A 65,051-nucleotide genomic window follows, 5' to 3' on the forward strand; every position below is an offset into this window, starting at 1 on the left:
GCCATCCCCCAGATGAACTGACAGCGTTCATTTCCCTCATGGTTGCTAGACGGCAAAGCTGTTTCCTTTCCTTAGCAGCGAAATGTTCCGTGCCATCATGCCGTTTTAGCTGTTCGTTGTCAGAGACTCGTTACATGCAATACCATATAGACATAGACACTTCTGCAATGACTCAGTGGGTTGCAGCTAACCTGGTGCAATCGCACTGCACCCTTGCATGAGTCATATGACAATGTGATAGGGGAGGATGAAGGAGTGCCTGCACTAATCCTAATCCCAGCCACATTATTAGGACCTAGAAGCCCCCTGTGCAACACTTTGACAACAAACATGAGTTTCAAGGTCTGTAGCTCAAACAGATCATGAGTTGTTGATGAGCTTCTGCCAATGCTATTGCTTTCCTTTGAAGGACCTCATTAAGGCAGGTCTGTGAGTACTTCCAGATACCGGCAGCTCTGGTTATCATATCACCAACACAGGATGCTGATTAAGAAATACCTTGGAAAAAGAGGTGCATGCGAATTAGATATGCAATAAATCAGATTTTGAGAGGGGCGGTATGTGTTCTTTAGATATGTATGGTACAAACACATAACATACAATGATTCTGCTTAAATTCCATCGGAGAGGGGTGTGTGCTATAGCAGTTTATGCCTTGGGCTTGGACTGGAGAAACTCGAGTTCAAATCCCTGTTCAGTTGCAAAGCTTACTTGGTGATGTTGGTCTGGTCATGGAATGAAGATTATATCTATGGCAAGAGAGTTGAAAAAGAATTTTTCTTTGAGGCTTTTTTTTAAAGTATTGTTAATGTGAAGAGTGTGAAAGTTGGGGGGGACGGAGTCGGGAGTTTTGGGCAAGACAGCTTGTGTTCTCTAATTATGCATATTTGCTAGGGAGGTGGGGATGGTGTTGCGTTTCTAGATACATGTAGGGACTCAGACTTGTGTAGGAGCAACACCATCTTCCCTAAAAACATGTCTCTTTAATTCTGTGTGAGCACAGAGGTACTTTTACTATGTTTCTTCTGGCTAGTTGGGTTTTATTTTTTTACTACCAAGCCTGCCTGGACAAAATTGGTGGCCCCTTGGTCTCAGCCTAACCCCCCCCATTAAGTGGCACTCCAGATGTGGCTGTGCTGGCTGCTGCTGACAACTGGACGACCTTAGCCTCCTAATCTATGAGAAAGGAAAAAAGCAAGTAAAAAATAGGGCAGGGCTGCTCTCCTTTGTGCAACTTAATTCCAAGTACGGTGGGCAGAGAAGGGTGCTGTGCCTTGCAGAATGCCTGTGTGTGTAGTGTGTAGCCAGTGTGGTGTAGTGGTTAAGAGCGGTAGACTCGTTATCTGGGGAACCGGGTTCGCGTCTCCACTCCTCCACATGCAGCTGCTGGGTGACCCTGGGCTAGTCACACTTCTCTGAAGTCTCTCAGCCCCACTCACCTCACAGAGTGTTTGTTGTGGGGGAGGAAGGGAAAGGAGAATGTTAGCCGCTTTGAGACTCCTTCGGGTAGTGAAAAGCGGGATATCAAATCCAAACTCTTCTTCTTCTTCTTCTTCTTCTTCTTCTTCTTCTTCTTCTTCTTCTTCTTTGATTCCCCGACTTTGATTTGCAAAATGAGTGTGGAGGGGGCTGGCTGGGATGCCATGTGAGTGGAATCCAGTGGCGAAATTTTTCCATAGGTGAACAGTTAGGGCCAGAGGCGCCAGCCTGCGAAGGTGTGTGTGTGGGGGGGGGGAGGCAATGTTGCTAGCATGTGACATTGCCTAGACTTTGGGAAGGAGGTTCCAGACTTTAATACTCTAATGTACTGGGAATGTTTAGGGAACTAGCCTAGTCCCCCCCAGTCCACATGCCACTGGTGGAAGCTTTATCCACAAGAGAGGAATCACAGAGGTGGAAGCAGGGGCGTATTTAGGTTTGAGGAGGCCCTAAGCTACTGAAGGTAATGAGGCCCTTTATATGTCCAGCTGTCCTTTGTCAACAACAAATTGTCGCTGTTTTTTGTGTTGAATATATGCTATATGGTAATTTACGGATCTAATAGGGATCTAAAGCCACTTGCACATAACAAATAGGAGCCTACACAACACAAAACACTGTTGCTGTATGTAGGTTTTATTTTATTGGTTTTTTATCTTATATTTTGGAAATGTACATCCATTTTTTTCCCTTTAATTTTTTGGGCCCCCCAAAGAGAGTGGGGCCCTAAGCTATAGCTTGTTCAGCTTATACGAAAATCCTGCACTGGGTTGAAGGGACCACGAGGATCATCTAGTCCAACCTCCTGCAATTCAGGAATCTTTTGCCCAACATGGAGCTCAAACCCACGACCCTGACATTAAGAGTCTCATGCTCTATCGACTGAGCTACCCCTGGCCAGGAAACTTTGGGAGAAGGAGGTGGGGATCATTCCCTCTTCTTTTTGCCACGCTTCCTCCCCATCCCCTGGATTTTTTTCTCCGCAGCAGACGGAGGCGAGGTGCTTGTTCTTTCTCCCTGCTCCCTCGCTTGGGTGTCACACACACCACCTCGGGGTCAGATCCCAGAGTCCCAGCGAGGGAGAAGAGGAGGGACCAGCGGCTGGTGATGTCAGCTTGGGAAGAGCGAGGGAGGGAGAGGGAGAGAGCGCGACGGAGAAAGGGAAGGAGGGAGGGAGGGAGCGAGAGCGCCGAGCCAGCGAGTGTTCCGGGTCAGGCGCAGGAATGAAGAAAGGTGCTGCTGCTGCTGCTGCAGCCTGAGCGACGAGCGAGCCGGGCTCCTTGGGAGAACTCGGCGACACCGATTGGACAACGGAGGCCCAATAAGAGACAAAAGCAGCAGGAAGGTTTTCTGTTTCTTTTTTTTTTTCTGCGCGTAGTAGTCTGGAGCGGCAGGAAAGAGTTTTCTCCTGTCCCAGGCGAATGTTTGCAGGAGCTGCTGCTGCCGCCTCCTCCTCCTCCTCCTCCTCCGGGACTTGCTGAGGAGAGGAGAAGAAGGCGAGGGCGCCCTCGAAGGCGGAGGCTGGCAGACCAGCGAAGGCGACGTGCCTCGGGAGCCGGCGTCGGCGGCGAAGGTTGCTAAGGGCCGGGTTTGGAGCCGCCCCTCTCCGCGCTTCTCTCCTCTTTCTCCCCCTCGCTCGCTCGCTGAGGGTGAAAGAAGCCGCGCGCGCACACACGCCTGGCGCTGGAACTGGAAGCCGAGCCGGGCAGGGGGCCGCGGGAAGGCTGAGGCGCTGCCCCGAGTGGCCGCGCGAGCCTTGCGCAGCTTGCCGAGGGTTGGGCTGCGGGAGGCAGGCAGAGGGTTGCCGCCGCCGCCGCCGCCTTTGCTGCTATGTTTCATTGCATCCCGCTGTGGCGGTGCAACCGTCATGTGGAGATTATCGACAAGCGCCACTGCTCGCTGGCCGCCGTGCCCGAGGAAATCTACCGCTACAGCCGCAGCCTCGAAGAACTCCTGCTCGACGCCAACCAGCTCCGAGAGCTGCCGAAGGTGAGCGAGATATGGGGCGGGGGGTGCAGTTGTGTGTGTGTGTGTGTGTGAGAGAGAGAGAGAGAGAGAGAGAGAGAGAGAGAGAGAGAGAGAGAGATTCAGTTTCGCAGGTGGGTCAGGAGTGGAGCGCCTCTCTCGCCTCTCTCTCCCTCCCCGACCCTAGAGGTGAAAGAGTCCGCGAGAGGTTCCTTCACCTCGGCTGGGACTGGGAGCAACCATTAGCAGCGAACGGGGGGGGGGGAGGTGGTCCACTGAAATCAGGGCCGTTTCTCAAACTTCTGGACTTGGTCGCGGGGGCGGGGGAGTTTCGCTCTTAGTGCTCTTCTCGATCCACCTACCAGCGCGGGTCACTGGTTTACTCGGAAGGAGTGCCGTGAACCCCCGCCCCCGTTCTCACGACGGCACCAAGACATTTCCAAGGTGGTCTCTTTGGCGCATGGGCTTCTGTCAGAGCGCGCTAGCAAAAGCCCCTCCCCCCCAACACTCGCTAGTTTGGGATGGAACCACGTTGGACGAGAGGAGAAAGTGTGGGGCAAGGAGCTGGCTAGGTAGGGAAAGGGACCTGAAAAACAGCTGTCTCTGCCTGGGCGCCAAACTTCCTTGCCAACACAGCCCTAAGTCTCAAGTCTTGCAAGACCTGCTTTTCCATTTGTGTGATGGCCTGTTTGCCTCGTAAAAAAAACAAAAACTATCCTGCTTCACAGCCAGGTACGAATGAGATTTTAGAATAGCATATTGTCAGGAAAGAATAAATGTGGAGCAAACAAGACCCAAGATATAGGACAATAGTGAAAGTGGTACTGGGCTCTTGTTGGGTAGCCTCTGTCTTCCTGATGTAAATTAACTTCTGGATCCCCCCCCCCCTTAATACTGAAAGGTTAATTCCCACTAAAGTAGTGTTGGAACTATCCTTCCATTTGCAGGTGGAGATGGGAATTTCTGCAATTGCGGTATTGTTTTTCAATTAATGTGGTCATGAGGGTGGCTGCTTATAGTTGTTGAACTGGCCCATGCACAGGTTCATCATGGAAAATAGAACATTTGGATTTACAATGAGATGGAGAAGACCCTTTACACAGGAACTATTGCAAACATTGTTTTATAAATTCCTAGGCTCCTGCTGTGTTTTTTTTTTTTTTTTTGGAGGGGGATTGTGTTAGCCTTTTGTTAGCCTGCCCAAATAAAAAGGTTCTGAGTAGGTTATTTTATGTTTTAAAAACACGCAGAGTACAAATAAAGCAGACTCTGTGACTAAAACTTAACCACGTCTGCTCAAATTACCTTGCATCTCTTCTGAAATACTTGGGGTGAGTCTGTAGTGTGGCCTCATTATAAGTGAGTGATATAATCCATAGATGCAGCAATGGTATTGATATGTGCTGCTTTTACCAGTGGTTCTGAAAAAGGTCTTTAGTTGGATTTAAAATATGGGCAGAAAGCATTTTTATGGCCTCAAGTAAGTCTCCTTCTGCCACTGTCTCCCGCTTAATGTATATACTTTTCCTTTCACTGTACAAGTTTATGAATCAAGTACCACCTCATCTTCATTTGTGATGGTCAACAGCCTGTGGTACCGATTGGCTGTTGCTGTGGTTTCTTGGGGAACTAAGCCCTTTGCAGTCCAGTTTCTGTGAGGGAAGAGAAGGTTGTCGGTATGCCTAGATTAAAGTGGAAACACAGGGAATGTCTGAGAACTGGGATACAGAGAAGCTACCGTAAGTGACAAGCTGCACAGAGGACAGAGGCTGAAATAGAAGGACAGAACAGGCAAGGGCCTGAGAGAGTAACCTGAAAGAAGCATAGGTGGAGAATTCAGCTTGAGGAAAGCTGCTGCTTGCTGTTTTAGCTACCGGGTTTTGATAAAAGTTTGCATGTGATGTGATGTACAAGCATGTCTGCTGAATCAGCATGCATGACACTTGGAGAAAACATCACCCTTATCTAGCTCTGGTCATGCTTAAAAACCCTCCCCACCATTTATGCGTGGCTAGTTGTGTCAAAATACTAATGAGCATTTTGATGTGCATACGGATCTGCATCCCACTGGAAACAATATGGTGCAGACAAGTAAGTGTGTATTCTGAGCCACATTTGGTTTACAACAATGGTTCCCGATTCTATAAGACAGGGATGGGATACAGCTGGACTCTCAGGTCCCATTATCCCTGACTGTTGGCTGCAATGGCAGTGCTGCTGCTGCTGCAAGTTCAAGTCCAACAATATCTAGGTAATCCCAACATCCCTGCTGTAAGAGAAGTGGAAGTCTGCTTTCCCATATCGAGCTTTTTAGCTGCTTAGGAGTGCAAGCCTTTAGTTCAAGTAGCTACTAGAATGGAGCAGAATCACTTTCGATAGGTAGGCCATTTTTGAAGTAGAAAGACTGAGAATTACCAGTTACAGGTACCGGTAGGTAGCTGTGTTCGTCTGCCATAGTCAAAATCACCCATTCCCACCACCCTTCTGAGGTAATACCCCTCCCCACTCTCTCACTATATATAAGGGTCTGGTGACTTCTGTTTCAGTGTATCTGAAGAAGTGTGCATGCACACGAAAGCTCATACCAAGAACAAACTTAGTTGGTCTCTAAGGTGCTACTGGAAGGATTTTTTAAAATATTTTTTTTATTTTGTTTTGAAAATTACCAGTTCTCAATTTATAGGATGAGGGTTGTTTGTTTCCTCTTGCTATTTTCACTCTTAGAACCCGTACCCTAGGGGCAAAGGACTTTAGCACCTATAAATTGTCAAGAGAATCTGAAGTATTCTGTGTGATGATTCATTCCATCTAGGATATAAGGAACTTTCTTGAATTAAATCAGGTCAGCTGAATTCCATGGGAATGATATATACAGTATACTGCTTCACTGTCTGTGCATTGATTTGGAATCAAATATCCTGTAATAAAAAGACCAATCAACTCTCTCTAGTACTGGCTTTTCAGAATCTTAGAATACGGTATTCTCAGTGCTTCTCCCCCCCAGGGGGTACTCAAGGGCACACAGTACCAGCACCTCTTTTGGGGTTGTTAAAAAATGTGGCACTTACTGTAACAACCTCATGGTGTGTACCGGCACCTACTTTTCTTGAAAAATAGGTGTTTCCTAGTCCTGCTTTCTGATATTAATTTACTGGAGATCACATTGTTCTTTCACTGAGCTATGCCTCTGCCCTATACAGTTTGTGCTTCCCCTCTGGAAAGGGAACTTCATTAGAAAAACTCTTAGATTGCCTTCTTCCAGGATTCAAAGGCACAGCTTCATGGGTGCAGACCTTTGTGCGAGTCATATGCCAAATCACTGAGCCATACTGTGTGTGTGTGTGTGTGTGTGTGTGTGTGTGTTTGTAGCTGCTTCACGCTCAAATATCATGCTGTGGTCTGTCAGTTTGTTTGTCTGGGTAAAGTCATTGAACCTGACAACATGCTTCTTTAAAGTGATAAACATGTTTGTCTTTCCATTCTTGAATTTTAAGAAGTACAATACCTTCAGCTCCTATATTTGGTCTTCTAAAGAACTAACCTTATTTCTATTGTACTCTCAGTTTACAGTGACTCTTCTCAGAGCAAAACATGGTTAAGAAAGTATAATTGGTTTGAAGTGGATGTCTGAACTGGGGTGGGGGGAAGGCTTATGACTGACCACCAAACCAGAATAAGAAGCCATGATTTGAAGTTGGTTTTCAAACCATGGTTTTTGCCAACTCTGATTCAAGACCCTTGAGAAGTTACTTTGGTGAAAGGGGCTGTATGAGTAGTAGCACAGCAAGGCAGGACTACCACGTCCCAAGTCACATTGCTATCTGCCCACATCCCCCTCTATCAATGCATTGTGTGGATGTCTTTATGGGAGAAGCCTGTCTACACAAACAGGCACTCTCTCATTCTGGGATCCTGATCATGCAGGGTGGTATTCAGTGCTAGTCTGGCTCACAGTAGACTAATTGAAGTTGATGGGCATGACTAACTTAGGTTTGTTGCGTTCAGTGGGTCTACTCTGAGTAGGACTTAGTTGTGTGTGGCCCCATAGGGTTTCTGAATGTGTGCAAGCCTTTGTGTGTAGACCCTTACGCAGACATCAACATGCTGAGGCTTCTTTTAAGTGAGGGGCCCACTTCAGATGAGTAAGACATGAAGGGACTTTGGTGTGATGTCCGCATGAGCAAAGGAGTTCGTCATCACTCTTTTTGCAGAGATGCTGCATCCTGGTCAGGGGAGTGAACTTGTTGTATGGTTGTGTTTCTAGTCTATAGTTACCACAAAGTATGGCTTGGTGTGTTTTCTGAATTCAGCAAAAGTGTTTCGTTCGTTCGTTCATTCGTTCATTTTCATCTGCCCTTGCAAGAGCAGTGCCCAGTGATGTATGGTTAGTAACATGTGAGATCCAGGAAGTGTTTCTAGGGCTTGAACCCAAGTCACATTCCAGCACTCCACTTGCTTCTCCCCACAGCCAAAGAAAAATAACCACCAGCTGATAAATAAAGGTTGCCTCTTATCTGTGGCCCTTGCTTCTGTCGAAAATGTTTTAGGGAATATTATGATTTCCAAGGGTCGTAAGGCAGGAACTGGCAGGCTTTAACACTTGAGGGTTCTGTTTTGTTTTGTTTTGTTTTGTTTTGTTTTAGCTCAGCCAGTGGCAGCTGCAAAATAGAGGCTCGACTGGGTGGACTTGATTTGAAGAATTAGAAGCAAGCTGCCTCTGAGCACATGCTCAGCCTATAAATTTATCATCAGTACCAGAAATGAGCTCACAACATTTTTCGCATGAAGGTCCTACTTTTGATTCTCCTCCTGACCCCTGAACTTTCATTTTCATAAACCTAGTTGGGCATGGCGGTGGGCAGAGCTTCGTTGTTAAACAATTGTAAGTCAGAAACTTTTGCCAATCTCCTAGATACCAGTCAGTAGATCCCAACCTACCTTTTGCTGACCCCTGTTTTGAGCTGCTTTGAGTAGTCCATAGGTATTAAGAAAGGCAGGATAGAAATTTCTATGTAAACAAAATAAATGTGGTTCCATTAAAATAAAGCTTTACCAAAACCTTTTATTTACTGGCACTGTGATGAAATGTAAATATATCACCTCTGCCAATACTTCTCTCTTGTCTAAATAACATTTTGTGCAGTTTACCAAACATCTGAGTGAACTTTTGATAACTTGTGCAAATAAGTCGGGGTGTGTGTGCAATGTATAGTAGAGACAGAAAACAATAACCCCATACACCTGTCCCAATAGGGGAAAACTTCCAAAGCATAATGGAAATCTCTTTGCCACCCTGATTATGTGTAGGAAAAACAGATCAAGCAACGTGTGGGGGCAATGCAGTGTGCATGTTTTTATAGCTATTTCCTTTTAGGAAATACAGTATGTAACAGAAGCAGTCTTTTTTAACCTGCTGTCCTCTGGATGTTCTGGTCTACATGACCCCCCCCCCCCGCCCAGGCCTGACCATTGATGATTCTGGCTGGGGGCTGATGGAAGCTGGAATCCAAAACAGGTTCTGGAAGGCTGCCTTAGCGGTTTAGTATGAAGGGGAAGGCTAATCGCATTTAGGCAAGAAACAATGTGTTTTCATTTGCGAGCCTTGAGACTTTAAAACAACTCATGCCTTACCTTGAGAGATGACACTATAGGGTGTGTGTGTGTGTGTGAGAGAGAGAGAGAGAGAGAGAGAGAGAGAGAGAGAGAGAGAGAAAAAAAATGGCATTTGGAGGATTGCAAATGCATAATGGAACTGACATTTCCTTATGCTCTGCCTAATAATAATAATAATAATAATAAATATAATTCCTTTCCACCCAGCAAGTTTTATTGCTGAAATGGATGGCTTGTTGCCTGAACATTATCTTTGGAAATATCTAGATTCTCTGGAACAGCAGGTTTTAAGGCATGGCATGGCATGGCTTCAAGTCTGCTAAGGTATGCAAGTGATACTGTACCATGAGCAAGGCCAGACATATGTGAAACTGGATAATTGAGGTTCCTGCAAAGCTTGTGTATATTGCTGTTCCTCCAAGGAGCTTGGAACACTATTATTCTAGTAATTCTGCTGTGGTGGAGGAAGGCAATCCTGTGTGGGTTGTCACTGCCCACCTCTCCACTGTCATGAAGTCAGGCTTTCGAAAGGATACACCTGTGGTGGGCAAGGCATTCTCCCCACTAATTCAATTCTTACTTAAGCAAGTAACTGTGTAGGACCGTATTTTCTGGTGTATAAGACGACTGGGCTTATAAGACGACCCCCAACTTTTCCAGTTGAAATACAGAGTTTGAGATATACTCGACCGCAGATTCTCCACCCGGCGTATAAGACGACCCCCGACTTTTGAGAAGATTTTCCTGGATTAAAAAGTAGTTTTATATGCCAGAATATACAGTAGTTCTGGCTTAGTGGAACTGTTTTTATATGCCTTCAGACTGCTCTCTGGGCCATTGCTGCGTGGACTGTGTGCACAGCAGCGCTTTTTGGGATGTAAATGTTTCTGACAATACTGCTTGCGTAGTTTCTCAACTATCCCCAGGACCCACTAGAGAATATCTCATGTCTCATGCCTTGTTGATGCCTTAACAGTCCCTAATGTTGTTTTCACAGGTGATTAGTCACCTTTTGGCTTCTGTTCTTACAGGATGTTACTTGTGTCCTGTTCCCACAGTAAATGTGAGGCGATTTACAATTGGTCCTGATTCAGCCATGTGATTGTGTCGATTTGAAAGCAAGTTTTCTAGTTAGGGGTTACAATGAAGTGAGGACAAAAGACAGCGCAAGTTGCTTTAAGGTTTCTCATGCAGTCGCGAGCAGTTAGAATGTTTTTGACAATCGGCATCTTGGTTGGCCTCTGAGAAAACAAAATGCTGTATTAGGTGGTCTGATCCAGTCAACTCTTCTTGTGTTCTTATGATAGCAGCAACATACATATACACCATGTTTTCCCGTGTATAAAACTGTATTTTTTCCTAAATTTTTGAAGTTTAAAATAAGGGGTCGTCTTATACACAGATAGTGCATAGTGCATTTTCTTAATTTTGAGCCCCCCCCCCCAAATACATGGAAAAATACGGTCTTATACATGGAAAAATACGGCATTTGAATTTTCAGTTTAAAATGTGAATTGGTACATCACCTCCTTAAATTTTTCATTTTTAATACTTGTTACGCGTTACTTGTTTATATTTAAAGCTAAACTTGTTTTATTTAAAAAAAATACTTACAATGCTCTAAAACAAATTTGATATTCTAATTCTGATTCAGTTATCTGAATGCCATTGCTTAGGTAGCCTGAACTGCAGCACACTTGCACAAATGGGAGGTAGGAGCAGGCATGGGGTACCCCTAATATATTCAGAGATACAAACCCTACAAAGGCATGGATGGCTGCAGCATGGATGCTTGCATGTTACGTTTTGTTCCTCTTATTATAAGTTAATATGATCAGAATATTTCCATTGTTTCTTGAGGCTCTTCAGACTGCTAAGCTGAAAGAGCACTTGGATTATTAACATGTGTTTTAAAAAATTTGCACTGTAGTGGCTAAATGGGTCTAGGTAAAGGATAAAGGGACCCCTGACCGTTAAGTCCAGTTGTGTCTGACTCTGGGGTTGCAGCGCTCATCTCGCTTTACTGGCCGGGGGAGCCAGCATACAGCTTCCGGGTCATGTGGCCAGCATAACTAAGCCGCTTCTGGCGAACCAGAGCAGTGCATGTAAATGCCGTTTACCTTCCTGTCAGAGCGGTACCTATTTATCTACTTGCACTTGGACGTGCTTTGGAACTGCTACGGTCTAACAACCTTTTAATTTTATACTTTTCTGCAGTCTCCTTAAATTATGGACGCATTGTCAAAAGGAGTGTAAGTGCCTACGGTTTAGACTGCAGGCTGGCCAATGACCCGGCCGTCTTCATCAAGGAACTTTTATCCAAGCCTTTGGGAAGGCTTGATGTTGGGAACTACTCAGAGAATTTTTATCACCTGCTTTTGTTTTTAGCATTTACAACCCATCTTTCCTCCAAGTGGCTCAAGGTGGTTCTCTCCCTCTTCATTTATATCCTCACAACAATTGCTTGCTTGTATTTGATTATATGTTGTTCTTATATTCAACAATGTTTTAAATAATTTTAAATAATAATTTTATTATATAATAACTAATTTTATTATATAATAAATAAATAATAAAAATATTTAAAATAATAATAATGACTGGGGAAAAACAGTGTGAAGTAGTTTAGGTTTTTTATATCCTGCTGACATTTCTGTTTCTATTATTGTCAACATTTTATAGTGTTCACTGTTTTCTTTCTTTCTTTTTGTATGTGACATATGGTATCGGGTGGCCTCTAAGGTAGGTAAGTAAACTCACCCTAGGATCATCCAAAGCAATTTGAATACACTTGAGGCACACCTCTGATGCTAAGCCAGATAGACAGAAGTGCAGGTCTTCAAAAACCTCACGAAACTCTGGATTTAGCTGTCACGTCATGTCTTTCTTCTCTGTCATTAGAATACAATGTTTTATGACAGCCTTTCCTCTATAAATGTGGAGTGGAAAACCTGGTTTGAAAACGCCTTAAATCAACAGGGTGCAGGCCTGCACTCAGTTACACCCAAGTGCTTCCAGTAACACTTGTTTTCTTGCAATGTGTACACATACTTTGGCAAAAACCTTATTCTCAACATTACAATAGGGATTTTCATCTGTCGTTGTAGTGAAACTAATGTGTACAGTACAAGACACAGCTGGAAAATGTGGGCTTAAATGGTGGAGTTAATGAGGGAAGGGATGGGTTGTGAGGATGGGTGGGCGTATAAGGGACACAACTAGAAATGTCCATAGCCCAGTAGGACCAGCTTATGTGAGAATTAGTGGGAGGTTCATTGCATTTTTTCCTGTGTGACCCCTGTGTTGAATTCTTCCCTCTCCCAAATACCGGTAGGTTTGCATGTTTATACAGAACCGCTTAGCATCATGTATTTGCATTCTTACAAAAAACGAAATGCATCCTCTGCCATTATCTAAGGTAATCTCTTAGGAACCATAGGCAGCTCTCTTATACTGTTGATCCATCTTACATTGTATTGTTGATACTGACTGGAAGACCCTCTCCAGGGTTTCAGCTAGGGAGTCTCGCCCAACCATACCTGGAGATGCCATGGATTGAACCTAGGAGCTTTCGGATGCTTTACCACTGAGCTATCACCCTTCCCCAAATAGTCCACATACACAGTTCTCTTCACACATTTGCCACCTCCAGATTTGTGTGGACAATAATGTGTAGATTAGTGATAGGAAGAGAGTGCAGACCTTTCCTTCTTGGGATGTGATTTAAGATTTCATTCTGTACATCATTAGTATCTCTCTAAAGTTAATCCCAAGTGCTTTAAAAGTAGCTGCAGTGAGTGTGGCGTACTTCAGATTTCAACAACTGCTGTAATTACTTAATGCAGAGCACTAACTCAGTAATTGCCCATCTTCGTGAAAGCTTTGCAACTGAGGGAAAAATATATATTTAACAGAATTCATATATTGCTTTGTTTTTAATAAAACCTCTAAGTAGATTAGAGTAGACACATGTAATTTCTTTGCAATGTTAGAAATTAGCCAGGCACCAGGTGGCGTGGGTCCAATTCCAACCACATGGAGATCTCTGGATGCCAGGTTGATGACTGGAGAAAGCAAAATGTCACTTATAGAAGGACCTGCAATAGTTTCCTTTGAATTTGTTTTATTTTGGATTGTTTTATTTGGTGTTTTAATGTGTTACAAACCACTTTGAGAACAACAACAAATCCAATTGCAAAAAAACCCCAAACACCACCTAGAGTCCTAGACATTGTGGTGACCATAACCTAGGTTTAACCTAGGTTTCTTGCAAGCTTGGAATGAGTATTATGTGGCACCTGGAACAGTAACAGTGCTGCAGATTGAAGTGCTCAAGGGGGCATGCATAGGGTAGGGCAGTCCTGCAAGTAAACTGGTCACAAGGGTTTTAAATACAGAGAGGGATACCTAGAATGTGGCCCAGTAACAAATCAGGTTCTATATGCTGATGGGGTCTTGGGAAGCTCCTCATAAAGTGCATTGCAGTAATCCAATTTCAAAGCCACCACTGCCTGAACTTCTGTGGCCAAGCTCTCCAGGGGTGGTCATAGCTGGTGCAGCTGGTAAAAGCTGCTTCTAGCCACTAGGGCTACTGGGGCCTCCATTGACAGAGCTGGGCCCAGAAGCACCACACGGCTGGGCTGCGTACCTGCACTAGCCAGTGTTTAGTTGGCTTTGGAGCAAGATTTGTGCTCTTGTCTTCATCCAGCATGCTTCCTTAGTCTGAAGTTCCCCAGAATGCCAGGGATGTCGGCAATTGTGTCAGCTGCCCATTTCATCTTTGCATTGCGTAGCGAGAGCAGGGGCTTCGACAGAATCACCAGCTTCCCCCACTGCAAAATCTCCCTGAGCATTCGGGAACACATCAGGTTCCATCAGTCTCAAACTAGGTAGTTCCCTCACTGATAACTTCTGAAGGCTTTTTAAAACAACAACAGCAGCAGCAGCACAGACCTGTAAAACTCCAAAAAATAATAATTGTTTCTTAAAGGGAAAGTTTGTACCATTCAATTCACTTTCAGCAGACTATAAGGCAAGGTTAAGGTATTTAATGTTTTCTTTCTTTTGTGATACATTGTTATGTTGTTCAGTTTTGTGGTTGGTTGTGCAAGAATTACTTGTACAAAGTAGCAGGCTGGGTTGCTTATTCCCCTTTCCCGCTGCTGAGTATGCCCCAGTCCTTGTTTCTCTGTTTCCAGTTAAACTGGCCACAGATTCGGTAGCATCCAGTAACAAAGTATGATTATAGGTTTCCTCTGCAGCAGCTGGAGGTGAAAGCTTTCTCCCTCTGCTGTGATCTGATGAGTCTCGCAGCAGATGCTCTTTAATCTTTACTGCTTTTGCTGCTCATTCTAGATGTTGTGTGTGTGTGTGGGAGTAAATCTGTGCCCACAAGAAAACAAAGCAAAGCAATCATTTCAGTGCATTACTGAAGTGAGCATGTGGAAGTTAGGTTTTGCAGTAACTCTGAATTATCTGTGACAGAAGGCCCTCGCTTCTGTTGATTTGCTTCCCCATTCCCTCCTCACCCCAGAGTGGGTCTGCAGTAATGCAGACGGGCTCAAAATTGGCCTCTTTGTAGGAGTGTAGGTCACACAGATGAGAAGCTTTTCTGAGCACAGCTGCCATGACTAGACTGGCGATGTCAGAGGGAAGTGCCAGCATTTACTGAGCGCTCAGTCATTCTGCTCACTCTACCTCTTGCCTACCTTTTCAATCTTCTTATTTTGCTAGCCCTGTTAGACTTGAGATCACCTGCCAGATCTCAAGTGGGTGAGCCACGCCCAGATTTTGTGGATGTTTTGGTTTCAGCATGATCCTGCAAAGGTTTGCACTCTTTAATGCCTCCCCTACCTCTGTTGTCTAACCTGTGTTACTAATTACGAAATACCATTCTGTGAAAGAGTACAAATTGAACCAGGCATCTATTAAAGACTTAGAAGCATTAAAAAATAAGGCGGCCAGCTTTTTTGTATTTTATGGCTTGGTTGTTTGCCATTCTGTGCTTCTTTTGGAGAAAGGATGAGACAGAAATTTAAGGGGGACACACACAGTGAGAACTGTGCTTATAACGCTTGCCATGTGTTTAAAAAATGGCTAAGGTGTTAAATCTGCAATTTCTGTGAGATGTTTACACCCTTGTTTGTTGGCAAAACTGTCTACATGTGTAAAATTAATTAAGAAAGGACTACTACTATTAATTGCTCCGTGTGGCATCTATTACTGGCAGTGATAAGTTACTGAAAGGTAAAAGGTCATGATATAGCTAGAGTGATTTCCCCTCTCCACTACACTGGTGTGTAGCATTTTCAGATGCTACAGAGAAAATCACCAGGCTGCATGAGGTAGCTGCTGTACACTATCTGTCTACCATGAAATAACAGCTGAAGTGAGGGTGATTTGAAAGTGATCTCCATTTGGTACCAGTAATGTTTAAACTGGCTCCTGGGTAGCCCTTGATTGTTGTTGTTCAGTCGTTAAGTCGTGTCTGACTTCGTGACTCCATGGACCAGAGCACGCCAGGCACGCCTATTTTTCACCGCCTCCCGCAGTTAGCCCTTGATTAGTATGCTTTAATTCAATTTTACATGAGCGGGAATGACCGAAAAATTGTAAGAACATTAATGTAGCTATAAAAATATGTATATACAGCTAAATCATAAAGAAAATATCAAAACAGTTCACAGCAACTTTACATAAAACCAATACAATAAATTCCATTTATTTTTTAAATCAGAGAACTATTGTGGAAAGGTGTTGTTGTTTTTTGTCGCCAATTAATTTTTATTGAATTTTACATACTTTTAAACAAATAAACGTCAAATTTAACATCAAACCTAATACACATTTAAAAGTTGTACAGTGGTACCTCGGGTTAAGTACACTTCAGGTTAAGTACGCTTCAGGTTAAGTACGCTTCAGGTTAAGAACTCCACTAACCCAGAAATAACGCTTCAGGTTAAGAACTTTGCTTCATGATAAGAACAGAAATCGTGCTCTGGTGGTGCAGCGGCAGCAGCAGGAGGTCCCATTAGTTAAAGTGGTGTTTCAGGTTAAGTACGCTTCAGGTTAAGAACGGACCTCTGGAACGAATTAAGTACTTAACCAGAGGTACCACTGTATTCTTAAGTGCCTGAATAAGCCTGATGAAATAGAAAAGCTTTCAGCAGGCATTTCAAGGAGGCCTGTTGCCTCTCTATCGGCAGAGGGTTCTGTTTCTGAAACTCAAGGCTAGGTTCCTTGTTGTTGTCAAATGAGCCTCACCTACTTGGCTAATGACCAATGATGCTCTGGCAGATAATCTCAGTGATTTTGTTAGAGTGTGTGTGCAGAGGGTGAGTAAGTGATCCTTGCAGTGTGACCCTGTGAATCCCTTCTTAATGCACCCACAGCAGCAGGTTTGTGTTGTGGCTGGAAAAACCCTAGGCACTTTGAAAATTTCTCCTGGTGCTTGAGGAATTTGAAATATTTCCCCTTGATTCTGTGCTGGGCTGCCTCCTAAAACAGCAACTCCACTCCCCGCCAGGTTGGTGTTTGGTTGTTTTGTACAGGGCTTAGTCCCATTTATGTTAAACAACAAAAAACAAAGGGCTGTTCCTGTTTCTGTGACTACATCTTTTAAATCAGGGGTCAGCAACCTTTTTCAGCCGTGGGCCGGTCCACCGTCCCTCAGACTTTGTGGGGGGCTGGACTATATTTTGAAAATAAAATTGAACAAATTCCTATGCTCCACAAATAACCCAGAGATGCATTTTAAATAAAAGGACACATTCTACTCATGTAAAAACACGCTGATTCCCGGACCGTCTGCGGGCCGGATTGAGAAGGTGATTGGGTCGCATCCGGCCCACGGGCCTTAGGTTGCCTACCCCTGTTTTAAATGGATGGATGTCCAATACAAATTGTGGGAGGGAAGGGCAAATACTCCTCTTTTTCACTTCTCAGCTATTGGCTAAAAGCTCATCCACTCATTAAAACTGAGGTGACTTAAAAGCAGATGACAGATCTGGTTCTCATTCTTCAAAAAAAAAAAAAACAAAAAACTGCTGTGTTAATCATAAATCATAGAGGTATGACGGAGTATATTCTTAGCTATATCACATAGCTGCACCATATACACCATAACCACTAATCCTGGAATCCCCAGCATCACACTCAAAACTTCCCTTCGCACCTGCCAAGGTCTTCTGTCCCGGTTTCTTAAAATCATTGCTTTTTGGCTTGCAAGGGGTGGGTGTTACCTGCTTTTGTCTGTTTGTTATGGTTGGAGGTGGCTGATTTGCCTGTTTGTGGGGTTGGTTCTGAGCACCGCCAGTTTTTCTTCTGTGAAATGGGTATTTTGTGGTGTCCGCAACAGTTTCTAAAATCTCCAAACATTTCCTTTGGCTCTAAAAGGGTGTGTGTGTGTGTGTGTCTTAGAAAACCTCTGTCCTGAACTACCTACTGGGCCTTAGTAAATGGAGGAAAACAGTCACATATTACTTGTGTGCAGTGTAACAACTACATCTTTAGACTGAATAAGGGAAGCTTACAACCATTGCTGTAACATTTTATATGATGCATCCATTGCCCACAGGCACATGGGCGTAAGTACATTTTTTAAAGTCCTAAGCAATGATTACAAAAAAGGACTAAAACCATAAATCACCTACATGCAGGTGAGCTGAGCACTCATTTCAGTAATGGGTAGTGGTACAAAGTTTATATTCTAGGTTGGAGCAGCCCAAAGGTTCAATGAAATGGCAGAGGACACTATGAGAATGCCATGCCAAGTGTTCTGAAAAAATGGGTCCTGTCTCTGGGAGTCCTTTGGAATCAGATTCAGGGTGGAGTGGAGTGGAGTTTATCATGGTTTTTGATTCGAATCACCACATGAATCTCTGTAAAAACAGTCTTCATGATCAAAAGCTGTTTGCACACTATGAGTAAAATATTGCATACCTGTTCTGTCCTCAAGCTGAGGAGGATTGCTAGTAGCATGTGGGAGACACCTTCTCGGGAGTTTGTTCATGTAAGACTTCCGCATGTGACATGTGTGGGATGCAATATTTGAATAGGTTGTTGTATATAGAATGCAGGTTTGACTAGCACGATTGATGTCCCAGGTAAAATTCCGGTGTCAACAGTGTGATCCAAACACACCAGATTTTTATGCATGCACACCATATTGAAGTAGTTACAGGTGGGTAGCCGTGTTGGTCTGCCATAGTTGAAACAAAATAAAAAAATCCTTCCAGTAGCACCTTAGAAACCAACTAAGCTTGTTAGTGGTACTGTATGAGCTTTCGTGTGCATGCAATACCAATAACAAACTTAGTTGGTCTCTAAGGTGCTGCTGGAAGGAAGTTTTTAATTTTGTTTCCACCATATTGAAGTTACTGTATATGGCTTGTGGCTTTTGTAAGCAGCATGCTGGGAGGAAAGACAACGTCAGGTGGTGGTAGCTTCTACTTACTGGAGGTATGGTTTATGGCTTTGCCTGTTCATATCATCTGACAACTTGAGAGCTCTTGATATCATTTCTGCAAAGTGGTGGTGGTAGGAAGAGGGAAGGTAAACAAAATAAATATGTCAATGTGCCATTTCACTTTATGGATTTTTAAGTTGCACTTTAAAAAAATAATGCAACTTGGTTGCCATTCTTGTGCACAGAACGTATTTTCTGGACGGTCCTAAGTTGCTCCTAAATTGCTCATTCTCTTTTTCTCTTTTGGTCAGGCTGCTTCCAAACTATCTTTGACTTTACAACTGTTGACCTTTTTTTTTTTTTTTGCTAAGCTACTGCAGACAGCTTGGGGTCAGCACAAAGTACTAATCACAGGAGGATTATAAGCAAAACATTTCATTGTATGCCACATAGAAACCTTAAAATGGGCAGTGTATGGTACCAGCAAATTTCTAGTACTTCTATTGTATGTGGGTGTCAGAATCACTACATATATTCACTGTTCAATCATAGAACAAACAAATGATGTAGAAGTAGTACATCTTCCTTGCTTTGTTTTCAAAACTTCAGTTTGGATGCAAGTTCCCCTGATTTACAGTACCCTTCTAAATATTTAGAATTTGTATCACTTAATTCAAAACCTGAATGTTCCGTTCAGCTTAATTAAAAGCTGTCCACAATGTTTGCATATTTTTGTGTGGTGGTGGGAGGCACACTTTCTATTCTGCTACTTTTAATAATATCAAAACATACATGGGTTAAAGCAGGTAAGGTTTGGCATGTGGAGGAAGAAGCAAGGAAGAGTGTTTTCTTATCTCTTCAGGAACAGCAAACACATGAAGTTGTAAGTTTGCCTGTAAGGGATACAAGAATCTTTTGATCCTTATCTCCAGGAATCCCCAAAATGCAGTGTTGTCGACTCTACTTTAAAAATTAACATAATATATGTGTTTAAACACTTTTATTTCCTCTAGAGCAGATCTGTCCAGCCTGTGGGCCCATCAAACTGAATGCAGAACATTAGCTTGCCTCTTGCCTGCCAGCACAGCTGTTTTTGCAACAAAGAAAAGATTTATTAAGCCAACCCACAGCTTGTGATCTACTCTGGTGTGTCACAAACTGTGCAGATGTGCTCTAGATTTATACGACAGGAATGAAATATGCTTGTACCTTTTTCTTCCACTACCTGATTAGAAAAAAATGCTTTCTTCTCCTGCCTGGTGCCGGAATTCCTCTGGAGAATCGCGATGAGTTCCTATGCATTTACAATGGAATTCCCACCCATTTCAATGAATGGAATGGTTTCGTGCTTGCAAAGGGAAATGTATGCAGAACCACCTCTCTCCAGCTGAAGAGAGATGTGTGCACTTACACTGCTCCAGAACTATTAATTAATTAATTAGATTTATATACCATCCATCATAAGCTCTCAGGGCAGTCCACAGAATAAAACAAGTAAATAAGTAAAACGAAACAGCAAAACAATAACCCCCCTCCCACAGACACATTAAAAAAGGCTGCAGAATATTAATCAGCCAATATTAATTAACTAGATGAATGTCCAACTACGTGGAATGCTGGGAAGCTGTCCTGTATGCCTTACTGTTGCAGCAAGCTGTGGCGACAAAAGGACAACCTAGTCATGAATTTCTGACCCCATTTGAATAAATTAAAACGAGGCAGCAGACCCTTTACATGACAATTGTATGCTACCACTGCACAGTTTGTAATACCCAGTTGGAATGAAAAAGCAGTGCATTTGTTCAGATATACTGGTTATGAGGGCAAAGCACTGTTAAATAGTGATATAAGCAACTTAGTTTGCAGAAATAGGCAAACTGACCAAGGAGTGCCTGCCTGGGAGTGAGACAATGAAACTCTATTGTCTTTTCAATGCATGGGGATCAGGAGAGTGAGAGCCTTATCGCTGGTTGTGCAGTAGTAAACATGAAACCTTTTGGGAGGAAGGGCTGATGCAAACAATTTTGCTCTCTCCTACATTCATTCAACTGATGTGATTTAGAAGGTAAGAAGTCTTTGGGTTACGAGACAAAGTCTGGTAAATGAAATAATGAAATCTTCATTGCGAGTTATTGAAAAGATGCTTGGTATGAATTCACTGTGATCACAATTAAATATTTAACACTATATCAGGCAAGGGGAATTTTGGCAGCAAAGAAACACCATCAATGTTAGCTTTGGCCAAATTGGCCCACATGTTAATGCTGTCATTCAGACTTGACCCCATGCATGCATTCTCACAGGGGATATTCCACACTGGGCAATCTCTGTCAAAAGAGTGAGACTTAAAGTGTCACAAACTAGGGAACATTAAATGGTCTTTGCTATACCGCCTGAGTTTTTTTTTTTTTTTAAATGGGCTACTAACATTACTACCTGCAGTTTTTGTATACACACTTAACAATGGATAATTGTTTTCTCTTTCAGCCTTTCTTTCAGCTTGTAAAGTTAAGAAAACTCGGGCTTAGTGATAATGAAATTCAGCGGCTTCCTCCAGAGATAGCAAACTTTATGCAGCTGGTAGAACTTGATCTGTCTCGAAATGGTAAGCCTGAATATATGAATACATACATCTTCTATATGGAATTGTTTTAAGCATTGTTCATGGTGAGTCAAGTTTAAGAACCTCAACGTAGAACTGTTTACCTAATCAAACTGCATTTAGTCTCTCCCTACTTGGAAAAGTCACGGGTTGCATGTTTGCATCCCCCCCTCCCAATTCAAACCAACACAGGTGAAGGGCTAAACCAGCACATAGGCTCTAAGCATTAGTCTTGTTTCCTTCCTAATAGGTTGGCTTACATGCACCTTCACATTTCCAATATCGTGTAATACAGTTTCCTTCCTGGGTGATGCAATAGGCTAGGCTACACAGGCCTTTTTTGAATCCCACCATGAAATACCCATCCCCACTGCCACTTCTGAATGCACTGTGCTTCCCTTAGCCTGCCCAACAACTGCTAGGAGCACAATTTGTATGTGCAGGAAGGTGTATGGCAGTTGCGATAAAAATATTAATAGGGGAACAGTTAAGGCCAGAGGCACTAGCTTGCAAGGGCCATTGGGGGAGGGGGTCAATGTCATGCATATGATGTGACATCACACGCATGAGCATCACACCTCCAGGGCTCTAGCAGGATGCAGGAGCCTTCCTGCTTCCTTCTAAAAGTTGGATGGGCTTTGGGAAGACGGGAGGATGGATCTTGGACCCATCAGAGTCTCACGCCTCCCTCCCTAAGCTAGGCAGAAGCGTCCCAGGCTTTGGGAAGGAGGCACCATGGGAACATTTAGGGCACTACGCTAGTCCCCTTAGTCCAATGACTGCAAAGCTTTTAATATTTGATGAATTACTGTATTTTAATATTTTGCTGGAAGCCACCCAGAGTGACTGGGGAAACCCAGCCAGATGGGCGGGGTGTTGTTGTTGTTGTTTGTTGTTATGCCATGCCACTGGTACATGGGATAACTCCCCCTTTTCACCTTCTCTCCCCATCTCTTTTCCCATTTCACACATCTCTGCTTCCCAGTTTATTGTCGTTGGGGAGAACTGAGAAGCTAGGCAGGGACAGAGAGGTGCATGATGGGATTGCTGAAGACCCTCCCCATGCCTCGGGGCCAGAAAGGTTGCCTGCTCCTTGTCTAGACATTCTATTGATTGCACTGGGGCCCCTTGAAACTGCCTCTTTGAGCTGCCTCACTTGTCACTGTGGCATGTAGTGGTTTTGCCACTTCCTGTGGGAGACCAGCTGCTAGGAGGTTGAAGTGCCAGAAGAATGGGGAACTTTCATGTGATGCCCGAATACAATGCCTTGATTGTTCTGTGTGCTATGGTGGATAAGACAAAGGCAAACCATTATGGGAATGGTAGTTTTAAGCTGTCTGCATGAAGCATATAGTGCAGACAAGTCTATAGTATCAACATTTTGGCATTGGGGAATAGTGTTGGATAGCTGGAAAAATATCCTGGGTGGAACATTTTTGGGTTGAAGGTGCCAAGTATCTGACAGTGGCGAAGATTACCTTCATTGAGATACTCCAGCAGAGCGCAGTGTGTGTGTGTATATTTATATTCTGGTGTTGAAACTACATAATGTGTTTCCAGTATCTGTTTTTGAAAAGACTTTGTCAAGAGAAGTCTGACATCTGCAGAGGTCTGTTTTATATATAAAAAATTTGTATGGAGGCATCACTCACATGCTCAAAGGGTATGGATAGGCAGAATGATTGAAATTAGCAGTCCGAAATGTGTAGGTGAGAGAGGCTGCCATGAGAGAAATGACAGGAAAAAGGCATGGCAATAGTATTCTCTGTTAACTGATATAAACACTGCTAAGGAACACAGCTGTGGATCAGGAAGTCCCTGTTCTAAAATCTGAATCTATTATTAACTCGCTAAATTACGTTAGGCAATATGGAGGATAATAGTACTGGCTTAGGGTGGGGAACTAGATCATTATTTTCTCCACCCTTCTTGGGTTAGACAGGTGAGCTGCTGGGTGATCTTTTGCCAGTATAGGACTTGCAGAGCATTCCACAAATATGGAGCTTTGTAAGGGGCTTCTAAAGACCTGGCAAAGCATTTCAGCTTAGCCATGTTTTTACCTGCCCAGCAGATGGTGGTGGATGGCCATGGCTTGACTTGAAATGGACTTGCGAGCCAAGTGGGGAGGCCATGTGTGTGTGTCTCACTGGGCCTATTGGGTTATTGTAAGATTTGCAGCAAGATAATGGAAGCGAAGCACTTTGGACATTTAAAAAAGCTCAAGTCAAATGACACCATTGCAGTTGCTACTATTCTTTTGTTAGGCTGTCACATTGCAGGGGTCCCTTCCTTGAGTCTGGCAGAATAAGTCAAAAGGTTCTAATCCTGCATGTTCAGAGGACCATGCTCTAAGGGTCTCTCCAGACGTCAGTCTTGAGCTAAGTCAAGCTAGCTGGAGACAGCTGCCACACCCCTCCTGGCAAAACAAAATAGGTCTGGTTTCTTTCTTGTTCTTGGCAGCTTACTGCTGCTGCTTAGGGAAGCAGGGGTTGTACATGCAAGAGCAGCAAGGCCTCAGACCTTGGAAAACCCTAATTATGGGGAAACAGAAGCTGCTCTTTCGATTCTTGGCTGTGCCTCAGTATCTCCAAAACAACTTCTTCCTTACTGTTAAGTGTCTGTAAGGTTTAAGGATGTGTGTTATTCTTTTTCAGTGTCGCCCTTTATGCTTGGAGTTTTAAAGTGTTTGTCTAGCCTATCTCTCCCAGAGCCCATATTGCAGCAGTTTTATTTTTATTTATAGAATTATTTAAAGGCCACCCTTTTGAGCACAGCTCATCCAAACAGACTTCCATCTCATGAAAACAACACTAGAATGTGTCCTTCCCACTCCATCGATGTTGGGTTGCCCATTTGATCATCCAAATGTCTACTTTCATTGTCCCTTCTCTTCTAAAGTGTTTACATCAAGGTGGGAATCCAGTCACAGACACTATGTTGGGGTTTTAAAGGCCTGAAAATGAGTGTCCTGTCTATTGTGGACAGAGTGATACGTATCTCCTAAAAAGTTGAACCTATTGCTTTCCCAGGCACTATTTGCCTTTTAGTATTCTGGGTGTTTTGCTGCAGAGTGATAAGGAGTGAGTTCAAGAAAAGTTGAGTGAGCAGCTAAGATAGACCACTTTTTGTTGAGCATTTGCTACATTCCACACTCTCAATGTAAGACTTTCCCATTGCTAAGTAACTCTTTGATACTGTCATACTGGAATCATTGACTGTTTTTAAATTACCTGTCTTTTTAAAGCATTCATCCTGGTTTGTTGACACAAAGTTTCTGGGGTGGTTATGCAATATCCACCGTTTGTTGAGCATTCATTCTGATTTGTTTGTGGGGAGGTTATACAAAGTCACATGAAACACTTGTTATCCTATGATTTCTAGTGTCCCCCCCCCCCCGGGACTTTCCAATTTTTATTTTTGGAAGTGGCTTTGTTGTGTATTGTGGATTTGCTGGTATGTGGTTGACTTCTACTGCAAAATAACAACAGTCTAGAAGTGTCCTTCAAAGAGCCATCCCAAACTCAGTCACTTGTTTTTTCTCTCTCTTTCTAATTAAGTGGGACTGCTGTTGTGTGTTTAAGGATTGTAGTAGTATGTTTCTTAACAGGTCAACTCCACAGCTGAAGTGTGATGGAGTAAATGTTGATTCATAGGTTTACTGTTCGATGTAAATATAAAGGATGAAGAAGTAGGTAATGCGGATTAATTATTTCCTGCACCTCCCACTTTTTAAAAAAAAACCTGAAAAAAATCTTCCTTTACAGGTTTCTCAGGTGGCATTATGACATATTGCATGCAAGGGTGTGGGATGAAAGTTAGCTATATTTGTTAATACTAAACCACTTTTAAAATGGCATGCAAATATTTACACACATTTGCAAACAACTAGAGGAGTAACAAATGTTCAAGTTCAACACCTGGTAGAATGGCTAACATCTCTTCCATCTAGCTTTATTGATTTAGTTTGTTGACTTGCTTTCATTGTTCTTAGAGCTTGTGTTTTCGGTTTTTATTATGCACACTGCTTTTGATGTTTTTTCCCCTTATGAAATGGCCTATAAATTTGTTGCTTAAAATAAATTTATCGGGACTGCTACAGCATCTATATATCCTGAAGAACAGGGGTGGAGAATTTCTGACCCATGAGCCAGATGTGGCCATCTCTGCCTTGGATTCAGCTTACACTTTTCCTTCCTCAGCCCAACTCCCATGCACCAATTACCATTAAGCTTAGAAAAAAGGACCCCATTTATGCAAACGGGGACCATTTTATCTAAACCTAATTGCCCTAGGATGGCAGTGGTGATTTTTCAGGGTGGCAGCCACTGGGGAGAGGGAAGGGTTAAGCCCTCCATGCACACTGTGGCCCCTTCTGAACATTTCCCCCTGTTAGATATGGAGGAAAAGGTTGCATTTATGTCAATGGAAACCTTTTCATGCCACATCCCCTTTCCCAATCAAGTAGGCAGTGGATGAGTAGTATGTGTGAATGTAGCAACTCGTGTGTGTGTGTGAGTGTGAGTGAGTGAGAGAGAGATTGGGGAAATGAGTGGATAATAGATGAATGTGGTGTGTGTATGAAATCATATAAGGAGACAATGAGTGGGGCGACTTCGAGTCCACACACTTGTGGCTTTTGCTGATTCATCCATCTAAAATGGTAGAACTTGGAAGTTATTTGGAAATGGTGCAATGCAGCTCAGGAAGGTCATTTGTGGAGGTGATAGTCATACAGGGCACCTATGCTGGGTTAGTTTTTTTTGTACGGTTGCCTATGCTGGGTTAGTTTTTTCCTAAGCCCATACATCTTTCTCCTCTGAAATACATAGCCTAATAATGATAGCTTGGCAGAGTCTGCAGGGTTTTTTGTATTTTTTGTTTTGTTTTAAATTGCTCTCATTTGCCCTTAATGTAAACGCAGTAAGTCTTCATGATCCATCATTATGTAATTTCTCTGTACAAATAAGCTAACATTTTAAGCGCAGTTTCAAACTTCTGCCAGAGCAGAGTGGCTATGCAGAGAAAAGAAAACTTCAGCCTCTGCATATAGGAACCTCACAGGAGGAAGGGGGGGGGGGGGAGGGAAGAATATGAAGCACAATGCATCTCTGTGCACACAGGCATATATAGTCTCCCCCCCCCATGCCTCCTTCCTTGCCTCAGTGCCTCAACTCATAATGACTAGCATTTCACTTGCAGTGATTAAAGCAAAGTTATACCAAACTCAGTAGCATTTTAGTGAAGCAGTGTGAATAACTAGCATTACATTATGTTCCTAATTAAACTTGTACACTTCTTTAAGATTAGACTTTAAGATCAGCTATGGTTGCAATTCGTATTTGAAGCTGTGGCAGCAAATAATGAGAAGACAACTGTGGCTAGAAAATGGAAAAATCTTAGGCCTCGCCCGCTGTACATCCACCCCTATACCATTTTAACAGTGATGGTTAAAATGGCACATTGACTCTTGGCAACTGTTGTTCAAGGGTGCTGGAAACTAACTCTTTGAGGTGTCTCTTAACACCCTTTAACAAGCTACAGTTGTCGGGATTCTTTAAGGGGAAACTGTGACTCTTAAAGCAGTACAAGAGCGCTTCGAACATATGGTGTGCATGTGACTTTATATGCAGAAGGCTGCTCGCTTGGTTTTCTCGTTTCAGCTGGCCTAACATTCACTGACAATGCGCCTGTTTGCGCTGTCCTGTGTCACAGAGTTTATATAGCCTTGTTGTTCAGCGGTGTCTGTGTACTGACTGTTTGCCAGAGCATCTGTACGTCACATGTTTATAGAGCAGCATTCATTGGCGTTCAGGGTTTGGATATTCAAGGGGATTGAACTGGTTAACAATGAGTGTTAGAAATTAACCTTCATATTTAGCTATCATGCAAGCGCAAAACTTAATATAAGTCAGACTAAACTGTCAGGGGGGGGGGACTTTCTGACCATACAATCTGTTTGCCAGTAGAACATTCTCCCACAAGAGGTGGTGGACTCTCCTCTTGGAGGTTTTTAAGCAGATGTTGGATGGCCGTCTGTCATGGATGCTTTAGCTGGCATTCCTGCATTACAGGGGGTTGGACTAGATGACCCAGGGGGGTGCCTTCCAGCTCTGTAATGCTATGTTTTTTCTGCTTCAGCAATATTTCATTACATTCCCTATCATCTGCTACTTCTGGTTGGTTGGGGGAGTGTGTGTACGTGTGTAGATTGATATTGTCCTGCCCTGCTTTTATTGTCTAGTGTATTTTATTTTGCAATTAAATTATCATGGCAATCTATAATATATACAACTCCACCTTTTTAAACCTTGTTGAGAATCTCCTTGCCCTTTGCCTCCCATTCCACCTCCAAGGAATCTTCTGTGGTGTCCCTGAGTGCATATTGACTTTTCTTTTGAGGTCTGTGTCAGAAACTGACTTGGTTCTTCATGGCTGTGATTATGCTGCATTCCTCTTTCCAAGCTACTAAAACAGTCAGAGGCTTGTGTTCCTTTTCACCTACAGTATGTCCGTGTGTTTTAAAAAGAACGGGAATTGCATGCAAATTTAGCTGTGTTTAACACTGCCAAGGGTGTGTTAACATGAGGGTAGAGAGAAGGGTGATGTAAAACACAATGCTAGTGCAGCCACTGAAATCCCTAAATGATAGGTCTACATATAAATGCAAACCAATATCTATCATTGCTTTTAGAAAGATATTTACCAGACAGTATCTTACAAAGTTGTATTGCTTTGTAGGATCTAAAATGCACTGAAAGTGGTATTTGCTCATTACTCAGAGCAGACCCATTGAAAATAATGGTCCTAATTTAGTCATGTTCATTCATTTCACTGGGTCTGCTGTAAGTAAAGCTGAGTTGAATACCATTCTCTGATTTTGAAATAGAGATGGTATGGTAGATTCTTGGTATCTGTTTCTTACTCTTTATTTTCTCCCTTGCAGATATTCCTGAAATCCCTGAAAGCATTTCCTTCTGCAAATCATTACAGGTAGCAGACTTCAGTGGGAACCCGCTCACTAGGTAATCTTCATAAAATGGAATGAATGGTGAAAGTGCAAAAAGTGTTCAGGTCTTACAAGTGTGTGTGTAAAGGTAATCTATTTGGCTTGAATTTGACAGTTTTCTGTTGTGCCCTTCCTCTGCAGGAGCCCATCGTGGCATAAAAATACCACAAAATGCAATAATAAAACTTGACGGCAGAATCCAATACATTGCTAAATGCATGTGGGGAACAAGGTTCCCTTGCAATACGGGACTTCCAACCCTCTCTTCCTCTCATGCCTCCCTCAACCTGTTCTGGGGTTCCACTAACCTCCTGATTGAAATAGACTTAGAGGGGTAAAGGGGGTTGAAGTCCCATTGTGCAAGTGGATCTCATTCTGCATACAAAACTGCTTTGTTGAATCCCCAGTAGTTAAAAAAAAGTAATTGAAAAATGAAAAGTGGATGGACCACTTTCTGAAACACATAAACCCAATGACTGCTACTTTAAAAACAGAATTGACGAATGGTGGGAAGGCCATTAACCTTTTAGCAAAAGCCAGTGAAAAATTCGACATTTCTGTGCACCCTCTTTTTGTGGCAGCGAACTGTTGGTGCGTCTATTGGCAACTGTGTTTCTTTTGTCTGTGCCGAAGACCTGCACCCCCCAAAATAATGTGGAACATTGAATCAGATGAGCTTACACAGAAAAGAATTGGGAGCAGGGAATGAGAGAAGCCGCTCAAGAACTATTAATGATTTGTGAGACTGCTCAGGCATGTGGGCACACACCACCTCTAAACCGAGGTCATTATTTTTATTTTTTTAAGACTGCAGCAGCTGGTGGAAATTAATGGCTGAGCGTAATGCATAAATACTGAAGGAAAGTGGACAGATTTCTTCAGGAACCTCTGTGCTACTTTTTGCATGTGCTTCATCTGAGGATGCAAAATACAGGCACCTCATGACAGTTATGAATGGCTGCTGCTTTTCTCAGCAGAATGCAAGCAATTATATATGTCGGGGGTGTGTGTGTGTGTCTGCTTTGTGCATTTTATCAAGGAAAAATGGCAGTTTAAATGTGCAGCACGTGCTGCTCAGAATGATGCAACGATGCAAGGGATTAATATTTGTTACCTGTTCCAGAGTACAAAATCTCAAGTGAGAATGGGGCAAGCTGATCATGTTCTGCCTTGGATGGTCCTCTATGCTGCCTCATTGCTTTTTCAGCCCCTGAACATTTTCACATTACGATTGAGGCAAGCAGTGCAGCCTTAGTTAAGCGGCAATACTTCCTATTCTGTTTATCGATCCCTTCAACAACTAACTGCTTCCTGTTTAACACATAACGTACATTTAGACAAGAACTGAGGCTGTTTATCGCCTCCTAAGGGGCTAATTATTTACACGGAGAAAGTGATGTTAATCTTTCTTTCCCTGCAATTAAGCCCTGATTGAACTAGAGGATAATGAGAGATGATATCTAATCTGCAGCAGATTCTTGCATTGAAATGAGCTCCTGTGAATGACAGCCATCTTCCTCACATGCAGGGCTAAGAAAAGAAGACACAGCAGCTGATTGATGTTTGCCTTTTGTCAGTCTAGTTGGATTCAGTGTTGTGGCTCTGTTCCACTTTAATGAACTATTGATTTGGTTTTTTTTTTAATACAGCATGTGCTGTGTGCCTTGTTGCAGGCCAAGCTGCCTGGTTGTAAGAGAGAGAGAAGGCTTTATTTTCTCTCTCTCTCTTTGTCCTTTAGAAAACAGTCGTATGGAGAAAGCAATTCAAAGGAGGTGGTGGGAAGAAAGGCCCTTCCAACAACAACACATTTGCGAAGAAAATATATGTTAACACACACACACACACACAAAATTAACAAAACTGAACCACTTAGCACAATTTATTATGCTAAATTAGATAATTTACTTTTTCCATTTGTGTTTGGACAAACTGGCATTTTGGTTACAGGTAGGTAGCCGTGTTGGTCTGCCATAGTCAAAACAAAATAAAAAATAAAAAAATCCTTCCAGTAGCACCTTAGAGACCAACTAAGTTTGTTCTTGGAATGAGCTTTCGTGTGCATGCACACTAGGATTGCACCGGAAGAATAGCAGAGCACTGTAAACCATGCATTGCTTCTCCATGGCAAGATGCTGTGGAGAGAGAGAGAGAGGGAAATGTCCTTTTCTGCTGTCCTTGGCTGATCTGTACTTTCCTTTTTCTAGGTTGCCTGAAAGCTTTCCTGAGCTGCAGAATCTAACATGCCTTTCTGTAAATGATATCTCTCTACAAGCATTACCTGATAACATTGGAAAGTAAGTTCATTTAAAAACAAACAAAAAACATTTGATGCCTGAATTTTGTCAATGGTGGATTTTATGCATAAGCCTAAATACCTGTGAACATGGTATAGAAAACTGGTTGTCCCCCCCCCCCCCCGGATATTTTGCAAGTATCTTTTAGGTCATCTAGAGCTGGAGTATCATGGCTATCAGGTACGCTGGCAAATCTCCAGTTCAAATTTGCATCCCACCATCAATTCATTAATGGCTTTTAGCCCTTATTTTAATGCAGAATTCTCCTTCTCTTGTATGAAGTAAGTCTTCTCTCTCTCTCTCTCTCTCTCTCTCTCTCTCTCTCTCGCTTTCAACATATGTGAACAAATACAACACTTCAGGCTGGAAGAATGCCTTGTATAAAAAAAAAACCTCACCTAAAATTCATAACATTCAATATCTCATGGAGATAGTGTCCCATTTCAGACAAAATGAATGCTCATGATGATTTAGAATAATGAGCTTTCCTCTCTTCTTCCTGCATGTGTGTGAGGAGCAAGTTTTAAGGCTTCCTGTCAACAATTTTTAATGAACCGTAGTTTTCTGTTACATCCAAACATGGGAAACTGTTATAACTAACTTTGGTTCTGGCTAATCAAACTGTGGTTTCAGATTCTGGTTGATTAACTGCCTTGAAGAAACCAGTTTCCAATATTTGAATGTAATGAAAAACTATCTAAATCTGTTTATCGGAAGCTTTAGCAACACCACCCGCTGGTAGAGCAGAGTTGAAGACCACCTTGTTCCAACAGGCTTTTGGGAATTGACTGCTTTTAATGGAAGGGCAACTGCTGTGCTGTTTTTATTGCAATTATGTTTTAAAGAGCTTTTATGTATGTATATAGCTTTTATTCTATCAATTTTTAATTGTCTTTTAATGATTGTTTCTTCTATGTTTCTTTCTTTCTTTCTTTAATCTGTAAGCCATCTTGAGTCCCATCAGGCAAAAACACAGGGTATAAATAAATAAATAAATACTCCATATAATAGTTCATAACTAAGCAATGCTTAGTTGATCACTTTTATGTGGACACTAGCATCCTAAAGTCTTTGAACAGTCTTGAAAATATGAAGTTCCATATCTTAAAAGCAGCATATGTTCCCCCAAATTTCCCCCCCTACATTTATATAAAACTGCCCAATAACTTGTTTTTCTGGGTGGCCAACAAATATAAAATGCCACAAGACAATTAAAAACCTTTCATAAAATAAAAGCATTTAGCAGAGGGTTTCCCCTAGCTGTTTTTGGACTACAATTCCCATCATCCCTGGCTAGCTAGAGATGGTGGGAGTTGTAGTCCAAAACCAGGTGGAGATGCAAGTTTGGGAAATCCTGATCTAGCACAATTCAGTATTCCAGTATCTTTTGGATCCCATTTTCTGGACCTTTTGATCTTCAACTGACATCCTCCTCCACTCACCCCTCTTAGGGAAGTTTGGAGGGTGGGGACAAGGGGAGAGGACCTTATCCGTTGCAGCTTCTCACTTGTTGAGTGTTCCTCCTCAGTTAGATCTGCCTGGGACCATCATTAACATTCATTTGGTTACCTGGTAAAAAGCCTCTTTCTCCTCCCAGCCATTTGAAAATTTATGATAAAAGTTTTATTGTTTATTGCTAGATGTTGCCTGCTGCTGAAGTTTTATTTCACTGGGTTTATATAATAAAAGCAGAGAAAACAGCCCCCTTAACCTACACATATGCACATAAAGTATCTATAAATACACTTGGCTAATATTTTAAATCAACAACACCTTCAAGAAAAAGAATACTGCCTTTGTGAACTCAGGGAGTCAAAGCACTTTTTAACTTCCCATTGCAATTGTTGGTTTTAGTACTTATTGAACCGAAAACAGAATTCACTTCTATAAAATTAGAGGTTCTCCATAGGTAGAACAGAGGGAACATGAAGCTTAAAAAAACTTTTGTTCTTTTTGCTTTCATCTTTTGATAATTGTTTTCTTTTACATAATGAGCATGCAGTTATGCCCACGTACAAACTGAGGGGGCCTGATTCAACTCGCTGTAAAAATAGCGCAATTCCCTGACCTTCAGGAAGCACTTAAGATGTACTTGGTAACTTTGGTATCACTTTTTGTTGTACAATGAATATGAGTCAGCAGTTTGTTCTGTGTGTGTTTGTGTGCATGCACACACGCTTATGGGCTGGCGTTCAAAAACATGAACCAATTATGTATAATGTGTGTTAAATACAAATGACACTTGCAAATAAGCATACAGAATTGAATACAGAAAAATGGGGAAACATGGCAAGAAACTTGTATAAAAAGAGTAATTCTGTGGGTTATATACGCAAAATATATTCCATACATTATATTCAGTTATTATATCCCGTGCTCTAGCCGCAGTTCCATCTATTTGCAGAGGAAACTGGATATGGTTTAAAATTAAGTGGGTAGGACCCTTGGGCTCCCTCTGTTATGTATGCTGGAACTGCTTGTATGATCAGGTTTCAATACATTATACGTGATAGATTATTAGTAGAGTTCTGGTTAAGTAATGTGACAGCTTGTTCCAGATATCTGGAAATCTGCCTGTACTGCAGAAGAGCAGTACAACTGATGATACAAATTATTCTTTTTAAATCTGCTGCGACCCACAGCAAGTATTTATCAGGATTCAGTGCTCTGACAGCTAGGTATTTAGATGCAGTTGGGCATGGTGGAAGCTTCCACTGTTCGGGGGATGCAGAGATCTTGCTCCAAAACAGCTCTAGGTCTCCGGGAGTCTTCTACCTTTTTCACTTCTAGCTATTGAATCTGTTCTCTTAGCCTCTTCCTATATTCACTTTGCACTTCCCAAAGTTCTCAGGTGCATGGCAGGCTGATTGGTATTGTATTTCCTAGGAATTTGGGAATTCTCGTGGTTTTTCATTCTTCCTGGGGAAGGATGCGTACTAGCTATCACTTGGGATGCCACGTGGAATTTCGATTCTGGGGTTCCTGTGAAGCCTGGAACTTTATAGGACTGTGGTTCTTATCACTGGTAGCTTTTTTTTTTGGATAGCGCTACAGAAGCAAGAGTTTTAATGTCCTATTCATTTATTATAATAATTAGCATTGCTTTCTTCCCTGTAGTAATTCTTGAACAGAGTCATCATTCATTCAGGCCAGGCATTTACAGGGCTGCAATACATAAAAGGGGAAAACAAAGACAGCAGTAGAAATAGCAAATGCAGCAGGTATATAGGGATAGAAAATCATTTCTCTCCCTAATGCCTCAACAACAACAACAACCGATTTGTAAAAATGTTATATGGAAAAATACAAGAGAGACATTGCATTACCTTTGTAAATCAAGAAAATCTTTAATAAAAATATTTTTTTAAAAAGAAAGAAAATCATACAATTGTAGAGGCACAGTATATTATAAAACATCTTGCTTCATACACCACACAGTACATTTTGCTCGACTTATATGTTTCATGCATACCTACATGACAGCTTTGCTGAGCCACAGTAACTAAAGATACTGCTTGCTTCTTCAGTTTCTTGTATCGGACAGACAGAATTCTCACCTACCAGAATGGTGTAGGGAAAACGAATTATAGATGTCTAGCAGGAAATAGATAGGACTGTGCACTTCTATACATTCCCAGGATAGGTGGACCTCAGCTTCTAGTTAAGGTTTAGCTGCATTAATAGATAGCTACATTACTGTGCTTTCGAAATATTTGAATGAAGACAGCATATTTAAGCATTGCTTTGATTTGAAACTGCGCCAGCAACTTGGTTCTTCTGAAAAGGGCATGTTTTGGAATGTAGCCCCCACAGGCTTCTAATTGATCCCATACTTAAAAGTGGAAAAGACATCTGGAATGCCGAGGGAGAAAAACAACAATTGTAATTACTTCAGAAATTGCATACTCCCTGTGTTGGCTTGGCAATATTTCTTGCATGGAATTTATACTCTACTCGAACACAGCTTTGAAACACTGGACGTTTGATGGGAAAATGTCGGGGGTTTTCCCTTCCAAAATGTGTACATACTGTAGCAGTATACTTTGCATTCCCCCCCCCCCAAAAAAAGAGGCAATAGTGAATGGTACACCTATATGTTACTGTGGAACACCCCACTGTGCTAAGTTCACAATCCCATGGCGTGAACTGGAATTTTGGCCCAGGGAGTTGTGCCAGCATAGCAGGCAGAGTTTAACACCACTGTGCTTTCAACAGAAGTAATGCACAGTTTGAAGGACCCTGTGTGAGAGAGGCAGAGAAGGGGAGATATCCCAGGGTGAGAGACCGGGAGAAGAGAGGGATGCTACCAGGTGGGAGCTGGGAAGACACATATTTTTTCTGTATGAGACAAAAGTTAAGGTACATTTGTGAGAGAGGATTTCATATTCTTTAGTCTCTTCCATTCTTTTTCTCTTCTCTTTTATTATTCTTTCTGTGGATCAGCTGGTCTTTTATTGTACTGTGAAAAAATGCAATAAAACTACATTTTTTAAAAAACAAAACAAAACCAGAGGTGATGTCAGGATAGTGTCTACTCAACTGTCACATGACACGGAAATGACCAGAGGGAGGGCAGAGCTGGAATGTGGCTAGAGAAGTCTCAGATGCCATTCTGAGGTTTCCTTGGCCACCACAGAGACAGCTTTGATAATGTAAACCCTATGTGTGTCCGAGTGGTTTCCGTGGAATTCAGTCTACAAGGAACATAACAGGGCATGCCATGCCCTAGACATATTCCTAGCCACTGTCACTTTTGAGTACAGTGACAATGCATTTCAAAGGGTGGCTATAGTGTGAAATTGCAACCAAAATTTATGCGTAAATTTGACTTTATTCAGTAGTGACAGGGAGGTCTCTTTCCCACTATGCTATGCAATTAATTCTCTTTAAGTGTTGTTAGCATAACAGTGTTGCAGACCAAACTTATGGCTGCAATGTTGTGGTGACCCCTCCCCTCCCTGCTTTTACCCATGTATTTATTTGCTAAGTGAAGTAATATTTCAGCTTTGGCTGTAGCCCATGAAAACCTACGCTTACAATAACATTGTTGTTCTTTACAGTGCCACAGAGCCCTTTGTTGTGTCTTTCTGCAAAAGTGACTAGCATGGCTGCCCCTCTGGAATTTAAGGCAGAGGCAGCTATGATGCAGAAAATATGGGCATGCATTTCTGGTTTTTTTTGTTTTTGTTCAGGGAGGTTGGAGGATTAAGGCAGATTACAGCATTGGGATAATGTCCGATACCTTGTGTTCCATTTGGTCCTAAATAAAACCCTGGCCAGGGTGGGGGAATTGCATGTTACTATGGTGATGATAGGCTTTTACTATGATGGGAAGTGAGTGGAAAGCTTAGCTTAGTCGTGTAATGCCACTTACAATGATGAACACTCCATAAATGGGAAGTTATGGATAGCTGGAGATGCACTGAACCAATAAATGCAGTTCGTATAGCAAAGGCAAGTTTTCCTTAATTGGAAAAGGGGTGTGTGTGCTTTACACACTGACACCTAAGCATTGTGTGACACATCCAGGCAATTCATCCTTTTCTTCTTGTCTCTACTCCACCACTCATTCAAAAACAAACATTTTCAACTTTGAATTTAAGTCTGTGTGTGTTTTCATCCATTGTCTGGGTACTCATTTTAAAACCACCAGTTTTGTTTAAAATAGGTTCTCATTTGCCTTAACACATTCTCATTGCAAGAATTTGTCCTTATCTATGTGTTCCAGATTTTATTAATCTACACAGATTCACTAATAGCATTAGTTTTGTTTTAGTGTTGAGTTATTGGTGTATAAACAATGTGAAACATGAAATGGATCAGTCTTTTGCAAGTTGTAATAGCACTGTAAGGGGGTGAAAGTCCAGGTTTTTCCTTAATGTTTTTTTATTGATCTCTGTCCCAACAGTTCGAGTGATGTGTATCCACCAGTGCCTTTTCTTGTTATTGTGATATGTGGGAGCTCTCCCTACATATCCATATAAGTAAATGGTAGAGATCTGATCTTGTATTTGACATTTAATCTTCATGGCTTTTGAAGTGGGCATGAGTCCATGGAAAAGATTATGCCATCATCTTTAAGATGTGCCATAAGACGCTTTGTTTTTGCTGCAAGAGACTAATACTGCTACCCCTTTGGAGATTATTTTTAATGTTCTTTTTAAGCAAAGACAAAGGATTAATGAGATTTGTTTTATCTTTTTTAGCCTTTATAACCTGGCATCACTGGAATTAAGAGAGAATCTGTTGACATATTTACCTGAGTAAGTTGTTCGTTTTAAGTTTGTTTTGCATTCACGGCATGAATTGCAGCATATCTCTCTCCCTCTCTTTCTCCAACACCATTCTTTATATGAGTCATTTGGTACAAAGAGATGGCGCTGGAATACAACATTTTCATTAGCATCTTTTAATTTAATTTGTGTGAATGTTATTCAACAATTAAGAGGGGAATGTCCTAGCCCTAATGCTAATAGGCTGCTTTTAAAGCCATGTATACAAAATACACTATTCTTGTCTTCCTAGGTCAGTTGCCCAGCTGCAGAGACTAGAAGAGCTAGACCTAGGGAACAATGAACTTTATAATTTGGTAAGCTTCCCACACTTTCCCCTGGTTGATAGTGTTGATGCATTAGTATGCAAATTCCCAAACTGGCAACAGTGACATCTGAAAAGAGCAAGACTTCCAGGGTGTGATTTTGTATTGATTGCAATTAACACTGTTCGTTCCAGCAGCATTTGGAACTATCTTTGCTTATTGGGACCCGAAAGCATCTGTGCTTGAAGGACTGCCTTATGGGCTATGGAAGTGGATAAGGAACCTCTTGCAGGGAGACTGTAGAAGGTTATTGGAGAATGTAACTCCTTCTTGGGTACACAAGTGCAGCACCTGTTGCTCATGCTTTATCAAGAGAAGATGATCTAATCATGTGGTCCATGAATGAGAAGCTTTTATGAATAACAAGGGTTTGCAGAAGGAGCTTCCAAGCAGCTAATGGAGTGAAAACAACCTCTTGGAGGAAGTCTGTGTTTTGCTTCCACTTCCTGAAGCAGAACAAGCAGCAATCTGTGTTGGGACTGACTGCCCTCCAGTTGGCACCTTCTCAACATCTAAGAAGGAAAGCCACCACATCTCTTATAGTCTGTCAAAATAGGACAATGTTAAAACATGGACCGTTGGTCTTAAGACGCACTTTCGAGAGAGCTTGAAAAATCCGACCACTCTGCTTTCCCACTTGGCTATTCCATGGGCTACTCACACCAATGTCTAGGATGATCATCTTCTTCTTTTTACAAAAGATAATGCTACTGAAATGCAAACTCACTCAAATTACTATATGGCCACATGTTCTCATACATACGCTTTTCTTGGGTGAAATGGAGAGCACTTAAAATTAGTATTACCTTTCTTCTGTTTGACTTCTTTCTCGTGCAGGTAATGCATAAATGCACACACGACATGTATACAGCCATAGAAGAGTGAAAGGTTGTCACAACTTGGTGATGCTTCCTTGTATAGATTATTGTTTATGTAGACTCGCCCATCATGTTCCCTGTATGGATTGTTTTTGTAGGCTTGTCCTTATGGTCATTGCCTCTAAACTCTTCTTCACCCTGCTTCATTCCTCAGCTTTCAGCTTTTCAAAACTATATTTCCCTTCCTCTGTTTTGAAAATTTGCAAATTATTTTTAAGACTTGCTTTTATGCCACTCACAGTTTGTAGTGTTTTTCTTTTTAACAGTCCTCACTGGTGACAGAAATGGCAAGCACATCAAGAAAAATTCCCCACCTGCCCTCCTTAACTGCTTTAATGTTTAATTCATGTTTAAAAATACAGATACACACACACACACACACCAAAATAAGCTCAAACTGTACAGTATGAAATAACAAGTTTAATGCGCAGATGATTATATATATCAAAATTAAAATTCTCCCCAAAATTAGACAAGATTAACATTCCAGCTGCTTCTCTTTTTTTACTTTCTTTCCCCCATCCACTGATGTGGCACTGAAGGCAGAGCATGAAAAAAAAAATTAGAAACAGTGCAGGCTCTCATTTAATAACCACAGAGAATGTGCATGGAAGACAGACTACAGCAACTAAAAATATTCTGAGGTTAAATTCTTAATAATGGTAGTTAATGTTATAGTGTGGTTTTGGAAGCTCACTGTTAAAAAGCAGGGGGGGAGGGGTGTGTGTGTGTGGCTCTATTGCAGTAGTATAGAGTCATTGCAAGTTGGTGGTAAGTTTGCTTACAGGCATTATGTTGCACTGTTTGTCTTGGCATTTTGCTCCTCTTGGCATTTTCCTCTTTTAAGCAGGTCATATAACTTCCTTTAAAGAGAAAGGAAAAAAAAATTCCAGGTTTTTCTAGCAAGAAATAATAAAATGTAGCTTCACGAAATAGTGGCCCGTCAGAATACTGTAATGTGAAACTCTTAGATCCCGACACTTTAGAACATAGGGAGGTGGCCCTTCTGTCATTGGTAAAAAAAAAGCTCCTCTCGTTACAATGTTTCCCGCACGTTATAGGTTGTGGTTGTAATCAAGAAACTCTGTATTTGCGAATGTTGCCTGGAGAAGATTTCACTTCCATGGACTGAAGAAAGGGCTTTGGAATGTTGGCTGGAGTGTTTTGGGATGTGGGCAGGGTTATCAGGAGTTGACCCTGGAAGTGGAGCTGTTGCAACATGTTGAGATACCATTTCTCCTCCTTCCTTGAAGTTCTGAACTGTTAGCAGTGTTAAGCAATGGCATGCTGAGCAGCCAAGAACCAGGAGGAGACACAGGTTTTGTGCTTAATCTTTATCAACAGCTGCAGCTATTTGTTGTGAGATTTCTTTGCTATGGGACTTTGGATATAGTAAACAAGCGTAATGCTTGCAGGAGTTCTGCATTCTTCATTTGGCTATACAGGATACTTTGCTGAAGAAATGATGTTATTTCAGATTCCCCTGTGTATTTCAAAGTATTTTGCAGTGGTATTCATGATACATTTTCTTTCATGTGTTACAGCCAGAAACTTTAGGTGCACTTTATAATCTTAAAGATCTGTGGCTAGATGGGAACCAGCTGGCTGAATTACCTCAGGTAAGAGACAATTCTCATCATTTTTTTAAATTACACTAAATTACATTGAACATTATTATTATTATTGGATGACTGAAGGGGGAATCTAAGCCCTTCATATCCTGTTATTTAAAAAAGACAAAGTGTCCATTTAAAGATTACGTAATATTTGATTTCCGCTTGTAAATGTCTTTTCATCTTTGTATGTGTGTTTTGAAGCTGAAGAAGCACAGGGGAAGGGATGTGATGTCAGTTGACTCCTCCAGAAACCCATTGCTTTGCATGGATCAGTTTCCCTCTCTGTCTCACAGTAGAGAGGTCACTTATGTGCCATGTAACTGCAAGGAAGTGGAAGGGGCTATGATACTCTCAAGGGGGAAGTAGGTAACTCTCAAGGATATTAATCCCCCCAAAGAGTGGTGAATCCTTTTCATCCTGATGGATTCATTTCCTAATGGTGGACCTTTTTTGTGGGTGGGTGTGGTCACATGCCAGGGAAGGGGGCCAAAGGTAAGAGTGGGTGTGACCAGAGGCAAACATTAGGGCAGGTGGGCAAGGACTAAAATGGGCACAATAAAGAATGGCGCACCTACCTTTGTAGAATAGGCTACATTTCAGCTACTCAAATGCCAGGTGTTTCTGCAGCTCCTCACACATCTCTATCCAAGCAAGCAATAGACTTATCAAGTCAAGCAAATGTATTTAAAGATGATGAGAGGTGTTGCCCAAGCAGGGGGAGTAAGGCCTGGGGAATGCTTTGGGGGCTAGAGGGCTGCATTTGACCCTTGAACTGCTTTTCACAGTTTTCTGTTTGGAATAGGAAGAACGTGAGAGACGCTGTACACAGAAAGAGCAAGCTGCTGTTTTGGAATGTCTGCTTTCTGCTATCTTTTCACCTGTGTCAATTCAGCAACATGGGTGTTTTGATAACTTGGGAACTGAACTATGAGAAAATGTGTGTAGGTGTGGATTTTATAGTGCAGGTTCGCTGGCATGTGAGCAGAATTCAACATAAATGTCATTGATTTTACAATCGGGCCAAGCACCCATATCTTCGGCTAACTGTAATCCAAACAAAATTAAAAAAATTCCTTCCATTACCACCTTAGAGACCAACTAAGTTTGTTATTGGTATGAGCTTTCGTGTGCATGCACACTTCACTGAAGAAGTGTGCATGCACACAAAAGCTCATACCAATAACAAACTTAGTTGGTCTCTAAGGTGCTACTGGAAGGAATTTTTTTATTTTGTTTCGACTACGGCAGACCAACACAGCTACCTACCTGTAACTGTTATCCAAACATTGATGGTATAATGGCAAAACTTGGTATACAATTCAGTGAGATTAAATAGTTAAAATATTCCCTTGTTAGACATATTTCTTCTTATAAGGAATGCAGATGCAGGTTCCCCATATACTGATACTGAAGCTTTAGTCAGCAAGGACTGATTTGACTAATTGTGTGCCTAAGCTTTTACATGTTTAGCCCTTTCACCTTGAATAGTATTCAGAATTGGGTGTTGGCTACTGTTGAATGAATGACTGGCTGGCAGTGCTGGGCTGCACTCATAAGTCAGCAAATTAACTTGGACTGTTAGCACATGCTAGGTATTGCACACAGAGATTTTACTGGTGAATCACTTGTGATATCATCAGAAATGAGTTGTCGTCTGGCAGAGAGGAATTGCCCTTTTGCTGTTAAGCATCTTGTTATGGGGCAGTTGTCAGATCTCTGGGTGCTGCATGTTGAGACATGACTTAGATGTTTGTCTTGTAGGAAATAGGAAGCCTGAAAAACCTGCTATGCCTGGACATCTCCGAAAACAAACTGGAAAAACTGCCTGAAGAGATAAGCGGTCTGCTGTCTTTAACTGACCTACTCATCTCTCAGAACCTTCTTGAGGTGCTACCGGATGGCGTAGGTAAGTGAAAAGAGGTTTAAAAAAAATAAAAAATAAACAGCAACATTTTTTTTAAATCAAGTCCAAACATTTCCAATGGAACGATTTCTTTCTCAGAGAAATTTCTGCTTTGGACTAATGCTGGTAAAGGACAGCACAGTACATTGACTGCATTTACACATACCAGTAACACTAGCCCTTGGTTTAGGGTTGCAAGACTGAGTTTGTGTGACTCTTGGACTCATGTATTCTCCAGCCTCTTTCCTCCTCAAGCAGGACCATAGTAATAGCTTCTGCTTTTGTCTATTCACAATTTAGTATTGTATTCAAACTTTAAGCTGTGAAGAGAGCCTGGGTTGTCTAGTGGTTAGAGCAGGCTTCCTCAGCCTTGGCCCTCCAAATGTTTTGAGACTACAATTCCCATCATCCCTGACCACTGGTCCTGTTAGCTAGGGATCATGGGAGTTGTAGGCCAAAAACATATTGAGGGCCGAGGTTGAGGATACCTGGGTTAGAGAGTGTCTGGCCCAGGACCTGGGAGAGATCAAGATTCAAATCCCTACTCATTCATGAAGCTCATTGGTTGTCCTTAGGCCATTTGGTCCTTCTCAGTCAAACCTACTTCCTGCAGTGACTGTGAAAATAAAGCAAGGGAGGGGAAAAAATCATGTATGCCACCTTGAGATCCCTGGAGGAAAGGTGAGAGATAAAAACAAACTAATATAATAAACCACAGCTTGCTTCTGTTTTAGTAAATTGGTGCTTAAGACTAATGTTAGCTAGTCTGGACTCAGATGAACTTGTAAGCTGTAGTTTAGTCACTCTCTGCTCTGCTGCCCTCATCTGCTCAAAAGACTCCTGCGTCTTCCATGATACAGGCTGTTAAATCTTTCTCCCACTTGAGCCTGTAGCTTTGTTCTGGAATACCAACATGGTTCTCTCCCTCAAATCCATTTATGTCCCGTGGTCATTTTTAAATGAAGTGTGATAGCTGCAAATTCATTTGCTTGCATCCATCCTGTTTCTTTTGCGACATTTCTTCCTTTCCCACTATTGCTGGCAAGCTTCCTGGGGCAGCGACCTGGTTTGGTTTTTTTTGGCTTAAGTTAGTTAAAGCACTATATATATATTGATGTTGCTATGAAAATAATAGTAACTCGAGTACAATGGTTTTCAGGTACAGTAAGGGAATACTCTTGAGAAAACATCTCACATGAGATTCTTCCAACTCATATTTTCGCAAGCTTTATTTTGATTGCCTTATCTTGTCTGGTGCTGCCCAGGCCTCTCCCTCTTTGTCCTTGCCTTCCTCCCACTTGCTAAACATCCTGGCTGCTGCCCTTAGTACTCCTACTCTTGGTGATATAGCCCACAGCAGTCAGTCAGCAGTTTCCTTTTTACTCGCTGTGCCTTGCCAATTTATTGGTACATAACAAATTACCTATTACGGAAAGGGCAACTGGAGGCTTATGAATAAGGCCATTAATTACCTTCCATCAGACTCTCTCACTGTGGCCACAGGATTAAAAATGAAACTGCCCCCCCCTAAAAGCAACTATCCTAAAAATGCATGACTTTCTACACCTGTGTCTTATAGCCAGTGGATGGAAATATGGAATTGGACCAGAATTCAAATCCCTGCTGCATTATGAAGCTTGGTGGGTAGCCTCAGGAAGCCAACCTCTGTTGGCTTAACATACTTCACAGGGTTGTTGAGGATATATTGAAATCAAGGCTGGAATAAGGTGATTGGGGGCCCTGGTGTAGTCTGCAAAGTAGTTGTCTCCCCCCCCCACTGAATACACTAAAGCAAGTTGTGAAGCATTTTAAAGTACCTAACAAATTTATGGGGAGACCCGGCCAGATGGGCGGGGTATAAATAATAAATTATTATTATTATTATATTATTATGGCATAAGCGTTCATAAACTACAAAAAATAGTTTTGGCAACTACAGTTTTACAGTCGTCAGCTAAACACAAGCAAAAGACAGTTTGCTAGCCTTGCTAAACGAAAAGAAAATACTCTGAAAATGGGCAGTTTCCCATTTGAAACTCACTTAACTTACCATAAAATGGCAAAACAACAACAACAACAACAACCCGGAGACTTAGTGCTGGTATAATATGCATCAAATGTTGCTTCCTTTAACCTGAGATGCAGCTTTGTGCTATAAAGGACCCCCCCACACACACACGCATTGGTACAACTCTGTGGCTTTAACCAAACATAATTTGTCCTGATTATTGTGTTTGTTGGATGCATAACTCCCACTTGTTCTCAGTTGAGCTTACTCACAGGTAAGTGTGCACAGAAGATTGATTCCAAAGAGGAGGTGTCATAGGGCAGGCATGTCCAACTTTCAAGAGACTTGAGATCTACTCCCACTATAAATTGTTGAGCTTTTTGGGGTGGGGGGTAGGGTCCCGTGATCTACCACGATCTACCGCAAACACGAATAGAGGACTGTGGAAAACAGAGTAACCTTCCTTCATTTAAAAAAGCTTTTTACTACTTTGCTTTTACAGGTGAAATAGTAAGGCAAAGCATATGGTCAGCATTTTTCCCAGTTGCTTAGTAAAAATAAAAGCAAAGCCTTTCCCCACTTTCCAATGCTTTGCTGCACAGCAGAACCACTGAAATAACTGACATAAATCTAAAATGGAATTTTTTTTCATTGAATAATGCAATTGTGTTACAATTATTTGATTTTTTAAGACGTTTTTTAATCAACTTAGTTTAAACATAGTGGTCTACCTATATTTGCATTGGTAATGACAACCCCCCCCCCCTCATTGTGAACTGTCCCGTTGCTTTCTAACAAGAAATTTAAGACTAAGCTCCATTAAACCCCAATGATTCCTATATCCTGGTATCTAAACAACTCACTCACCCATCACTGCTCTGACTTCACTCATTGGCTAAAAACATTGCAAGCCAGGTGTAGCCAGGCTTGATCATCTTACATAAATCACTTAGAAGGTTGTTTGCGCATTTTTGCTTCATAACTTTTACTCTCAGTTGATCCGAGGGAAGGCGTACCTCAATGGTTCTTGACTATATTGTCCTGCAACAGCTATTGTTAAAGAACTTGGGTGATAACACCCCTTAGACGAAAGTCACACAGAGTTTTGTTTTCTCGTTTTCTAGATTATAAACATATCTGAAATAATTATCTTTGCAAGAAACCTTATTAGAAACAACAGCACTACAAAATTTTGCTGGCAAAACCTGAAGTATTTTAGAATACCTGTTAATGATGTCTGGCAAGTGTTTTATTCCACATATTTGCTACTGGTGCAGCTAAAGCAACTAGCATAAACTTCTCTCTTCTGCTTGTAGGTAAATTAAAAAACCTATCCATCTTGAAGGTTGACCAGAACCGGCTTGTTCAGTTAACAGAAGCAGTAGGAGACTGTGAAAGCCTTACTGAGTTAGTTCTCACAGAAAACCAGCTGCTGGTAAGTATGGCTGCAGCTCTTCAAATGAGTGGCAGTAATTAAGCCTTTTGCCATATCATGACTCATTTTCACTGCAGCATCTTTGTTTTTCCAACTTATGACTACTCTAGTAAAATATAAGACAGTTGAATTAGTACCCTTCACATGTGCATTCTTAAGCACATACTATGCATACCATGGAGGCTGTAGTCTAGGAAAAATATGGGATTAACAGAGAGAATGAGAACAAACTTAGATTTCAGTTTTAAGCAGCAGTTACTTGTATCTAGCTTTTTACAACAAATCATTCAGAAAACATTTGTGGCATATATGAAAAGCGCAACAGAAATGAGAACACCCCCCCCAAAGGAACTGGATCTTAATTTCCCCAAAGAAGGGCCAGTAGGGTCCAAAGCACATTTGAATAATAAATATGTTTTGCCTACCCTGTTTATTTATATATTTGTTTATTTTGCTTGCATATTAAGAAACCACAGGGATGGAAAAGCTACTTATTACTTCTTTGGGTAAAATGTCCCGTCATTACATTTTAGCACAGTGTTCCCCAAACTCAGGTCTCCAGCTGTTTTCAGAATACAATTCCCATCATTCCTGACCACTGATCTTGCTGGCTAGGGATGATGAGAGTTGTAGTCCAAAAACAGCTGGAGACCCAAGTTTGGGAAACACTGCTCTAGTGGTAGGCAGAGGTAGGAACACCTGTTCAAAATTTAAGAAACTTGCCAAGATTGGCTGGTAGGACTTCACTACTGTATCATTCTATCTTGCTTCCCTACTCAGTTTTTCCTAGCATGCATTCACCTCATAATGGAAAGCCTTGATTGAAAGGGTTTGGGTCCACATATCTCCCCAATGAATACCTGATTGCAAATGCTCTTTAGTAAGCTGATGGTCATGTCTTCAGAGGGAGAGATGCTTTAATTTAAAACCTCCAACATTTTCCATTTGCCCAGTGTGGCGGAGCAGCAGCAGTAGCCTCCCAGCAAGAGTAGTCACTGCTGCTTACTGGGAGCGATGAGGTTGGGGTTGTGCAAATGCTATTTCTGCAGCTCCACCCACTCACCCTTGTATCAGGTGAGCTGCTCCTGCATATGACACAAAAGCTCCCTGGTGCTGGAAAGAGAGGCAGTGTGGAAAAAGAAAATGGAAAGAACCCTATGTTGCCGCTCTTTCTGAAACTTCCAGGTGGGTGCCCAAGTTAGGACGATGTTGGATCTTGGGACGCTGTGTTTTCAAGCCAGGGGATGAGGAGGAGGCAAAAGCAGTAATGGTTGCAGAGGTGAGGAAGCAAGGAGGGTTCTGAATGACGCAGCAGCATTTTGATTCGCTAGACAAGATGCAAACATAAAAACAGAGTGCACACCATAGTTACTTAACTCTGTTACATGCGGCTTCATCCTCAGATTATTCATGTGTAAATTTGTATGTGGTGGTGAGCATTCCTCTTGGCACTGCCATCACTGCTCATTACCTGGGGTGGGTTTAGATTTGAGTCAGCAGTGAGGTCATAGTCACATGGTTGTAGCAGAGGATTGGTGGCAAAGGTCATGTTAGTGCAAACACGACCTTGCTTTGCTCTGATCTGCCCCACCACATTCACCCCTAGAACTTCATTGAGCTCACACACCTTGGAATCTTAAGTCTTTAAGCCTCAACAACCTGTATCATCTGGAACTTCCAAACTGCTCTGAAAGGTAAGCACATATTGAAAAGCTGGTGGTATTGGAAATCTCTGACATTGCTTTGCTTTGATCTGAAACAGACTTTGCCGAAGAGCATTGGGCGGCTAAAGAAGCTGAATATACTGAACGTTGACAGAAACAAACTAGTGTCTTTACCCAAAGAGGTAAGCAATATCCCTGTTGTTTGTCTTTGCAGGGGAAACTGGACAGCATGTAAAAAGGTATGTCGTTTCCATTCAGCTAGCAGCCTTAGGTCAGGGATGACGGGGCTTGTAGCCCAACAACAAATGGAGAGCCATAGGTTCCCCATTTCTCAACTAGAATGAAATGTAATAGGGCGAGAGCTTGGACTCCACTGACTAGTAAAACCTGAAATAAGTGGACCTGGGTGGATGGAAATAAATGCACATAAGGAAGTAAGGAAGTGGGTTAGAACAGTCTATAACTGAAATGGTAAGTTACTGTCCAATGTGCTGTGCCTGGTGTCTAGTGGTTTGGCCCAAATGATTTCACTTCTCATGGTCTTGGACATCCCAGATCTGAAAGGAGTTCTTAATTTCCATCAACATCCAGTCAACACAGCAGATGAAGCATTTTCAAAGTTAGAAAAAGAAAGAAAGAAGGCCAGTTCCTTTCCCAGGGCAATGTTTTGGAACACTAATTGCTGGTGAATATGTGTGGTGCTCTATCAGAATACCCTTGAAAGTCCCAAGCAATTATGAGTATTACTGGTTAGCCATTTAGCTTTTTATGGTTAAAAATTACTACGCAGAAGTTCGTCTCAAGGTCACAAGATTTGAAATGGCATTGGGTGCTTGTAACAAATGAACTCAAGAACACTGCCTTCTTGGATATCTATACAACATCTGCAGAGTTTTTTGGGTTTTTTTTTTTAAAAAAAACATTTTGTATTTAGCACACTGATGAAATTGCATTGCCGGCAGTCTTATTGTCACAGACTCTTGTCTGTGGCGGGTTCTGACCTGCAGAGTGCGTGTGTCTTTCTGTGTGAATAATTTACTGAGGGGTAGCTGTGCTTGGTCTACTGTAGCAAAAAACAAAACAAAACAAAAAACAAAAAACAAAACATAAAAGCATTGCAGCAAAAAAATAATAATTATTTAATAGATTTGCTATCGCAAATCTGTTGAGAATCCTCAGGAGACCTAGATTCCTCATAGGAAGCTAGTCCCATGATCTGTTTGAGCAAGCATGTACCTTGTAACTGAATCCTGCAATGTAATGTTTTTTGATTTCAAAGCATAGTGCACCTTGCAAATGTCCCCTTTAGTCTTTGGGAATTGCAACTTTTGGAAGTAAACGTAGGCTTCAGTTCTGCCATCTTAGTCTAAATCAGTGTCCTTTAAGGCTAACAAATGTCACTGTGGCATAACTTTCAACAGACACAGTTACTTCCTTACACATGTGTCTTCCGTTCTTCATTTTATGCAAAAACTCTGCTGGGCACATGTAATCTGCTTGGTTTGCTTTTAGTTGTGCTTTGTTGCTGAGTGAAACTGGTTTTGGTTTTTAAGGAGGGTGGAAGGGGGGTTGGAATGACAGCAGACAGGCTTCTGGTGGTGTTTTTTTTGTTGCCAGTGTAGCTGTTTGATAACATTTGCTTTAAGCAAAATATGAACATGTGCTATAAATAAGAAAAGCCACACATGGTGTGAAAGTCAAAATGACAAGAAGAAATTTAATTTAATACATCCAGAGACTGAAAGACTGCAGGGATGGAGCAGCATGGTGAGGAGTCTGCCAGCTGACAGCCTTACAAATTCTGCAGACTGAGCCTGGTGGCAGGAGCCTTGGCCCAGGAAGTAGGTTTGATTTGTCCTAGTAACCCAAAGGCTTCAACTCTGCCCTCGCCACTCAATGGGATAACTGCTACATTGCAGTAACCATTTCAAAAACAGTCTTATTAGCCCTTGAAGGTCAACATGGGTTTGTTGCTTCAGTTGGCCACAGGATCCGAGTCAGAGAGGTCTTCAGAATTTCCCTTTTCTTTGTAGTTTGGATGCTGATTTTTCTGGCCTCTCCTGATACACCTGGTATCTGTGAATAGGCATGATGGATGGGGGCAATGAGCACTGAGGATCACCAATCTTGAGCAGTTCTACATGCTTGAAAAATTGAAGGGGGGGGCAGTATAAAGAGATAACCTTGGATAAGTGTACTCATACCCTTTTATATAGGATTATACCAAATCAGACCAGGTCTCCATTTAACTCTGCAGGGTTTCAGACAAGGAGTCTTTCTCAGCCCTACTTGCAGATGTTGCGACTGAACTTGGGAGCTTCTACACTTGGGTACGGAACCTGTGGCCCTCCAGATGTTGTTGGACTCCAGTTCCCATCAGCTTTAGCCTGCATGACCAATGATCAAGGGTGATGGGGGTTGGATTTCAACATTTGGAGGGCCACAAGTTCCTCACGCCTGACCTACATTGAAAGCATGAGGGCTGTACATTCATTTTCTTCCTTGGGGAACATAACCAAATGTGGTTACTCTGTAGATTCTCAGACAACAAATATGTTGGCAATTAAGTGTATGAGAACAGTTAATTGAAAGCAAAGTAAATCAGCATCCTTAATTGGATGTAACTGCAGAATGAAGATTGTGTTTGACTAAGTCCTACTCAGAGTACACCCGTTGTAATTAACGAACCTAAATTGGTAATTTCCATTAATTTCAATGGGTCTGCTCTGCATAGGACTAGCATTGAATACCACCCTGAGAGTTTATTCTACAGTTTTATTCATACAATAGTAGAGAAGTTTGGTGATTATATGATACTTCATTGATTAGAAAATGTGAGTTCAGGAAGCTGACTATTTTCTTCTGATGTCAGTGATATTTAAAACTGGACATAAAATTAAATTATAAATAGAATCCTGTCTTTGACTGAGTACCACATGTATGCCAGGGTCTGATAAGAAACAGTTTTTTGCCTGGTGAGTTTAGCCTTCTTTCTGTGTACCACTTAATTTGTCACAAATATCTGAGGGACCTGAATTGTGCCTGGGGGCTTGTAGATCCAGCCTGTCACTTTACTGTGAAAGCTTCAGATTATGCAGAATGAGCTGCTACAGGAAATTGACTGTTGTGTTATAGTACAGAGATAACTGCATGCTGAGTGAAATAGTTATTTTGTTGAGAGGAGGAAAGGAAATACTGGAGTTCAGCTTCAAATGTATCAACATACTCTGTGCAGAACCTTAAATATGATATCATGTGCTTTATTTATTTTTTAGAAGCATAGCAAGAAGCTTGGGTAATTTTTCTGCTCTGTAGTGCCATTCAGTTAAATGTTTGGCTACAGACTAAACAATTGGTGGCCAATTTATTTTTGCTTTAGTACAGAGGCAGGCAAGCCAGACCCATAAGCCCCCCTTCTCCTGTCCAGGGATGTCACAAACACCAGCTTCCTGTGTCACTTCTGCTGCTAATAGGTCGCTCCTTTTGCTTCCATTAACTGTTCAAAAGTCCAGTTAGTTTTGCTGACTCTCTGGATCTTGAATATTCACAAATTTATTTCCCTATACCCTCTTTGGTATTTTTTCATGATGTCACAAGTAGCTGTTTCAGAGCTTCAAACCTCATATTGCCAGTGGTGAACTGTGTCTGGTGTTACATAAACCAGCTATTCAGGCTGCTCCGCAGCTAATCATAGCCATCAGTGCCACCTACAGAAATATGACAAAGTGAACTGCCAAGTGTGATAATGAGAACCTCTGATGTGCAGTGTTGGGATGTAACCCTGACAAAATTCTGACAGGTGAGATCAAAGGAGGTGGGCTTGTGTTGCCTTAATAGCAAAGGGTTTGACATGGGGAGATTAGTGGGTGGATTTCAGCAGGCAGCTTCTCGCAGGCAGGCAGGTTTGATGAAGTGACGGTCAGGTTCTTTTATTCCTACCTGTTTGAAATCATTATATGAACTAACAACTGATTCATACACAGTGATATATTTCATTGCTCTGTTGTTCGGCATTTGATGTGGGGCTGCCTGCTTTGATAAGGTATTGTCTGAAATGATGTGCACTGATATAAAAACTCTGGTGCTTGTTAGTGGTAGCAGTTTTACACCTGCAAATCATCACTTAATGTTGAAGTTTTGGAGTTCTGAGATCATAAATATATATATACATATATATGAATTTTGTCTGTCGTATTGTCACCTATTTTCTTGTTCCCTCTTTTGCAAATGGGCATCTTTAACAAAGTCTAATACCAGAGCCCCTAAAGATCCTTGGTATTTCCATGTAACATGCATAAATGAATACAATACTCTTCAGTCATACCAGGTTATCGAAAAAGGATCAGAGGAACATATATGCAATTCAACTAACGAGATTCAAACGTCTGCTATTTTTGACTTTTTTTGCATTTGTGTTGTGTTTTTTTGTCCTGCACTTGAAGCCATGTTTTGAGATATACATTAGGTATCTATAAATACATAAAAATGAAATGGTGGTTAAATATATAAATTGGCAGCTGGGACTAATAAAATTGTTGGCAAATATCATATCAAGCGAGTCACTGGCTATTCATCAATTGACTTAGTCAGATGGCGAGAGAATATTCTGGATTAGCGTTGTGGCATGTATGCTTCAGAACGTGCATGCCATTTAGAAAATAATGTTAGTTCAGCTACGGAACCCACTTCTACAAGATGCAGTGATGGCCACCAAGCAGGCATGGCTTTAAAAGAATATTAAAGGAGAAAGCTATCAAGGCCACAAGCCATTTTGGCAATGTTCTCTCCCCACTGTTGGAGGCAATATGCCAGTACTGCTTGTGGACGTCCCATAGGCATCTGATTAGCCACTGTAGAAACAGGATGTTGAACTAGATGCACTCGATCCAGCAGACCCTTATGTTCTTACGCTCTTTGAACCCTGTTTATTTGGCTTGCCACAAAAGTAGAATGGATTCTCCCACTAAAATGCTTTCCCTAGTAATCATTGTTTCTGTTAATTGTTGCATGTAAGTAAATGTTTCTGTAAACTCTCCTTACCACCATTTGTAGATATTTCTCCCCTCTACAAAGTGCGAAATATTTTGGCAGCAAGATCAGTAAACCTTAAGGTACTGAACAGCCATCCTTTTGAACCCAGTGTATCCCTATGTTACAGAACCCAAACCCTTGTCTCCATTCAAATTCCTAAGTGTGCACATAACACCCAAGAACTTCACCAGAAAGTTTCAAGATCAGAATTTTGTTTCACCTAGGGATTCATTCATGCCTAGGGAACCCTGTAATTTTTGAAGTGGAGGTGTAAGTTTCACACAAAAAAGACTTAAGGTGGTTATTTCAAGAAGGGCTATTAGTTCACAGTTGATATCTTGCCAGTTTTGATTGGATTCTACATCTTCACCTGTTATTTTTGACAGAGCTACATGGTAACAAATGATTCAACCTTGTCAATGTTGCTTAGTTGCAAACTATGGCATTTTTAAAGTAACTATATGTGGTAGATATTTAGAATGTGCTGTGTGTAGCCAGCCATTAAATGTGTAGCACTTTTGTGCTCTGTATTGTCAACTTTCCTATTAAAAAAAAGAAAAAAAGAGAATCCTTAAGGCATCATTTGCATCTCCTGGTTGTATCCTCCATATGAGCATGAAGTGCAGATAGCAAGCAATCACTTATCACATAGTATTCATTTGCAAAACTCACTCTAGGATGTATGCAACCACATGGGGAACTGGTCATTATTATCTGACCCTGTGGTACTCAAATACTTTACCATGTTTTGGATTAGGTCCACAAAGCTCAGCATTATGGACAACTAGTTTTTCACATGGTTTCATTTAGTCAGTTTACAAATTTACTACAGTTTACTATGTAGTGGTCAGCTCACCAGGCAAATTGCTCAAGGCTGCTCGATGCAGAACTAGCTGGAAGCCAGTTTCAGCTAAGTAAGATTAGCAGAAATGTTGAGTTCTCTGGTAGAGAGAAAAAAAAGTCTCATCATAGAGTGTGTGTGCTTGTGCAAGACTGGTATTGTCTTGTCCTTTGAAATAATAGTGTGTGTTTATATCAAACAACTGTCTCTTGTGTTTTTCTTAATTGTTAGCTGCTTGGAAAAATTGAGTCAGGTAAACTCTTGTAACCTTGTAAGTATTGTTCTGTCCACGGTTGCACTGATTCCTTTCATCCAAACTGCTTTCAATGCATGATGATTCCAACTGGCTGCACTTTCATTGCCCCCAAAAGTCTGGGATTTTCCAGCTCAAGGGGTGGGTTCCTCTCAAGAAGGCTGCATGGCCAAAACTCATTCTGCTTGTTCTCGACACAGAATCATTCAAAGAAAACACTCCTTGTGCGCTACAGGGCATCATTTGCCAGCTCATCTAGCATTCACTAACCAGAATAATTGTGCTCAGTTTTTTCATTTTAGAGATGCACCAGTTAGGCAGACAATGGATACTTTTGCTGTGGTACCTCATATCCTGTCAAGAGTACTTAGAGAAATTTTAGTGCATGGTTTTTCACTCCTGGGGAGGCTCTGCAACTTAAAAAAACACAATATATAATCATCTTGCTCATGCTTTTTTCCACTATGAACTCCTTGCATGAAAATAGGAGCAAAGTATGCCTGTTTCTAATGGAAGGGAATACGATGGAAATATTTATGTTGGCAAAAAGTTTGCATAAAGATTAAAATGTGATGAAAGGAATACTTTTTTGGTGGTTACTGGAAAAAAAAGATTTCAGTTGTAGGGGAGTGGAAATGAAAATGAAAATTCAATTCAACCAAAATTGAATTGACTCCAATAGCTAGCTAGCATTTAATGAGTCATTTGAAAAAGTATTTTTAGATTTATAACTAAGGCTTAGAGGGGCTTTAAAGTGGCTTGTTGATACAAAGATTGTGGTCTCCTTCAAACAGTACAGACTCTCTTTAAGTTGGTGGTTAGCATCGGTGGTAATGACAGTAGAAAACTTTTTATCCTTTTAAAAAGAAAATTGTGATGATGGAAATTCCATTCATGTTGCAAAGTGACCACCTTAAAGATGCATGTGCTGTTGAAGCTTTTTATAATAGAATGCTAATTCTCTTGAAATGAGGCTTTGAACTTCACAGAACCTGGGTGTGAGATGATATCCCGAGTTCAAGATGCATAGTGTTTGCTACGCTGAAATTTAGGTGAATGTAAACAGAAGCTTATATAGAATTTCAGAGGAAATTGGAGACTTGACACAGTAAATTGAAAAGACCCACTCTTAAATCCTATGTACATGTTCATTTAGAATAAAGGCTTGCTGATTTTAGTGGAACTTACTCAGTCTTATTACATTTTGAAACCTACTTAGAATTGCTAACTTTAAAATGGTGATTGTGATTTTGTGCAACTTAAAAAGTATGCCTTAAGTGCTTTTCTTTTCTTCCGGTAGAATGTATGAATCTGTTGCTTTCCATTGTGCTGTTGAGTTAATCATTGGGGTTCGTGTAAATTATGGCCTTTTTTTGAGCGCAAGATGCCTTACATAAGTACTGAGTTTTCAAGTTTGCATAAGCGCAGTCTCAATAATTGCTATGGAGCAACCTTGTGGGTGTTTTACTTAGTATAAGCAACTGCTGCTTTAAAAACACCTCAGCTGCAAATAGAGCAAATTGAAGATGCCGGTGCATTTGACAATGTATCTTGCTTTGGGCAAGCAGGTTTGTGTATTCCGTCATGGCTTTGCAGGTGCACCAACATATACAAACATATCCCTGAGCACCTGATGCAGAGTAGCATGTACGGAAAAGAAATGAGATCAGGAGGCCTAATTTTAAAAAGCAGTGGCAGAACCATCAGACCAGGAATTCAGACATTTTGCTGGAGCTCATCAACTTTGTCCCCAGCTGCTCTCTTTTAGTCGCTAAACAGAAGAACTTTAAATGCTGTCTCTGAAGCATCCATCGTCCAATGGGTTAGCTGAGAAGGAATCAGAATGAGTGTCCCAAGACTGCCCCTTAGTGGAGCGAGTTGTTGTTGTTGTTGTTGTTGTACAAAGCGACTACTAAGGCAAACATGAGTATTCTAGTGTGCTGGTAACATTAGTAATCACAATCCATGTTCTACATGCATACTGTGCCTCTGCAACAATAATGCATTCTCTTTTCTTTTCATAAAACAGATTGGTGGGTGTTGCAGTCTAAATGTTTTTTCAGTACGTGACAACCGGTTATCTAGGATTCCTCCTGAGATATCACAAGCCACAGAACTTCATGTCCTAGATGTAGCTGGAAATAGGCAAGTAGTCGTACGCACAACAAATCCAAATTATTTTTGTAATGTATCCAAGATGCATAGTGTTTGCTATATCAAATGGGGTATGTGCAATTTGGTAGCTGTTATAAACACTTAGGTTTTTTTATATAAAAAAACACATTAATAGTTGAATGTTTAGGTTATTTCCCAATTTAAGTCAAATGAAGAGATGTGTTGGATTTAGATTCATTTTTATTTTTTGCTATTATGCCACTGGGATACAGCTGTACAGAATGGTACTGCATCTGTAATGAGATTGGGGCATGTTGTTTTTAAGCACCAGATACCTTAGTATCATTTTATTATCTTTTCCATGCAGAAGAAAAAAAATATGTACTGGAGGTTAAAAGCTCCCTTCCTTAGACTGTTGTGCTGTGCTAAGATCCAACAGCTACTGTAATGAATTGTGAGTCTTTATGCTGTCTGACTGTAATTTAGTTCACAGCAATTAATCCCCCCTCCCCCCAGTTTGGAGAATTTAATCCTCACCCCTTTCCATTCACTTACAGCAATACCTATACCCATCTCTCAACACTTTTAGGGAATTGCATGAAATATGAAGAGTTAGTTGGGTGGGTGGAATACAGCCCTTTCTCAGGCAATTGCAATTTTCAAGACCAGACACTATCGATCTGTATCTGTGAAAACACCAAGCTCTTTCCTGATGCTTCTTGCATATTTGCCTGCACATAACAAAACCAATGTGGTAAGGCTGATCTTTTGTTGGAAAACAGTAAGTTACATAAAGTGCACAGAAACCATGTAAAAAATTAAATTTGTATGATCTTGCATGGGGAAACAGTTGTTTGGGAGCACCGTCTTCCTCCTCTTTGCAGACATAAAAACAAGACTTTATTCTCTGTAGCGGTTTAAGAACTATTAGGATTGTTTTCTCCGCCAGGTTGCTACATCTTCCCATGTCGCTCACTAGTTTGAAGCTGAAGGCGTTGTGGTTGTCCGATAACCAGTCCCAGCCTTTACTTACGTTCCAGACGGACACAGACCCTGAAGTAGGGGAGAAGATTTTAACATGTGTTTTACTTCCTCAAATGCCTTCTGAGCCCGGTTGCCAAGGTAAATACATTTTACAGATCAACTTCACATGAAGCAAGATGGCTTCAGGGTAATGAGAAAAGCAAACAAAACTCTCTTGGCTGCATAGTATCATGTAAGTGTGCTATGGCTCTTAAGAGGTTTTCAAGAAATTGTAGTTTTGAGGTTATGGAGTGTTGCATATCTTCTGCCAGGTGATGATGATGATGGCTTATTGGCTCCCCATTCCCTGTAGTTTTACTTTTAACTTATTGAATAAATGCAAACCTTTAGCTTGATCTTGGAACAGCTTTTCTTGATGATGTTCGAATGTTGCAGGTTCTTAGCTCAAGAAAGCACAAGAGTTACGTACATGAAGTGATTTCTTTGCACTTCCAACTGATGACAATCTTTGGCATTGGGGAAATTTACATTTCAGGGAAACAGTCTTAAAGAAAATAGTTCCAGAAAGTTGATGTTTCAGCCTCTGTCTGCTCATATCTGGAGACATGAACAAAATTGCCTGATAAGACTGTATCATTGCAAATGTGATGTAATGTCTTTCCTAAACATAAGCACAAGATCTTTGCAGCTGACCTCTCAAGTGAATGTAGTATGGAATTGTCAAACATGTGTTTTTATCGGGGGGGGGGGACCCTTGACATCTGAACTGTTGGATATATGTTGATGCTGACTTCTCTAACAACCTTTTATCTCTGTTTGTTATCTCTCATAACAGATAACCTGCCCCGATGTGGGGCACTGGAGAGCTTGGTAAATGAAATGTCAGATGAGACATGGAATGAACGAGCAGTAAATAGAGTCAGTGCAATCCGCTTTTTAGAAGACGAAAAAGATGAAGAGGATAATGAAATGGTATGTTTTTTTGGAAAGCGAATGCAAAAGTGGGGCCGTAAGCACGGTTTGTTGGACTATTGATGATTCGGGGATTAATTTACACGGCACCAGCAGACCATTACTAAATTGCCAATTTTGTTAAATGCTTGTAATCAGATACTCTTGCAGAAACCCCTGGGTAGCAAAATATTGCTACTTAATCCTAGCTCTAATTGACTTTTCTTTTCTTTGGGGGGGGGGTGTTCCCTTCATTTTTCCAAAACCAGGATGGAAGTATCCATCTTCTGTGGAAGATCTAAGATTTGGAACCAACATCCTGTAGGCAGCAAAGCCCTTGGAATTCTTCCTCCCCCATTGGAATGTCTCCTATCCTGCCATACTGTTTGTTGTCATTGCCACAATCCCTTCCATTGCCCTGCCTTCATTACATGATCATTTGTATTGACATCTGAACTGGCAGGACATGCTCAGTGTTCTGCTCAAAATGAAGGAGGGCCGAGTGGGAGCACCTGTCACTGTACTTATGAGACCTCCACTAAAGCGCATCCCCTCTCCTTCCAAATACACATGAAGTGGGTCCACTTAAATCGTTGCTTTTTTACTCACAGAAGATGTCAAGCTGTAAGCAGGCAACCATGGCTTCATATAGGAGTGTAGCTGTATGAGAGACGTGTTTGCATTCACACTTAAAAACTAACACCTTAGGTATACACTTAAAGATGCCATGTGTGAAATTGTCCACAGTAAAGGGACCCCTGACCGTTAGGTCCAGTCGTGGACGACTCTGGGGTTGCGGCGCTCATCTCGCTCTATAGGCCAAGGGAGCTGGCGTTTGTCCGCAGACAGCTTCCAGGTCATGTGGCCAGCATGACTAAGCCGCTTCTGGAGAACCAGAGCAGCGCACGGAAACGCCGTTTACCTTCCCGCCAGAGCAGTACCTATTTAGCTACTTGCACTTTGACGTGCTTTCAAACAGCTAGGTGGGCAGGAGCTGGGACCGAGGAACGGGAGCTCATCCCGTTGCGGGGATTCAAACCACCAACCTTCTGATCGGCAAGCCCTAGGCTCTGTGGTTTAACCCACAGCGCCACCCACGTTTAGTGAATGCTCTTGCTTTGAATAGTGACTACAGCATTTTTGAGAGTAAGGACATAAATGTTTCTTTGCAATTAATACTTAACTGAACTGCAAAAGGCACCTTCTACCCTCCTCATAACTGGTGATATATTGGGGCAACAAATTGACTCCCAGTCCTTCTGACATTCTGTAACTGGTGAAATTGCACAGTTCATATTATTCATATGGTTTGTGTGCGCGCCTTCTGCATCATGGCACAATAATTTAATTTTTCTCTGTGCATAGAAGGCGCACACAGCCTGCCACCCGCCTCACTTTCACTTATTTTTATTCTTCAGAATCAACTAAAATTAAAAGCAGGGAAAAGATTCATTGCATAACTAACAGCAGCTGCCGTGACTCAGAATGCATATGGTGGTGGATGCTTTTTACAAAGGTGCTACAGTCACTTTTCTGAGCAGAATTGCATTTCACACCTGCAAATGTAAACTAGAATTATCAGCTGTCTTTTTGCAGCTATGGCTATTCACATGTGAATGTATGTGGACCACATTTCCCACAGTACACAAGTTTGAAGAACAGATGCTCATTGAAATATGTATCCTCTGTGTTTTGATGAACATCTCCTCTTCAAACATTAGTGTTGACAATGTGGGTGCATTTTTCACATAAAGCATGAAGTTTCCCAAAAGTAATAATAGCATGTAATTCATAGAGGTAAAATAGATACAGAGTATGACTACTTTTAAATGCATGTGACAGTGGTGGGTCCATTTGTTAAAAAGCCGACTCTGGACCCAATGGAGTGTAATATCTATAGACCAACACCCATTTCTTGGCAAACATAGTGGAAAGGGTGGTTGCGGAGTAACTGCGGGTATTCTTGGATGAGACTCATTATCTAGATTTGCTGCAAGCAGACTCGGTTTTGGAACCCAATCGACTTTGGTTGGCTTTCATTGTGAGACGGGAGAATGCAACTCTGTTACTTCTGCTCTATCTCTCAGTGGTTTTGGATACTTCCTGGACCAACCAGTTTTTGAAACTCCCAATTGTTCTGGACACATTTTGTGACAGGGAATTTCATTAGCGTGATCAGTTTCTGAGCTCTGGGCGCAGTACCGTGCCTAAAATTTCAGATTAAAATTGCAGAGTGGAAGGGAAGGGGGACCTTTTTCTGCCTCCCCGCTTCCAGCTACTCTCTGAAGACTGGAAAAGAGAGCCTCTTAAGAATATTAGGGGGCGGGCAGGGAAAGAACTAGACCATGTGAAAAATGAACATAATATTTACCTGCAGTTCATTCATTTTCAGCTTTGTATTCTTGTTATAAAAAAGCGCACCTAGACATTCTGTTGTTGCACCCATAGCCTAGGTTTAAGGTGCCATTTAGGTCCTAGCTTTCATATCTGTTTCTAACACTAGGACCCACTAGGTGGGATGGGTATCGGGGGCACTGTATTACCATGGTTCCATTCTTCCTTTCAGGCCTATGTTTGGAGAGTAGTGTTGGGTAAGTGCTCTGTGGTCCCCTGGCATCTGTGCTATGGGGTTCTGCACGGTACTATCCTGTCCCTAGTGCTATTTTTAACATTGATATGAAGCCATTGGGAGTAGCCATTGGGAGTTTTGGAGCCAGGTGTAATCAGGCTGCTGATGACAGGCAGCCCTATTTTGCCTTAACAACTAAATCAGGAGAGGTAGTGGAAACTGTGGATCAGTGTCTGAATGCAGTGGTGGACAGGATGAGGGCCAATCAACTGTATTTGAATCCTGGGAAGATGGAGGCACTTTGAGTGGGTTCTCCCCATGTTGCCTCTCTGCATCACAGCAAGCAGGCCTTCAGCTATTAGGTCTATCCCATGCCACATTTTATTATTATTATTATTATTATTATTATTATTATTATTATTATTATTAAGAGCAAGCTGCTATTTTAAAGTTGACAGCACATTTCCTGGTAAACTCAATCACTGGTATTTGATTGCCAAGCCTGAAAAGCCATTTTAAAGAATATATATAGTTTCTTAAAAGGGGGGGGAAGTCACAAGAAGGAGAAAAATCATTTATTCCACTGTTTGTTTTTAGAGGACACTTCTAAGGCGAGCCACTCCACACCCTGGGGAGTTAAAGAATATGAAAGTGAAAGTGGAGAATTTACGGAATGATATGAACGCTGCTAAAGGACTGGATTCAAACAAAAATGAGGTCAATAATGCCAATGACAGAGTGACCACTTCTGTGTAGAGGCTCGCCTCCCAGATGTTTGCCTCCTGTGTCTTCCCACCTGCTGTCGAACCGTTTCTGTTGCATCCTGGGAATACCATTCAATCAACCCTCATGTGTTTTAACCAGAAATCCGACTCATCTTGTCCTTGTGTCATTCCTTTGGAAGGTGCTTCTCACTGGAAGAAAAGTGCCTTATTTCAGTCCAGGCACCTGAGCACAGGGGGTGCAGCGCACTGAAAACTGCCCCCCCCTGCCGTTCTTTGCATGAACAACTCCTGCTTGTTTGCCAGCGAATTGTTCCCATCAATTCCAGTGTTGTTGTTTTTGTTTTGTTTTTTTAAAAAAAGATTAAGAGGTCTGTTTTGTTTTGTTTTTAACAAGGGGAATATGCTATTATACAATCATGCATCTCTTTTACCCAGGGGTGTCGGTCTGCTGTTTTTCTCCTCTGCCCTCCCCCCTACCCCAGTCCAAGTGATGGAGTATTTATGCTGCCCTGTTTTGGACTGTGGTGGTGGGGGAAAGTAGTTTTATTGCAGAATTGATACTTTTTAAACCTCTCTGGCAGCTCAGATGGTGTAAATTTTATAATTTTTTGTATAGGAGTCGAGTTTCATAACAAACCAACAAAATGGATGTATTCCCAAAAAATTTTTAAAGAATTTTTAAGCGGTACATTTTACTATTTGTGGAGGGTGAATTCCATTGACACATTCATGCTTGTCATATCTGCATGTGCCTTAATGCAGCCTAAGTTGAGATTAGTTAAACAAGAAAAAAGCCTAGGAGACAGTGAGATCAGTTTGAAGAAGGGTGCCTCCTCAGATGTGCTACTTTGCAAACAATTAATGTTTAACTTCCTCCCTTTGTTTTAAGAAGAAGAAAAAGCTGAAGTTTTTCTGCAAAGCGTTTTACCATGGTGACGACACTGAATTGCCACTGCCTTATAATATGATGCACTCACACACTTTTAAAACTTGTTCATGAAGAAATTACTTGGGGCTGAAGCAGCATTACAGCCATTAGAATTTCAGGTGTCCACTTTTAAATGTGCCATTTGTAAAAATAACATATATTTTAGAAATGGAACAAAATGCACAACAGCAAGAGCGTAAGTTGTAAAAATGAATGTTATGTACTGTACAGGCATGATATTCTCAGACGTACTTGGAAGGTTTTATATCCCTATAAAACCTGAATAAAACACTAAAAAAACAAACACCTTAGTGCCTCGGTAACTTTTTATTCTAGTACTTATAAATGGATGTATAACTTTAATTCATTTGCGCTGTATTTCTTACTAAGTACTGCTCAATGTCGGCCCCCAAAATTACTACTCATAAATGTTACTTCACATTTGCTTTGAAATGCAAACAACAAATGCCTGAGGGTGATGCCAAATTTTTGATTTGCTGGGTGCCAGTTCTTTCAGACCTGCAGATAAATACTGTAAAACAAATGTTGCTTCGCAAGGTAGCTTTGTTAGTTCCATCAGCCTGGCCAAAGAATATACCGGTATAGAAGGCTTTCAGCTTCTAGAGAAATGTAGATTCTTATGTCTGAGTCACACAAGTTCTGTGGTCCTGGTGGTGAAACATTCATGCTGAACTGTCCCCGTTGATCAGAACACATGCAAGTGATGGGAAACCTGTAGCTCTCTAGGTGTTGGTGAACTACAGCTCCCATCATTCCTTGCAGTTGACCATACCACCTGAGGCTGATGGGAATCCAACCACATCTGGAGGGCCACAGATTTCCCATCCTAGGCAAATGGAAAACCTGCAGACATACCGTGTAGTGTGCTGCAAACCTGGAAAACACTAACCAAATGACTTTTATGACTTGAAGTAGGAGTTTTCTAACAGGGGTCTTGTGCTTTGCAAAAGAGAGCCCTCCTGGAAAATGTATTTCTAAAATTCTTCTGTAAGTCCTTCATGAAAACATGTGTTTAAAAAAGATGTGTAGATGTTTTAAGCAGAGTGATGCTGTGCTGCGATGGAGTGCAGTTGCAATTTGGAGGTGGGGGAAAGCCTAACATTGTGGGTTCTCTCTCTCTCTCTCTCTCTCTCTCTCTCTCTCTCTCTCTCTCTCTCTCTCTCTCTCTCTCTCTCCCCCCCCTCCCCATCTCCTCAAGAATGAGGCTACCTAGGGGAAACCAAAATTGGAATCTTTTTATAAATGTTTTTCATCTGTTTTGACATTAATGAAAGTGCATTGAGAATATGTAGGTAGAATATTGCTACAAAAGCATCTGCACAAAGGTTTGCATGTTCTGCAGAAGAACAACGTTGGGGCAGCCCTAAGAGGAGAGCCTTCTACAAAGATCTGTGTTTGCTCGCTGCTAGTAAAATAATAATAAAGGAAACTACTCAGTTCAAGGGAGACAGATATTCTTTCATTGTTTTCATCACTCTTGCGGTAAAATTCACCGACTTCACCCGTAAACAGGTATATAGTTTACAGTTGGCCTGTTAAAACAGTTAAGGCCTGATTCATCGTCGGTGCCATATAGATATCGATCACTGGGTTATGAAATGTTTGTGCTAACTGCACTGAAAAGTTTTGGCTTGGATCCTAACATAATTTAGCTTAAGGAAGTTCATGGAAGGAAAATACTCTGTCCCCACCTCGCAGCAGCAGCCCCTGCACCCTGTCTCACATTGCTCAGGAAGGTACCCCCACCCACCCTACCGAAATGCTTTTCTGGGGTCACAGATGGCGTGGAGGAAGGAATAGTAAACTTTCCTTCTAGGAACTTCCTTGTTAACACACTTCATAATCCAAGCAATTGTGGTGGACCTATTATGGAGGCTTGATAGCTGGAGACTCATTAACAAACTTTTATCTTTGAACAGCCGATTAACCATCCCTATCAGTAAAAAGAAAAATAGTTTTGCAACTTGCGAACATGGTTGTTGTGGGATTAGATTCTGTAGCTTTTGGGGCAATTCTTTAAATTGCAGTAAATTATTTACCACCACCGGTCGTTTTTGTTTTTTTTGCTAGCACTAGTTTATATGGGCATGCCTCAGTACACTGCTCCTGTGTAAGTAACATCCCCAGTGCCAGAACTGTTTAGCTCTATTATGGAAGAAATACTTGGTTCCCAGTTTAAATGAAATCATTTTACTTAAATATGGCTTGTGCTGGGTGATCAGTTGAATGGCTGCTGTCATTCAGCAGAGGCTGCAGTGTGTTCTGAGTGATAAAATGTTTTTTGCTAGTAGATTGCAATTGCTCCCTTGTAGATGTTCATGGGTGAATGATGTTCCAAAGCAAGAAGATATTTTTCTTTTCTTGTTGGACTATATTTGCACTTAAGTGGGTTCATCAGTGAACAAGAATGGGAGAAAGCAGAATCCTGATAAAGTTGTAGTTGAAACACAAGTGTGAAGCCACAGTATTTTAAACTTTGCGTCTGATATTGCGCTACAGTATATCTTGCATATTTTTTTCTCCCTTCTTGGAAATATATAAGAGGTTTGATCTGGTGCATAAATATCCAAATGGAGAATTATGTTGGAATCCTATGCACACCCCCCAAAAATTTTTTTTTCATATGGGTGTCTACATCCATGCCCTTTATTTTTGTGATGTAGCAAATAAAACACCCTTCTAAAATACTGCAAGTACAGTGCTAGCATTGATGGGCTGTTGGGAAGAAAATAAAGGGGAAGCAATACATGAAATCTAACTGTATGTGTGTATTGGTCAGAGTCTCTTCATGGCTTCATCAAGCACAGTTTTCAGACTTAACATCACTGTGTTTCTGCCATAGGTTTCTTACCACTTTAAAATCGCAAAGCAATGTGAAGTGTATGCTTAGAGAAGTGCATATGAAGTCGGTCGAAAGGCATGCTGTGTTGTTAGCAAAAGAAAAAGGTCAAACACTGTGCACCTGTGGGGTATTGATTTACTAGATAGGAGATATGTACACATATAAACATTGCCTGGAGTCACCTGCCAGCTCATTGCATTGGAAATGAATGTCTTGAAACAGACATACAAGATAATTTGGCAGCAAAAGCCTTCCTATTCGGAGCATTATTTCAGCACTGCTATCTCTTGCGCCTTTTCCTGCTGCTTCAAAGCACCTGTGTCTTACATGGATAGCATTTTTTTTAAATAAAAAAAATACAAAAATACTAAAGACACACAGTATGTATATGTTTGGAGTAAAACAATGAGCAACCACCTGGAAGATTTTCACCCAGGCTGAAATTACAGAACTCAACATTCTTGCATACATAGCATCACTGTAATTGTAATTAAGTTTAACATTATTTTTGAAGGTTCTTAAAACATTTATTTTGAAGCATCGTTCTTACTACTTGCATTTACTGACCTTCGGTTCTTATTCAAAATACTTTTTCCAGAGGATTTGTTGCCAGTTACCAGAATTTCTGAAAAGATTTTATCCACAGTGTAGAAGGAATTCCATCACCAGTTCTCTCGGACGACTGATTTCCCCAGAAAATCCATTAGGCAATAAGGCATCTGGCCGGTTCTTACTGCACTTCTTTCCTTCATTATTGTTTATTCTTCTAACCAAAGGCCATGGACGTTGGTGTACATGAGAGTACTTCCATTTTCTGCTGCAGCTGTAACAACTGCTGCCTTGAGCCTAGATTGCACAATGGGGTTAGAAGACTCTTAAAGCTGCACAACATCCTAGTCATTCCTGTATGTCTTTTACTTGAAGTCTCACTGCATCATGGGAGTTGTAGTCACACTTCCTATTCAGCTTTGAGAGGAAGCTAATAATTCCAGTGACAGAGGAGGAAGGAGCCAGAGCAGCAGGGTAGGTTCCCTTTATTTATGTCTAATGAAATACGCTTGTATCTTTCCTTCTTTTCCCACTTGCTCTCTTTTTTGATAGGAGGGAAGCAATCTGTGTGGTATGCTTTTGCCTAGTTTGAGCTAATATGCAATGCATGAGGAGTTTGTTCACTGTTTTCCCTGTTCACTCCTTTTCCTTAACTCTTTCCCAGTCAGCTATTTGGAGAGGCATGGGAAGAGCTGGGCATATGCATATAGAAGTTTCAGTAACCAGTTTTCATTCTTCAAGAACACTTTTCTTCTCCCTTTGCACACATGCTTGG

The 65,051-nt window shown here is 41.5% G+C and overlaps 1 protein-coding gene across 1 annotated transcript; it reads left to right on the top strand.

The window, feature by feature from the left end:
- Positions 1-3,155: 3,155 nt before the first annotated feature.
- Positions 3,156-60,280, top strand: LRRC1 (leucine rich repeat containing 1). The gene is made up of 14 exons (XM_033143158.1): positions 3,156-3,468; positions 20,951-21,068; positions 28,009-28,087; positions 30,276-30,365; positions 36,572-36,628; positions 36,891-36,954; positions 39,386-39,460; positions 41,219-41,363; positions 44,685-44,803; positions 46,566-46,649; positions 54,622-54,737; positions 55,657-55,829; positions 56,527-56,663; positions 59,809-60,280. The coding sequence occupies exons 1-14, from the start codon at positions 3,310-3,312 to the stop codon at positions 59,965-59,967; spliced, it is 1,575 nt and encodes a 524-aa protein (XP_032999049.1). The 5' UTR covers positions 3,156-3,309; the 3' UTR covers positions 59,968-60,280.
- The last annotated feature ends 4,771 nt before the right edge of the window (positions 60,281-65,051 follow it).

The sequence above is a fragment of the Lacerta agilis genome, chromosome 3 (genome assembly GCF_009819535.1).
Source record: "Lacerta agilis isolate rLacAgi1 chromosome 3, rLacAgi1.pri, whole genome shotgun sequence".
In the NCBI taxonomy this organism is placed as follows: Eukaryota; Metazoa; Chordata; class Lepidosauria; order Squamata; family Lacertidae; genus Lacerta; species Lacerta agilis.

Coding starts and splice junctions, on each gene's coding strand:
- LRRC1 (XM_033143158.1), top strand. CDS start 3,310: ATGTTTCATTGCATCCCGCTGTGGCGGTGCAACCGTCATGTGGAGATT. Junction 21,069..28,008: donor ACTTGATCTGTCTCGAAATG/GTAAGCCTGAAT, acceptor TCTCCCTTGCAG/ATATTCCTGAAATCCCTGAA. Junction 28,088..30,275: donor AGTGGGAACCCGCTCACTAG/GTAATCTTCATA, acceptor TCCTTTTTCTAG/GTTGCCTGAAAGCTTTCCTG.